A 68,252-nucleotide genomic window follows, 5' to 3' on the forward strand; every position below is an offset into this window, starting at 1 on the left:
TTTTTTTTTTTCCTGTTGGTTTTTAGACAGAGTAGAAGGGAGGGAGGGAGAGAAAACAGCGTCGATGTGACAGAGACACATCGATTGGTTGCCTCTCGTACGCACGTTGAGCAGGGCTGGGCATCGAACCTGCAGCCGGAGCACGTGCCCTTGAGCGGAATCGATCCTGCCACCCTTCGGTGCACGGGCTGACGTCCAACGGCGGCACCACACTGGCCTGGGCTCTGTCTCCCTGTCTGTGAGAACAGTGGGTGTGGACTTCAGTGCCTTGGAAGCAGAGAGGACCAGGGATGCTGTTTCAGGGGCTCCGACATGCCCCCAACCCTAATGAGTGGCCCCCAGTGGGTGCTCTGGTATTGCCTCCAAGTGGAGCTGGGGTGTTGGGGTGACAACCAGGCCTCAGGGTAGGAGAAGGTGGGAAGCCAGGCACAGGGCGACAGTGTGAAGGGACCCCCTGGGCCTGCGATGCCTGTGGCACAGTGTGATACCAGGCAGATGAGGAAACCGGGCCCCCAGAAATGCCACAGAAGCTTTGTGTCTCCTGGAGACAGAGTTCCTTGCAGGACAAGTCCTTAGTAACCTCGTAACACGTGTAACTGCTGCATTTCCCTGGGCATCCTCGTGGCCCAAAGTGGCTGCGAGTGCTCCGTGCGTCTCAACACGCTCCCTGGGCTTCCAAGGAGAAGGAAAGAAGGAGTTTGCCAGGGAAGGGCCAGGTGTGCAATGACTGGGTCGCGGGCAGTTACAGGAAGAGCCCCTCGTGGAGACGATGACCCTCCTCTGTCTGTGGGTTCATCCCCCAGCAGGCCAGCCGCCTGGTCACGGGACCCCTTCTGCCACTCTCATCCGCGTGCTCTTTGCCTTCCAGATCGTCCCGAGCCCTCGCCGGGCACCAGCCACCATGGACATAAACATGACCCGTCCGGACAACGCCACCCTCCTCATGCTGAAGAACCCGGCCATCGCGGTCGTCCTGCCCGTGGTGTACTCCCTGGTCGCGCTCATCAGCATCCCGGGAAACTCCTTCTCGCTCTGGGTGCTCTGCCGCCACATCGGCCCCAAGTCCCCGTCCGTCATCTTCATGATCAACCTGAGCGTCACGGACCTGGCGCTGGCCTGTGTCCTCCCCTTCCAGATCTACTACCACTGCAACGGGAACCACTGGGTGTTCGGGCGCAGCCTGTGCACCCTCGTGACCCTGGTCTTCTACGCCAACATGTACTCGTCCATCCTCACCATGACCTGCATCAGCGTGGACCGCTTCTTGGGCGTCGTGTACCCGCTGGCCTCCGCGCGCTGGCGGCGGCGGCGCTACGCCGTGGCCGCCTGCGTGGCCATGTGGGTGCTCCTCCTGGTCGCCCTGTCCCCGCTGGCCCGGACGGACCTCACGTACACCGTGAAGGAGCTGGGCATCGTCACCTGCTTTGACGTCCTCAAGTCCACCATGCTGCCCAGCGTGGCCATGTGGGCCATGTTCCTCTTCACGCTCTTCATCGTCCTGTTCCTCATCCCGTTCGTGGTCACCGTGGCCTGCTACACGGCCACCATCCTGAAGCTGCTGCGCACCCCGCACTCGGAGTGCCCGGGCCAGGGCCAGCGGCGCCGCGCCGTGGGCCTGGCGGCCGTGGTCCTCCTGGCCTTCGTCACCTGCTTCGCGCCCAACAACTTCGTGCTCCTGGCGCACATGGTCGGCCGCCTGTTCGTGGGCACCAGCTACTACCACGTGTACAAGCTCACGCTGTGCCTCAGCTGCGTCAACAACTGCCTGGACCCCTTCGTGTACTACTTCGCCTCCCGCGAGTTCCAGCTGCGGCTGCGGCACTACCTCCGCGCGGGGCGGCCGCGGCCCAGCGCCCTGGACGCGCCCCGGAGCAGCCTGTTCTCGGCCCGCACGCTGCTGGCGCCCTCCGTGTCCAGCGGCCACGCCGACGGGCTGGAGGCGGCCGCCCGGCCCTTCCTGCAGAGGCAGGAGAGCGTGTTCTGAGCCGGGCCCCTCGGCGGACCCCGGGTGAGGCCGGGAGGGTCCCTCTCTTCCTGCCCGATGCTTCTGCTGCCATCCCGATGCCACCGGACAGGCTGTTGTCCCAGCACCCGGACGCCACGCCTGGCCCACGGACACAGAAGCAGGACAGACAGACACTGTGGTGTTTTGGGAGACGGTGGCAGCACACCAAGCGGACTTGTTCCCAGCTGTGTCCCCAGACGCCCCCGAGACCCCACCGCATCAGCCACCCGCCTCTGGTCGGGGACGCCCACAGGGCCTCGGCTCCCCGAGGATGACGTGCCCAGGGCCTTGTGTATGTGTCTCAACATGGTCACAGCCGGGTGGCTGAGCACCCGCGGAGGCCACTCTGAAAGGACGGAGAGTGTCCACCGCTAGGCTGTGACCCCCTGACTGAGACTCTTGGGGTGCAGCCTCCTCGAGGGTTGCCTGCACCCGTTTTCTGGCTCCGGCTCCTGGCTGACAGCCCTGGGCCAGGGCAAGACGCCCGGCCCCCACCCTGGGGTCGCAGGAGGCTTCTCTCCGTGAGCGTGAACCCAGCCCGACCCAGGACATCCTTGGTGAATCCGGCGCCTGACCACACAGGCCACAGGGGTGTCTTCACCACACCCCTCGCGTCAGTGCTGGGCTCCCCGCATGGGATCCACCGGAACCAGCCCCAGCACCCAGGCCGCTCGGGGAGGATGGGGAGCCGACACCCTGGGGTGCACAGACGGTGCCCAGGTTGCTGAAACAAGAGGCCCGGGAGCTGGGCATTTGCCCAGGAGAGCGAAGTTCAGTCTCCTTGCCCGTCACAGGGTGCACGGCAGTGGGTGCCGGCCCCTTGGCAGAGGGGAGCCTGGAGCCTGCAGACCGACAGCTGGGACAGGCCGATCGGGGGACAGGACGGGGGCCACTGGGGTCAGGCAGCCTCCCCACCCAGAGTCCCAGATGCTAATGGAGATCTGAGCCTGCTCCCCGCCACTGTGGCTCACAAAGAAAACAGCCCAATTGTACTGGGGTGAATAGTATCGCCCCCAAATCCACATGCACTCAGGACCACACAATGGGGTCTACCAGATGAGGGTGGCTCTCCGTCCAATGACAGGCCCTTGGAAGAGACAGAAGAGGAGACGCAGACGCAGAGGAGAAGCCCCGTGGGGACGGAAGAGAGACGGGAGGGACGGGCCCCCCGCCCAGGAACGCCTGGAGCCCAGGAGCCGGAAGAGGCCGGAAGGACCCTCCTGGAGCCTCGGGGGGAGCACGGCCCTGGACACCCCATCTCGGATGTTTGGTCTCCAGGACGGGGGAGGGTGAATGTTTGTGGTTTTAAGCTCTCAGTCTGTGGTCATTCGTTACGGCCACCCCAAGACCCTGAGACATGTGTAAGGGTCTTGGATTCTGTGGCCAGGACGCCGGCAGACACAAAGCATTGCCCCCTGGGTGGGTGACTGAGGTCCCACAGTGCCCCACGCTGGCTCCCTGCGGGGCCTGCTTCCTGAGCCCCACCCTCGGCAAGGCAGGTCGGCACACCTGCCAGGGGAAGGCTCTTGGACGGAGGAGGAAACACCTTCCGTGTGCCGCCCCCGGGGGGGCCCTCCGCACAGACGGCTGCTCTGAGGGAGGGGTCCTGGTGGGAGGAGGGGTCCTGGCCTTGTGAGACTCTGGGTCAGCCTGTCACCTGTTCTCTGTCAACTAAGGACCCTGGTATCCACCCTGCAAAGGCTTCAGACCCCCTCGCTGTCTGGTCTGAGAATCCAACCTACATTCCCACCTTGGCCTGCTGCCCACATGTCCTTGGGGGTCCGAGGCATGTCCAGGTGGACGCTGGCTCTTGGGACCTGAGAAGTGGCCTCAGAGTCCCCTCAACGCCCTTCTCCCCAGGACACGGATGCACGGGGCCAGCTCACAGCGCTGAGTCTGTGACGGGGCCCAAGCCCACTGGCCCTGAATGCACTTAAGGGCCCAGGGAGCTGGCCGCCCCGTGTCAGCTGTCCTGGGCCACCTGAGCCTCTGCGGACGAATTCAGGTGCCTGGAAGAGAGGCTGGGACCCCAAATTCTCCACAAACCCTCCCCAAAGACAACGTCTAGAAAGCTACGCCTGCTCGGCCACTCCTGTGGTCCGAAACCCTGAGCCAGCGAGACACCAACACCCGCGTTCTGGGCGTGGGATGCAGAGAACAAAACAAAAACGTGTGAAAAACCTCAGACCGCCGCCATCGGCTCCGGGCCACCTTTCGTAGGCTGACAGACAGAACTCGGAGGACAGTGTGGCCCCCACGGGATGTCAGGTTCCAGGGCACCTGGCTCTCGCCGTGACGGATGCCAGCCCAGCCCGGTGTGGTGTTGCCGCTATTACTGTTATTTGCCGGTTGCACAGCCCGTGAGCCGGCGAGGCCACCGACGCCCCCATCATCACGGCCGGCACAGCCCCAGACACGGCTGCAGTCACTCACGAACCCACAGGGTTTGGGGCGTTGCTGGGAGTTTCTATCGAGATGCCCCCACTTCTGGGGACAGTGACCCTGTCCGTGGGGGCCTGCCGCTCACCGGAGACGGAACCTGCGTTTTATCCAGCAGCCGGGCCCCTGGACCTTCAAAGACGAGACCCTCCATCCTCAGCTGAATCTGGTCACCTCTGGGCACCTGGCATGAATCAGGGCGGGGACACACGGACAGACGGGGTGGGCGGTGGCATCATGGATGGTTGGGTGGGATGCTGGCATTGTTGCTTTAAGGATAAAACCTCCCCCTGTTCACGCTGTGTTTGCAAATATTCAAGAGTAGGATTGCCCGGCTGGTGTGGCTCAGTGGACGGAGCGTGTCCCATGGACTGAGAGGTGCCGGTTTGATGGCCGATTCCCGGTCAGGGCACATGCCTGAGTTGTGCGCTCCATCCCCAGTAGGGCGTGTGCAGGAGGCGTGTGCAGGAGGCGGCCCATCCATGTTTCTATCTCTCTCTTTCTTTCTCTCTCTCTTCAAAATCAATAAAAATATATTTTGTAAAAAAAGAGAAGAATGATGTGATGCTGAATGTCTGTTTTCAAATCAAAAGCAAATACAGGCATACGCACACAAAGGCACACGCCACACTTGCACACACATGTACACATGTACACACATGTATACACGGGCGTGTACATACAGGGGGTGGACTCGAAAGGAAAACGGCAGAACGCTAGTCACTGAAAATGGTAGAGTGTGGATAAAGGGAACATCGGGTTTCAGTGTATCATTGTTTCCTAAAACAGGAAAAAAGGTGGTCTGTCGGAAAACATCCCATGAAGACACTGCTCACCACGAAATGTATCACTGAACGCCGGAACGCGTTTCCACACGGAATTGCTGAGTGGGAAAGAAGCTAACATTCTCCAGTCGGCTGTTTTCATTTTTATTTTACCTTTCAAATATATTTTTATTGATTTTTTTTTTTTTTTTTTTTGGTACGTGCCCCTAGCAGGAATTGAACCCAGGACTCTCTGGTCCGCAGGCCGACGCTCCAGCCGCTAAGGCCAAACTGGCCAGGGCTTATTGATTTTTTGAGAGAGAGAGGAAGGAAGAGAGAGACAGAAACATGGATGGGCCGCCTCCTGCACGCCCCCTACTGGAGATCGAGCCACAACCTGGGCATGTGCCCTGACAGGGAATCGAACCCGGACCTCTCGGCCCATGGGACGGTGCTCTGTCCAGTGAGCACACCGGCGTTTCTTTTTTTAAAATTTCCTTCGAAATATATGGAATTGTGGTAAAATACACCGAATATGCACCGTGCTCACCCTACTTCAGGGCACGGCTCCATGGCGTTGGGCTCATTGACGGTGTCGGGCAACCATCGCCCCATCATCTCCAGGACTTTCTCGTGGTCCCAGGCTGGAACTCTGCCCCGGTGATTCACGCACCACCCCTCCCCTCCCCCAGCCCCAGGCTCCACCATCTACTCTGTGTCTATGAACCTCATAGAAGTGGAATCACACCCTATGTGTCTTTTTGTGACTGGCTTGTGTCTATCTATCTATCATCTGTCTATGTATGTAGGTTATGTGTCTATCTATCTATCATCTATGTATCTAGTATGTATCTATCATCTATGTATCTATGTATGTATATATGTATGTGTGTATGTATCTATCATCTATGTATGTATATATGTATCTATCATCTATGTATCTATTATGTATCTATGTATGTCCATATGTATGTATTTATCATCTATGTATCTATTATGTATCTATGTATGTATTTATGTATGTGTGTATGTATCTATCATCTATGTACCTATTATGTATCTATGTATGTACATATGTACGTGTGTATGTATCTATCATCTATGTGTCTATTATGTATCTGTTTGTATGTATATATCATTTATGCATCTACTATGTATCTATCTATGTATCTATGTATGTATCTATCTATCTATGATGTATTTATGAATCTATCATCTATGTATGTATGTATCTCTATCATCTATCTATCTATCTATCTATCTATCTATCTATCTATCTATCTATCTATCATTATCATCTATCTATCTCCTATATCCATCCGTGCATCCATCCATCTATCCACCTCCCTCCCTCCCTCCCTCCCCGTCTATCTAGCTTCCATCTATCCCTCCAAACGCGATTCTCAGCGGAGTGATTCTGTCTCCAGGGCACAGGCGGCAACCTCTGAAGACAAGTTTCCTGGTGGCAACGTGGAGGGAGGGTGCTGCCATCTAGTGGAAGGAAACAAGGGCTGCTTTTAAACAGCTTGCAAAGCACTGGTCAGCCCGCTGGGCACCCCCAGGGAATGATCCGGCCCCAGAAGTCACTAGTGCCGAGGCTGGGAGAGCTGCCTTAGCATGAGTTTCTGCCCATCTGTCTGCGCATCACCCCCATCAATCTATCTATAGATATACTTCCCCCCATCTCCGTGTCCCCACCGCGCCCTCAGGGACCCTCCCATTTCCAGCCCCCAATGCATGAGCAGGGACCCACATCTCCACACCCACCACCGCGCCCTCAGGGGCCCCCATGTCCGTGCCCCCACCGCGCCCTCAGGGACCCCTATCTCTGCGCCCTCAGGGACTTCCCTATCTCTGCGCCCCCACGCGTCCTCAGGGACCCCCATCTCTGCGCCCTCAGGGACCCCTATCTCTGCGCCCTCAGGGACCCCTATCTCTGCGTTTTCAGGGACCCCCATCTCTGCGTCCTCAGGGACCCCCATCTCTGTGCCCTCAGGGACCCCTATCTCTGCGCCCTCAGGGACCCCTATCTCTGCGCCCCCACGCGTCCTCAGGGACCCCCATTTCTGCGCCCTCAGGGACTTCCCCATCTCTGCTCCCAAAGGACCTCCCCATCCCTGCGCCCTCAGCGACCCCCATCTCTGCGTCCTCAGGGACCCCATCTCTGCGCCCTCAGGTACCCCTATCTCTGCGCCCCCACGCGTCCTCAGGGACCCCCATTTCTGCGCCCTCAGCGACCCCCATCTCTGCGTCCTCAGGGACCCCCATCTCTGTGCCCTCAGGGACCCCTATCTCTGCGCCCTCAGGGACCCCTATCTCTGCGCCCCCACGCGTCCTCAGGGACCCCCATTTCTGCGCCCTCAGGGACTTCCCCATCTCTGCTCCCAAAGGACCTCCCCATCCCTGCACCCTCAGCGACCCCCATCTCTACGTCCTCAGGGACCCCATCTCTGCGCCCTCAGGGACCCCTATCTCTGCGCCCCCACGCGTCCTCAGGGACCCCCATTTCTGCGCCCTCAGCGACCCCCATCTCTGCGTCCTCAGGGACCCCCATCTCTGCGTCCTCAGGGACCCCCATCTCTGCGCCCTCAGGGACCCCCATCTCTGCGCCCTCAGGGACTTCCCCATCTCTGCTCCCAAAGGACCTCCCCATCCCTGCGCCCTCAGGGACCCCCCATCTCTGCGTCCTCAGGGACCCCCATCTCTGCGTCCTCAGGGACCCCCATCTCTGCGCCCTCAGGGACTTCCCCATCTCTGCTCCCAAAGGATCTCCCCATCCCTGCGCGCCAACAGCGCCCTCAGGCCCCATCACCGCGCCCACCGTGCCCACGAGGGGTCCACGGGGACCCTCCTCCGAGTCACAAGTACCCCACGTCTCCCCGCCCCCACTCATGGATCACTAGGGACCCCGCGAGTGGAGGTTCTGGGGAATCTCCCCTGCCGGGCCCAGGCTCCTCCAAAGGCGGCCTGGAGGGGGCGGGGCGAGAGGGGGCGGGGTTTGTCTGCGGCGGGTTCGGCGGAGCCGCTTTATTCGGGCGGAGCTTATGAGGGCGGAGCCTCGTCAGGGGCGGGTCTCAGGAAGGGGCCGAGTTTGAAGCGGGGGGCGTGGTTCGGCCTGGAGTGGGCGGGGTCGGGCTGCGTGCCTCCAATGGGCAGGGCCGGCTGGCTCAGAAGCGGGTCCGGAAGCGGAACTTTGTTAGGGGCGGGACTCCGGTGGTGCGCGCTGAGACGCGTCCGGGGCGGGGCTACGCAGGGGAGGGGCGGGGCGAGGCTTGTGTACGTGCCTGTGGGGGCGGGGCCGGCTCTAAAGCAGTCCCTGCCGGCTCCGGCCGCGTACAGGGCGGGACTACGCAGGGGCGGGGCGGGGCGGGGCCTGAAGACGTGCCTGGGGGCGGGGCCGGCTCTAAAGCGGTCCCTGCGGGTTCGGGCCGGACTGCGCGTGCGCGGCGGCTGCGGGGCCGGGGCAGCGGGGCCGGGGCAGGTCGCGCCGCCGAGGGGCTGGGCGCGGGCACCGGCGCGATGGCGCTGTACCCGGTGGTCCGGAAGCTGCTGCAAAAGCGCGTGGTGTTGGCCAGCGCGTCCCCGCGGCGCCAGGAGATCCTCAGCAACGCGGTGAGCCGCGCGCCGGCGGGGCCGCCACCCTGGGTCGGCTGACGGGGTCGGGGGTCCGGCTGCGGCCCCGTGACGGGGCGCCCGTGGCCGGGGGGCCCAGTGAGTGACCGGGGGGACCCAGTGACCAGGGGGCCCAGTGACCAAGGGGCGCAGTGACCAAGGGACCCAGTGCAGGACCAGGGATCCAGTGACGGTGGTGGGGGGAAGGGGGGCCCAGTGAGTGAACGGGGAGCCAGTGATCGGGGGCCCAGTGAGCAGGGGGACCCAGTGAGGGACCGGGGTGCCCATGACCAGGGGCCCAGTGACCAGGGGGACCCAGTGAGGGACCAGGGGGACCCAGTGACCAGGGGGCCCAGTGCAGGACCAGAGACCCAGTGACCAGGGGCCCGTGACTTTGGGGGGGAGGGGGGCCCAGTGAGTGACCGCGGAGCCCGTGACCAGGGGACCCAGTGAGGGACCAGGGGGACCCAGTGACCAGGGGGACCCAGTGAGGGACCAGGGGGACCCAGTGACCAGGGGGCCCAGTGCAGGACCAGAGACCCAGTGACCAGGGCCCCGTGACTTGGGGGGGAGGGGAGCCCAGTGAGTGACCGGGGAGCCTGTGACCAGGGGGCCCAGTGACCAGAGTGACCCAGTGAGGGACCGGGGTGCCCGTGAACAGGGGCCCAGTGACCAAGGGACCCAGTGCAGGACCAGGGGGCCCAGTGACCGGGGGGCCCAGTGATCAGGGTCCTGTGACTGGGGGCCCAGTGACCTGGAGGCCCAATGTGGGACCAGGGGCCCCAGTGACCAGGGGGCCCGTGACTGGGTGAGGGGGGCCCAGTGACCCAGGAGCCTGGTGATAGGAAGGGGGCTGGGGTCTCAGGCTGAAGCCCAGTGACCAGGGGCCCCAGTGAGTGACCAGGGGCCCAGGGACCCTGGAGCCTGGTGATGGGAAGGGGGGCCGGGGTCCCTGGCCTGGTGATTGGGGGCCGGGGTTGGTAGGACGGGGTCTAGTGACAAGGTGTGCGGCCCAGGGTCTTCAGGCTGAGACCTAGCGTCTGGGGCCGTGGGGACCGGGGCAGGGTCTTCGGGCTAGGTTCTCACAGTCGAGTCCGGTCTGTGGGCTGGGGAAGCAGGAGTCCACATGACGTGCGGTCAGGATCTGCAGGCCAGGCCTAGTGGTCTCGTGGCCTAGTGACCAGCTCGCCTGCAGTGTGCGGGCCAAGCTGGGTCTGCGTGCCCCAGGTCCCCCTGTTCTGCAGCTGGCGGGGGGGGGGGGGGCGCACAGAGCCAGCTGGGTGCTCTGAAGGGCTGCCAAGGGCATGCCGAGTTTATCCACTGGGGTCAAGGCCACGTTCCAGACCCTAGCGTGTCCATCTCCGTGACCAGCCTCCTACAGGGACTTACCTGGTCATAGCATTAGGGGAAAAGGTTTAAAAGGACACATTTCCCCCTCACACAGCTTTTTGTTTGTTTTCCGTTACTTCCCAGCAATATATTTTTAGTCGCCTGATCCCTGTGGGGGTGAAGCACCCGCCTTTGGGGCTCCCTGCCAGCCCTTTGACCCCTATGACCTGTACGCCCTGCATGTCAGTCAATATCGCCCCATGGTCTTTGTGTGACTGACGTGTGCAGAGATCCTCCCTCCAGGTCCCTCAGCCCCCTGTTGGTCCAGAATTTGGCCCTGGGTGAAAGTCCAGCTGTCGGGAAAACAGACTGTGCATGGGACAGGCCGCATTTGTTGTGAACCTTACCCATTCTGTCCTGCATCCTTGCTTCCCTCAAACCCGCAATACCCCCTCTTCTCCTGCTGCAGGGTCTCAGGTTCGAGGTGGTTCCTTCCAGGTTTAAAGAGCAGCTCAATAAAGCCTCCTTCCCCACCCCGTACGCATACGCGATGGAAACAGCCAAGCAGAAGGCCCTGGACGTAGCCAGAAGGGTGCACCAGGTAAGGGCTCCCCCTCCACCTCCTCGGGTCTCTGGCTGTGCGGGTGTTCAGGTTTCAAACAGACACATTACAATGAATGCCCTTGACAGTGTGTTAGCGCAGCTGAATTTACTTTCAGTGTTGCCGTGTAGTATATACTATTATACTCCTGTAACAGTTATGTTATAGACCTTGTCTTTTATCTTGTTACTATATAATATCCTGTCATAGTTAATAGTATCATTGAGGATAAAGGATCAATATAAGTTGCTTCTTACCTTGTTGTTATATGACATAATATTGTAATTAATAGAAGGTTACCATTTACAATAAAGGATTAACATAAGTTGTTGCTTTCTCACTATATAATACACTGTTGTAGTTAACAGTTATCATTTACGATGAGGAATTAATATAGGTTGTCTATTACTCTGTTACAATATAATATACTGTCGTAATTAAGATAACATCATTTATGATAGAGATAGGTTGTTACTGTGTTACTGTGTAATATGCCACTGTAATGAATATAATCGTATCGTTGTATAACATTAATGTAACATCTGTTTCCCTGTGTTACTGTGTAATATCCTGTCAGAATATAGTACTGTCTTTCACAATATGAAATTAATTTAGCTTATCACTATGTTATAATAGTATCCTATTGCAATTAAACAATAGATGCCTTGTAGTTAATGCTATGCGTACTGTATACACGAATGGATATTAGTGGGTTGATTTGGGCAGTGGGAGGTTGGTATTTAAGTGTTCCAAGTAGTATAAATATTTGGGGTGAGCGTTCTGGGTCCCACTCAGCACGAGAGTTCACACAGGCCTCTCTCCCCGAAATAAGTCTGGCTTCCCACCCAGGAGGCTGTGCCCAGTGCGTCAAGCGTCAAGAGAAAGACACGAGTCGTTTCTAAAGCTGAGTTTGGGTTTCTTGCAGAAAGACCTGCGGGCCCCTGATATCGTCATCGGAGCAGACACTATAGTGGTGAGTCCAGTTCCTGGGCCCCAGTGGTTCGTCACATCACCCTGATCTCCGGCTCTGTCTTCATGTGGCTTCTCCCTCTACGTGAGCCTGTGTGTCCTCTTACACACACCGGTCCTCCTGGATCGAGGGCCCGCCTGACTCCCGTAGCACCTCATCTTAAATTTGAGTACATCTGCAGAGACCGCATTTCCACGTACTCTCCCACTCATAGGGACGCGGTTAGGACCTGACATATCTCTTAGGGGGACACAGCTTTACAAGAGACACAGATGTGGGCCCCTGAGGGTTGTGCTCTATGATACGAGGTCACGCAGACTGGTCCTCAATGAAATTCTGTGGGGGATGATCCTCTGTCCCAGACCTGACTGTCCTGCTGGCCTCCACCAGGTCTTGGTGAAAAGTCTCACCCAGAACCTCAGGATGGGGCTGTGTTGGTAGACGGGTCCGTAAAGACGTGATTATGGTAGAACGAGGTCACTGGGTGGCCCTGGTCCCATAGGACTGGGGTCCTCATAAGAAGAGGAGGTGAGGACACAGATCACACAGGGACGCCCACGTGAGGACACGGAGCAGACGGCCGTCCACACGCCCAGGAGAGAGGCCTCCGGAGGTACCAGCCTGCCCACACCTGGGTCTCAGACTCCAGCCTCCGGGACTGTTAGGAAATACATTTCTGTTGTTTAAGCCGCCCCGTCTGAGGTCATTTACATCAGCTCAAGCTGACTGATACACCTACCCTTAGGTATATCTCCGCAAAGAACTGAAAATGTGTTCAAACAAAGTCTTGCCCACGAACATTCATACCAGTACTATCTACAATCGCCCAAAGGTGGAAATAGCTAAGATGTCCATTAAGGGAGGAACAGATAAACAGAACAGGGTCCGTCCATGCAGTGGAATATCACGCAGCCATGAAAAGGAGTGAGGCTCTGACACAGGCTACAACGTGGCTGGACCTCGAACCCAGGATGCTCAGTGACAGAAACAAGACACAAAACACCACCTAGTTCCTTATTCTATTTCTAAGAAATGTGCAGAACAGGCCAATTTATAGACAAGAAAACTGGATTGTTGGTGATTGGGGGCTGGGGGACGGGATTGGGGAGTGGCTGCTCACGGGGACAAAGGGTCTGCTTTTGGGGCGATGACATTGTTCTGGAACAAGAGAGTAATCGTAATAGGACAGCTTGGTGCAGGTACTACACGCCACCGAACTTTATTTTCATGTGCTGAGTTGTATCCTCTGCGTGTCTCAGCTCGAATTTTAAAAGAATGTAAAGAGTGGACAGGCCTGGCTTAGCGGGGACATGCCCCTCTGTCTCTGGTCTCTCCTGTAGGCGGTCGGGGGGCTGATCTTGGAGAAGCCCATGGACAAACAGGACGCATACAGCATGCTCTCCAGGTGGGTGCTGCGTGGACCGCGTCCCACGAAGCAGCCTGCAGCCGATAGTGCCGGGACGCGGGGAGGGGCTCGGGTCCTAGTTGGGTCCGTGTGTGAGCTCACTGGTCACTCCTGGTTAAGATCAGAGGATGGACCCAGAGCCTTTGAACTTAGCTGTGTTGATTTCACCCAAATGGGGCTCGAGCTGGGGTCCACATGTCCCTGACCTTCAGCTCTGGTCCCCCCTCGTCCTTCTCAGCGGTGCCCTCCCCATGGCTGCCTCCCTCTGATCGCCTGTCCCACAGCCCAGGACGAAAGCTTGTGCTTAGGGTCTGGGTCAGCCCTATCCGGTCCCAGGGTAGCAGAGAGACCCACCGAAGAGCCAGCTGAGAGGTGTGCCGTCCGGGCCCTCCCTGCATGGCCACCCCTTGCTGCTGGGGTCTGTGTTCCCTGCTCATCGGACATCGCGTCCTGGGAGCGACCCCCAGAGCTGTGCCTCCGGCTCGGAGAGCGATGAGCCCACACCTGCCACTCCTGGAAGGGTTACCTGGAGGCCTGTGGGCTGGGCGTTGGGGCAGGAGGCCTCGGACAGGAAGTGAGGACCTGGGCCCTGGGGGCATTGCCCTGTGCCGGGGAAGGTGTCTCGCTCCGTTCCCGCCGAGACACATCGTGTCCGTGGTTGTGTCTTGCAGGTTGAATGGGAAAGAACACAGTGTGTTCACTGGTGTTGCCATCATCCACTGCTCCTACCAAGGTATGCGGCCCGCTCTATTCCTCCTGGGCTGTGGTGGGGCCTGGGGACTCTCGGTGACGGGCCAGCTCGGGCACAGCTCTGGGTGTCGCTCCCAGGACTCAGTGTCCGGATGAGCAGGGAGCACCACGCTCCTTCCCTCCCACCCTGCCTGGGGAAGTGGGGGGCTTACCTCTGAGCCCCCGGGCAACACCCGGCACTGCTGATACAACCCCGCCCCCTGACACGAGCCTCGGAGGCGTCTCCTTGGACATCTTCGGGTCCGGAAGGTGGAGGCCGTGTATACCTCGTGCTACCGTGACACAAGTCCTTACGAAATGCACAAAACCCTGAGCAGTCATTATAGATGCTTTGAAGACCTGGGTCACGGAAGGACCCCAAGACAGAGCTGGAGCTCCTGGCCCCTGGCTCCCTGACTGCGTCCCATCAGCGGGTGGGCACAGGTCTGCTGACCGGCAGTTGGGGGCCGTCATGCTGTGGTCCGTTTCCACCTTCAGCCTGGGGCTCTTTGGGGAGAACGCACTTTACCCATCAGGCAGATTCCACACGACCCTTCACCTAGGGGCTTAAAACTACAAAAATTCACTCACCGTCCCCGTCCTGGGGAGCAGACGTCTGAGACGGGGTGTCCAGGGCCGCGCTCCCTCCAAGGCTCCAGGGGGGTCCTTGCAGCCTCTTCCAGCTCCTGGGCTCCAGGCGTCCCTGGGCGGGGGGCCCATCCTTCCCGTCTCTCCTCCGTCCCCACGGGGCTTCTCCTCTGTGTCTGCGTCTCCTCTTCTGTCTCTTCCAAGGACCTGTCATTGGACGGAGGCCCCCCTGACCCAGGACGGCCTCCGCTCGGGTCCTTCACTCACCCCGTCTGCAGACACCCTGTGTCCACGGTCCATTCACAGGCTCTGGGTGGACTTGACTTTGTGGGGGCATCATTCACCCCAGGACAGCTAGTGTGGGGGACTCTCTCAAGGGGGGCAATCCCTGTACATAGCCGCTGTGCCTGCGGATTTTCTAACCCGCAACTGAGGGCTGTCGGCCCCAGAAACCCCCCTGCACACATCGTCCCCGCACGGGAGAGGCCCGGTCTCGTCCAGTGTGCAGGCTCCAACTGTGTCGCCTTTTGACTGATTCTGTGTGTTTTCTCTCGTTTTCTTTCTCTCTTTCCCATGTTTAAACGGAACTTTTCTCCCCACTAATGATCTGTATCTGAAGTGTACGCACAGTGCAGGCAAAGTCCCCCCAAGTGTGGCAACACACCCCGGGCCCAGGCGGCGACATGTGCCCTCACTTCGTCCCTTGTCCCCTTGCAGACGGCCGGCTGGACATGGAGGTGTCCGAGTTCTACGAGGAGACGCTGGTGAAGTTCTCGCAGCTGTCCGAGGAGCTGTTGTGGGAGTACATCCACAGTGGCGAGCCCATGTGCGTGTCCCTGTCAGCGCCACCCGGTGTCCCGCCGGCGTGAGCCGTGGCTCAGGGGCGACAGGCCCCCTTGAGGGCCTGGCCGAGCTCTGCGTGTCACCCCTGTGCCTCCGGCTGTGGACAGAGGGTCCTGCCTTGTCATGGACCCGAGTCTGGGGGACAGACCGGGGGAGGGGCCAGGGTCGAACAGCCCTGGGTGGTGAGTCCGATGGAGGAGGGGTCTTCCGGGGCCCCTGTTTCCCCATAACAAGGTCTCATAACAAGGTCTCAGCAGAGGTGCCAGGGAAGACATGGTCTAAGGACCCTCGTAAAGAGGCCCCTGAGTGACGTGTGTGGGCCAGCGTGTGGGGACGGCAGGGAACGGCTGGGGCCTGGGGCCGTCTTGCAACCCCGACGGCTGTGCAGCAGGTGTGCTGCGGGGGCAGTGTCTCCGTGGGGCTGCCGGGCCGCCTTGTCAGGGCTGAAGCAGGGCCCAGGACTTGGGCCTGCAGCCGGACTGACACGAGGCCGCTGGGCTGGAGGCCGCGGGTGGAGACTGCTCACTGGCTCTGGCCCGCCAGCCCGTGGGACAGCAGTCCGGGCTGCTGGGACCCGAGGGCCTGTGCGTCTCCTCTGACCTTCCACCTTCTGTCCTCGCCTTCTCATGACCCCTCCTGACCCCAGGGACAAGGCCGGAGGCTACGGGATCCAGGCGCTGGGCGGGATGCTAGTGGAGTACGTCCGCGGGGACTTCCTCAACGTGGTGGGCTTCCCCCTGAACCACTTCTGCAAGAAGCTGGCCGAGCTGTACTTCCCGCCGCGCCCCGAGAACGTGCAGCGAGTCAAGCACGACTCCATCCCCCCCGTCGACACCTTCGAGGGCCTCAGCGACCTCAGCGACGTGGAGGGCGGGGGCTCGAGCCCTGCCCACAGCCAGCAGGGCCATGGCACGAAGGACACACATGCTAAGGGGACGGTAGCCGGCCTGCACTCCTCTGCACTCCTGGAAGTGATAGACGGCTTCAAAGCATCCAAGGTACCTCTGGGCGTCCGGGAAATGACCACAAAGGGGGTCTCAGAACAACAGACATGCCCCGTCCCTGTCCTGGGGACCAGGTGTCTGAGGTGGGGTGTCCCAGGGCCGCGCTCCCTCCGAGGCTCCAGGAGGGTCCTTCTGGCCTCTTCCGGCTCCTGGGCTGCAGGCGTCCCTGGGCGGGGGGCCCGTCCCTCCCATCTCTCCTCCGTCCCCACGGGGCTTCTCCTCTGCGTCTGCGTCTCCTTTTCTGTCTCTTCCAAGGACCTGTCATTGGACGGAGGCCCCCCTGACCCAGGACGGCCTCCGCTCAGGTCCTTCACTAACCCCGTCTGCAGAGACCCTGTTTCCTTCCATGTAAGGTCCAATTCCCAGATTCTGGGGGGTCATGACTTCAACATAGCTTTCTGGGGCTGATCATTCGCCATCACTAAATGCCTCGGCACAGAGTCGGGGGTTGTGCGACCAGCAGAGGGCAGAGGCGTTGGCCCAGATTTTCCAGACACACACCTTGGTGTGTGAGGGCCGTGCTCGGGGTCCGGAGGCCGTGCTCTGAGTCCAGCGGGTTGGGGTCTCTCTGAAGGTCAGCAGGGTTCATGTGACCCCAGCAAGGGCACAGGTGCCCCCAGCCTAGGGCGGTGAGGCGTGGACGTGGCCCGTACAGCAGCGTGGGGCAGCCCTCCCCCTCCTGGCAGGCAACCAGCACCATGTGCCCAGGGCCCGCAGGCCGACCAGGTCTGCCTGTGTCCTGCCCCCTGTGGCCTCAGGATCCCAGACGTGTCCCAGAAGGGACCAGGCACCAGGCCAGAGCGCAGAGTCTCGGGCATACCTCCATTTGCCATCTCTACCCAGGGTGGTGGGCACAGCCGCCCGGAGCGGCTCTGGGTGCCCCTCCTGACCCGAATGCCACGCTCCTTTCGCCCTGGGCCCCCTTCCCCACAAGCCCCACCCCCCAGTTGCCCTCCGGGCTGTGGACTGCCAGGGCAGTCGACAAGGGTGATGCTTCTCCGTGCTGACTCTGCAGGGACAAGGGTCACGGGTCCTGCAGAGGGAGGTGCTGGGTGCTGGAGCTCAGGCTGTGGGACGCAGGCCGCCTCTTCCCAGCTCCCCCTGCTGCCTGCCCGTGTCCCTGTCATCAGGAGAGAATCTGTAGGGACAGGAGAGAGAGGTGGTTAGGCTGAGTTGTGCCTCAAATTCTCTCATTTGCCTAAAAGCAGGAGCTGAAACTACTTCTGCAACATGCTACTGTCTCATTTCACCTGCACGGTGGCTCCAGCAGGTGACTCCTTTTGTCCCTGTCACCTCGGTCACCTTCTACTTTCCCACCCCTCCATCTATCCACCCTGTCTGTTCATCCATCCATCCACCACATCCATCCTCCCTTCTCTCTCTCCCTCCTTTTCTTCTCTCCCTCCCTCCCTCCTTCACTCCCTCCCTCCTTGCCCCCTTCCATCCATCCATCCCTCCATCCATCCTTCTATCCATCCATCCATCCCTCCACCCTTCCTTCCTTCCTTCCTTCCTTCCTTCCTTCCTTCCTTCCTTCCTTCCTTCCTTCCTTCCTTCCTTCCTTTCCTTCCTTCCTTCCTTCTTTCCTTCCATCCATCCATCCATCTACACATCCATTTCTCCATCCATTTATCCGTCTATCCATCCATCCATCCCTCCCTCCATCCTTCTATCTATCCATCCATCATCCATCTATCCGTCTACCCATCCGTCTATCCCTCCATCCTTCCTTCCATCCATCCATCCATCCACTCACCCATCCATCTATATGTCTATCCATCCATTTATCCCTCCATCCATCCCTCTATCCTTCCATTTATCCATCTACCCATCGCTCCATCCCTCCATCCATCCTTCTATCTATCCATCCGTCCGTCTGTCTACCCGTCCATTCATCTACCCATCCATCCATCCATCCTTCCATCCCTCCATCCATCCACTCATTCATTTACCATCCTTTCATCTATCCATTCATCTACCCACCATCCTTCCTTCCTTCCATCCATCCATCCATCCATCTATTCATTCATCCATCCATTCTTCTTTCCTCCCATCCATCTGTCCATCCATCTACCCATCCATCCATCCCTCCATCCATCCTTCTATCCATCCATCCATCTGTCTACCCATCCATCCTTCCCTCCATTCATCCACCCATCCATCCATCCATCCTTCCATTTCTCCATCCATCCATTCATTCATCCACCATCCTTCCTTCCACCCATCCATCCATCCATCCTTCCATTTCTCCATCCATCCATTCATTCATCCACCATCCTTCCTTCCATCCATCCATCCATCTATCCACTCACCTATTCATCCATCCATCCATCCATCCTTTCTTCCTCCCATCCATTTATCCATCCATCCATCCATCCACCCACCATCCCCTCAATCATCCATCCTTCTATCCATGTACCATGTCCACTCATCTATTTATCAATCATGTATTATCTGTCTTTGCATCATCCATCCATTCATGCATTAACCTATCTACCTACCTACTCATCTGCGTGTCCCCTCCCCCATCCTTACCTCACGTGACAGGGTCTCCCCGGCCAGGCAGGGAGGCGGCCAGGCAGGGAGGCGGGAGGAGCCTCGCAGCACACGTGCGCTCGCTGGTGCATCTCGTTTATCCAGACATAGCTCAGGGACCACCCTATGGAAATGCACCGTTGGCACAGAGGGCTTTGCAAGGTTAGACCTTGAGTGACAGTTCTCGATGGTGCATGGGCACGTGTGTCTGGAGGAAAGAAGGGAATCAGTGCACCTGGAAACGACCTCTGTCCCCAGACACAGTCCCGTTCTGAGGGCCTGGAGTTGGGGCTTCAACACTCGGATCTTGGGGGCGCAGTTCTGCTCATGACAAGACCTTGTTGGTTTTTCTTCCGTGGGACAGTTTCTCTGCGTGATCTTCACTGGTCTGCTTGTACCTTGAGCAGACCTTGTACCCGCTGGAGCCGAAACCCTCTGTTCTCTGGACAGGAGACACCAGCTGACACCTAACCTGGACAGCTTTTTGACCTCCACCTTTGGGGTCTACGGGAGTGAAGAGGACTTGATCAGCCACATACCAAGCTGACTTTAACCTGTTTTTCACGGACAGGCCCTGTTCACAGCTTCCAAGATGAAGGTGTTTGACGCGTTAGGAGACGGAGCCCCTCTGAGTGCTGTGGACGTTGCCCGGAAAATTGACGCCTCCGAGCACGGCACCGGACGGCTGCTGGATGCGTGCGCGGCCCTGGGGTTGCTGGAGAAGACGCACAGAGGTAAGGGCATGTGGACGTGTTTCGCCAAGAATCTCAGCAAGCGGAAGCAAGTCACCAAGTGAAGGTGGCGTCCGAGCCAAGGCAGGGAGGACTGGTCGGCTGTCCCTGTGCCAGGAAAACAGGGCTTTTCCCCAGAGGGTGGAGGAGGCCGGATGGAAGAAAGGAAACAGGTGTGTGTGTGTATCTGTGTGTGTGTGTGTGTGCACACACGTGTGTGTGTTAGGAGAATGACTTCTCGTGGGCTCTGGTCTCACAGGAGCTGAGTCAGGGCTCTCCCGAGAATAAAAGAACCAATAGAATAAATGCACAACATAGATACTTGTTTATTTAGATGGACGAGAGATGGAGGGGTGGATCGATGACAGATGATATATATAGGTGGTGCATAGGTAGATATCGATAACCAAGAGAGATGACATACATAGATAGTTAAATAAGTAGCTAGCTAGATAGCTAGCTAGATACATAGATAGATAGATAGATAGATAGATAGATAGATAGATAGATGGAAGGAAGATATGGATAGATGGCTGGAAAGATGGATAGGTAGGTGGATGGATATGTGGATAGATAGGTAGGTAGAAATAGTACGTGCGTAGATGAATAGATAGTAAATGACAGATGAGATAAACGGATGGATGGACAGATGGATAGTTGAAAGTGTAGATGGATGGGCAGATGGAGGGGTAGAAATAGTGGGGGGATAGATGGATAGACAGTGGATGACATAAAGGGATGGAGGGATAGATAGATGACATGAGATAAACGGATGGACGGACAGACGTATGTGTTTGCAGAAGTGAACAGAACTCCTGAGCGTGGTGTCCGAGCAGAGAGGACTGTGGGCCCAGAGAGGCAGGTTTGCCCCTGTGATGGGAGGGCCGCGGGGTCCTGGTGGAGGTGCCACAGCCCGCCCTTCACACCAGAGGTGCCCACCTGCACGGTCGTGAGTCAGAGCACAGAGGGAGCACCTGCCGTCAGCCAGGCAGGGATCTCCTCCCAAAACAGTTATCAGACACCGGGGAGGCTCTCGGCTGCAGCCTTTGCTCACTGGCCCGGACGTGTCTTCTGAGTCCTTCTGGCCGCTGTCGCCCTGAGCCGGTTATCGGCCCCTCCCCTCCCTTCCTCCTGCTGCTCTTCAGAGGGGCCCGGCTGCACAGGACAGGACACTTCATCCTGGGCATGAGCACCGAGCTGCTCCCTGCGTCTGATAACTGGTGTGCGGGTCCTCTGTTGACGCGACAGGTCTCAGCCCCTGTCACCTCGGCCCCCACGACTGACTGTGTCTTCACTTCTGTGGGTGGGGGTGTCCTGGGCGGGCTCCGGGCTGGGTCCAGGTAGACCTGCCTGGCGTCAGGTGTGTGGAGAGAGTTCGGGCCCGTGCCGGCTGGGCTCCCCAGAGAATCAGCTAGTAAGGTGTGCAGTGCCCCTGTCGGGGGGAGCGGGCCTGCCGTTCTAGGCCGGTGTGTCCGAAACCTGTAGCTGGAGACTTCGAGGCAGAACTTCTTCCTCAGAGACACCCGTGTGCTTGTCAGGCCTTCGGCGGATCGGGCGAGGCCCACCCACACTAGCGAGCGTGGTCTCTGCATCGGATGGTCGATGTGCACGGGGACCTCAGCTGCACAGCACCGCGGTGGGCACCCTCCCAGCCAGTCGGGTGGATGACATGCGTGTCCCTGTCTCCGCGAGGTGCAGCAGGGGCTCCCCAGGGCCCGGTGAGCATGGGCGTCACCCCCAGGACGTCCTGTGTCATTCCAGGGTACAGGAACACGGAGCTGGCCAGCCGGTACCTGCGGTCGGACGGCGAGTTCTCCCTGCACAGCCTCATCCTGCACAGTGACACCCACGTCTGGAACCTGTTCACGCACCTGGAGTCCGCTGTCCGGGAGGGAACCCACCAGCACCCCCGGGCTTTGGGGAGCACGGCGGACGACCCGTCCCAGGTAGCCTGACAGGACCTCCTGCCCGTGAGGGCGCTCGGGGGACGGAGCGCTGGGCACGGGATCCGGGCTGCAGGGCGAGCGGAAACTCGGAACCACGGAGCCTGGTGGTACCGGGGGCATCGGGGCTGGCAGGGTGCTGGCTGCTCCCAGCTGAGCACACTTCAGGGACAGCTGGGCCTGGGAAGAGACCCCCTCTGGGAAGGGGTCCCTCAGGGGTCGCGGGGCAGGCCCACCCCCACTCCCTGTGCATAGGTGTGGGAACAGGAACCCCTTTCCACACACTTCCTGCGGCCTCTCCCCGTCCCTCCGTCCACAGACACTGTTGGGGTTGATGTGCAATACTGCCGTGTGCTGTGGGCCCCGTCAGGAGTGGGCCTGGGCCTCCGTGGGCCCCGTCAGGAGTGGGCCTGCCATGTATCCTGTGGGCCCCGTCAGGAGTGGGCCCCGTCAGGAGTGGGCCTGGGCCCGCAGGCAGTGCATTCGGGGCTCCGACGGCACAGCCGTTCCCCGCAGGGTGGGCTGAGGGCGACTACACGTGAGGTGTCTGTGACGTGGGGATGAGCATGACGCTGCGTGGGGCTCACATCACCTGTTGGGCAGGACAGAGGCAGACAGACAGGGAGGGGCGAGGACAGACAGACACACCGATCGAGAGGGACGATGATACAGAGATCGAGAGAGACAGAGAGAACGAGAAACAGACACACAGACAGGCCAGGAGCCAGGCCCTGGTGTCACCGAGGACAAGGTGGGGTGTCGCAGCATCAGGCCTGGGGGGCCGAGGAAAGGCCAGCCCCGTTTGGTGTGAGAGTGAACCCCAGCCAGGCTGTGGAGACGGCAGGATGCTCAGACCGCCCTGCGGTGGACAGGGCACCGGCTGGGCTCGGCGCCGGTCCAGGACAGTGGGGCAGAGGCCGGGGCAGGAAGGGACAGCTGAGGCCTTGGGGGCCGAGCCAGGCCTGGGTCAGGGCAGCAGCAGGGGCCAGGCCCTGTGAGGTCCTGAGAAAAGGCCATGGTGGGGGCAGGGCTAGGCCCCTCCCCTCGAGACTGCGGGAGGGAGGGTGCTGCCTCCTGTGAGGGGACAGAGGGACACCGACTGACAGACAGGGAGGCAGAGAATGAAAAGGCAGAGGTGCCCTGAGCCCTCAGAGGTGCTGACGAGGTGGGGTGCCCCCTCCATCCTGGCTGTGCCCTGAAGTCTTATTCCCACCAACACTCCCTCAGGGACACTCGTGCCTCAGGGACACTCGTGTGTGTGTCCGCACGCGCGCCCCAGGCCACAGGGGCACGTGTGTGTGCGCGCGCCCCAGGGGCATGTGTGTGTGTGTGTGCCCCAGGCCTCAGGGACATGTGTGTGTGTGTGTGCCCCAGGGATACGTGTGTGTGTGTGTGTTCCCCAGGGACACTCGTGTGTGTGTGTGCCCCAGGCCTCAGGGACACTCGTATGTGTGTGTGTGCCCCAGGGACACGTGTGTGTGTGTGTGTGTGCCCCAGGCCTCAGGGACACTCGTGTGTGTGTGTGTGTGTGCGTGTGTGTGTGTTACCGGGCTGACTGCAATGGAACCGCTCTCCACAGAACCCCCAACCCTGCAGCCATGCTGGATCCTTCCCTGCCCCAGCCCCCCACCCCTGGAGCCTTGCGGAGCCCCCCTCCCCTGGTCCAGGGACACGCCAGGTGGGGACGCAGCTGCAGCCAGGAGGCCTGGGCATCTGCATGTCTGCTCAGACCCTGTCCTGATTTAGGGCACCTGCCGGAGCCAGGACCAGAAGCTGCGTTGTCTGGGGGCCATGCATGGCCTCAGCAAGCTGAGCGCTCATCAGGTGGCCACGGCCTTTGACCTGTCCCAGTTCACCTCCGCCTGCGACCTGGGAGGTGCGTACACCCCCCCAACTCACCCATCCCTCCCCCCACCCCCCAATCAGGTGCCAGCAGCTCTGGGTATTTCCTTTCTTGTGTTGAATTCTGGGTGCCTTACCTGCTCAGAAGACTTGCAAAACAGGTTTCTCTCTTTGCAAAACCCCTAAGGATCCAGACTTGGCCAGGGTAGGTATGAGGGCTTGAGCAGACACTCCCAACTACTTGGAGGTCCTGAGGATAGACGTGATCGGGCCCTACTTGGTGGCTGCCAAACTGGAGACAGAAATGTGAAGCCCTCTGTCCCCATCCCATCAGCTCTAACAGTGCCCCATATACCCTCCTCTGGACGTCTGCCCAGGGGCTGTAATGGGATCAAGGTCCCAAGAGGAGTCCTAAGCAGCTACCTTGCATTTTCCCATCCTCTCTGCACACCCTTCTGGCAGCCCAGAGTGGCTGCTGTGGCACCAGCCATCACGTCTGCATTCCCCCAGCAGAAAGGAAAAGGGAAGGTTCCAGTGTCCACAGCTTTGCACTAAGGATTTTCTTGTGAGAATCCACCCACCAGCTGCTCACTTGTTCACTTACCAGCTTGTGTGGTGTTGACCTTGGCAGGGCGCAGGGCCCATGTGAGACCGCAGCCATCTCCACCACTGACTGGCTTTATCTCACCACTGGCCTCAACCCCAGTTCTAGAACACTGCTTGGTTTTGCCGAGGTCGGACGTTGGGACTCACCCGGGGATCCCTAGGTGCCAGGAAGGGCTGGTGACACGGTGTGTTCACATTCTGCAGGCTGCACAGGCGCCCTGGCCCATGAGCTCGCCCGGGAGTACCCGGGTCTGAAGGTGACCGTGTTTGACCTCCCAGAGGTCATCGAGGATGTCAAGCGTTTCCAACCCAACGGGCCACAGACAGAGCAGGTCACCTTCGTGCCAGGTCAGTGCTCCTGCGTCTTCACGTCAGGGTCAGCACTTGGCTGACCGGTGACATTGAGCATGTGTGTGTGCAGGGGGACCTGTGTACACCTGCAGGTGTGCGTGCACGCTGTTTCTGTGAGCACGTGGTGCGCTCACCTCCGTCCCCACAGCTGTCCCTCAGTGTCCACATGGGAGTGGTTCCAGGACCCCTACAAAACCCAAATCCTCAGCGCTCATGTCCCTTGTGTCAGATGGCCTTGTGTTCCCGTACAGACTACTCCTGTACACTTTAAACCCGGCCTAGGTTACTGACAGCTCCTGATACAATGTCAACACTGCGAAGTTGTTACACTGTATCGTTTCAGGAATAACAAGGGAAACAACCTCACAGCCATCCTAGCCTAACTGCAGAGTAACAGTGTCCCCTTTGCTAACTTTATGGCGACCATGTAAAACTATTTTTCAAACAGTTTTTCTGGGTGTTGGTTTTGTATGGCTGCAAAAATAAACTCCACAAACTGAGTGCCTTACAACCACAGACATTCATCCTGTCTCCATCCTGGGGAGCAGGCGTCTGAGACGGGGTGTCCCAGCACTACGCTCCCTCCGAGGCTCCAGGAGGGTCCTTCCGGCCTCTTCCGGCTCCTGGGCTCCAGGCGTCTCTGAGCGGGGGGCCCGTCCCTCCCGTCTCTCCTCCGTCCCCACGGGGCTTCTCCTCTGCGTCTGTGTCTCCTCTTCTGTCTCTTCCAAGGACCTGTCACTGGACGGAGGCCCCCCTGACCCAGGACGGCCTCCGCTCAGGCCCTTCACGGACCCCGTCTGCAGAGACCCTGTTTCCAAATAAGATTCTGTTCTGAGGTTCTGTGCTTAGGACTAGACACGTTTTGGGGTTAACATACGCACCCCACTACAAGCAGCCTCCATTTTCATTTCAATTCAGAGGGTGGTACCTCCCCATTTCCATCAGGTAGAGGACCTGTTCTTGTGTCCCTGACGGAATGTTTCCACTTTGTTTTTAAACCAGGTGACTTTTTCAAAGACAGGCTCCCGGAGGCCGACCTCTACATTCTTTCCAGAATCCTCCACGACTGGTCGGACGAGAAGGTGCACGAGTTGCTGAGCCGGGTCTCAGGCAGCTGCAAGCCAGGTAAGACTTGTGCCTTTTACTTTCTTTTTTTGAAAACATAAAGAGTTCTCATTTTTTTTAAAAAGTGCATGTTATAAATACTACGTTGCCGCCATCCACCCAGGTGCACGGTTTGCTGTCTCCCTGAGGGCACACTGGATTCCGAGGGGGGGGGGTGGCAAGTGTGTGAACCAGGTGACAGCTGCACCTTGACCTGGGGCTCCCCTGAGTGTCGCCTGGTCCCCGTCAGAACCCAGACAGCGACGACACTAAAGTCTTCTTTCAGACTGTTGTACGGAGAACCCCACATCCATCTCCCCCAGAACCTCAGGATAGAACCTCATTGGGAAACAGGTCTTTGCAGATGGGATTGAGGGAAATCATTCTGGATCAGGCTGCCCTTCAGTGCAAGGATAAAAATCCCTGTAAGAGACAGAACAGGAGACACAGACAGAGGAGAAGCCCCGTGGGGACAGAGAGACGGGAGGGACAGGCCCCCCGCCCAGGGACACCTGGAGCCCAGGAGCCGGAAGGGGCCGGAAGGACCCTCCCTGGTGGCCCTGGGACACCCCATCTCAGACGTCTGGTCTGCGGGATGGAGACAGGATGAAAGTCTGTGGTTTTAAGCTCCCTGGCTTATGGTCATTTGTCAGGCCTGTCCCAGGACATGCACCATCTGTGAGACGCAGGGTTCCGGTCGTAGTGACCTCACAAGGACATTTGGGGTACTCACCTGAGACCGTGGACCCTGGAGGACATTTTCTGTCCTTTACAAGTGCTTCTGAAAGTCCGTGCCCAGGAGGCAGACAAACACACGCACACTCACACACACTGCCTACTTCTCAAAGCTCACACCAGCTCTGCCCCAACCCTCCATCCCCGGTCCTGGTGCTGGCCAGCTCCAGGCAGCCGGGGGGGAGGGGGGTCCTGTGCTAGCCCACTCCAGACAGCCGGGGGGTGGGGAGGGTCCTGTGCTAGCCCGCTCCAGGCAGCCGGGGGGGAGGGGGTTCCTGTGCTAGCCCGCTCCAGGCAGCCGGGGGGGAGGGGGGGTCCTGTGCTAGCCCGCTCCAGGCAGCCGGGGGGGAGGGGGGGTCCTGTGCTAGCCCGCTCCAGGCAGCCGGGGGGTGGCGAGGGTCCTGTGCTAGCCCGCTCCAGGCAGCCGGGGCTTAGGTTTCTGTCCTTTGCTCCCTGATGGGGTCACGGAGGCTCTGCCCAGTTACTTATAGTGACCTCCCTCAGGGGGGCCCTGGCCTGTACCTGCAGAGGACTGGGCACCCCCAATCCCCTGCTGGAGATTTCTCCCTCTTCATCCCCCCTTCAGTCTTCCCTGCTCACTCCGTCTCTTCCTGTCTCCCTCTGTCTCTCTCCCCTTCCGTGTCTGTCCCTCAGTCTCCCTCTCTGGTTCCCCAGCCTGAAGGGCACTGTCTGCAGCCTGTCACCTAGAGTTCTGACCTCTGGTCCCCATTGGGGCGGGCGTCCCCAGGCCCCCTTTCCGCAGGCCTTGGCAGGACCCAGTGACTGCTCTCTGTGCACACAGGTGGCTGCCTCCTGGTGGCGGAGTCGACGCTGGACGAGGAGAAGCAAGCAGCGCGGCCGGGCCTGCTGCCGTCTCTGGACCTGCTGGTGCAGGCCCAGGGCAGAGCACGCAGCCTGAGCGAGTACCGCCACCTGCTGCAGGCCCACGGCTTCACGGACGTGCGGGCGGCGGGCACCGGGAACATCGTGGATGTGATCCTGGCCACCAGAACCGAGCCCTGACGTCCGCCTGTGGGTCCCAGGGACCTTCTCCCGGGAGGCCACCAGCCTGCCATCCCCGAGTGTGGACCCTCAGGTGGAGAGGTTACTGGAAGGGGCGGTGTAGCCGCCCAGATTAAACAACGCGGTGAACACTGGCTCCCAGCTCGTTTGTGGGGCTGAAGACCCGGCAGCTGCAGCACGAGTTGGGGTCCCTCCCTCGACAGTGGCGAGCACTGACCTCTGCAAGGCCCTGGCAGGGTGGCCACCTGCCCAGTGTGTCTCCACAGCAGGTGCTGTGCCCACTCTGCCCTCTGCGCCAGCCGGGCGCATCTGCAGCCTCTACTCTCGTCTTTCAGCCGGTTTTCGCGTCCCTGTGATGCCACCGCTGTCCTGTCTCAGCCCAGCAGGGGACCAGCTCTCTCAGCAGATCCTGGCCCCCCTCCCTGCAGTCTTTGGGAAGGCCTCTCTGTGCCCATTGGGTACAGGGCATCTTTAAGAAGCTCACAGCTCAAGCAAGTGGAGTTTACTGGGTCAAGATACTTGTTTACCGAAAATGTTTCCAGATGATCTGTTGGAGGCTCTGGTCTGTGTTGTGCCCAGTAAAGTATCTGTTTTCTTAAAAGAGCAAGTGAGTGGAAACAAAGTACCCCTCTCCAGGGGAGCCACACAAGGGATGAGTCATGCAACATGTGTTACATGGAATGAGCCAGTATGATAGCTTTGCAACTTAAACACTTCATCTTTCATTGTATTACACATTTCTAGAAGCAAGCGTGGGGGGACCTCGATCAATGGTGACCTGTGAAAAATGAGAACATCGGGGTGGCAGGAACCTGAAACTTTTACTTTTGATCTAAACAGTTTTCTATACCAATTGAGTGCTTTAACTATGAAAACAGGGCAGAGGGACGCTTTTCTGAGGAATCTCAGCCCGCCGGGCAAATTCTACTCCCTCATGGAGGCCTTGACCTCCCTGTGTCCTCCACCCCAGAACCCCAAGGTGGCTGCAGACTCCAGGCTGGGCCACCCCCAGGGACATTTCCCACCTGCTTCCTGGTGAAGCCTCAGCAATGTCCAGCACCTGCAGGGCCTCCCCTCTACCCTTCAAGCACCTTCTTCCCCAGCAGGACAGGCCCCTGTACCCAGAAGCCTCAGGCCTTGCCCCCTACCTGCCTCTCCCAACAAGTCAAAGCAGGACACAGGAAGGTTTCTCAAGAACCCTGGGTGTCCGAGGGCACTTCTAGTGCTTACCAGCATCCATCCATCACCTACCCAGGTCTGTGCATTTTACCAGCTTATGGGGACACGAACCAAAAAACCAGGAAGGAAATGAAAAAGTGGGAAGGAATTAAAAAAAAACCCCGTGCTTCTGAGTCCCTACCAAGGAGCTTTTCTTGACCTTGGCACTAATGTAAACCCTTCTGAAAATCCCAATGACAACTGCGTTTATAATTCAATAAAACGTTTACCATGTTTCAAAGCAAGTGGGTCTGGGGGCTTCACTTGGGGTAGGGGTGGGAGATAAGCAGGTGAGTGTGAGTGTGTGCAGGTGAGTGTGAGCAAGGGAGTGAGCAGGTACGAATGGGTGCAGGTGAGTGTGGGCAAGGGAATGAGCGGGTACGAATGGGTGTAGATGAGTGTGAGCAGGTGAGTGTGAGCAGGTACGAATGGGTGCAGGTGAGTGAGCAGGTACGAATGGGTGCAGGTGAGTGTGAGCAGGTACGAATGGGTGCAGGTGAGTGTGAGCGGGTACGAATGGGTGCAGGTGAGTGTGAGCGGGTACGAATGGGTGCAGGTGAGTGTGAGCGGGTACGAATGGGTGCAGGTGAGTGTGTGCGGGTACGAATGGGTGCAGGTGAGTGTGAGCGGGTACGAATGGGTGCAGGTGAGTGTGAGCGGGTACGAATGGGTGCAGGTGAGTGTGTGCGGGTACGAATGGGTGCAGGTGAGTGTGAGCGGGTACGAATGGGTGCAGGGGAGTGTGAGCGGGTAGAATGGGTGCAGGTGAGGTGAGCGGTACGAATGGGTGCAGGTTGAGTGTGTGCGGGTACGAATGGGTGCATGTGAGTTGTGAGCGGGGTACGAATGGGTGCAGGTGAGTGTGAGCGGGTACGAATGGGTGCAGGTGAGTGTGTGCGGGTACGAATGGGTGCAGGTGAGTGTGAGCGGGTACGAATGGGTGCAGGTGAGTGTGTGCGGGTACGAATGGGTGCAGGTGAGTGTGTGCGGGTACGAATGGGTGCAGGTGAGTGTGAGCGGGTACGAATGGGTGCAGGTGAGTGTGAGCGGGTACGAATGGGTGCAGGTGAGTGTGTGCGGGTACGAATGGGTGCAGGTGAGTGTGAGCGGGTACGAATGGGTGCAGGGGAGTGTGAACGGGTACGAATGGGTGCAGGTGAGTGTGTGCGGGTACGAATGGGTGCAGGTGAGTGTGAGCGGGTACGAATGGGTGCAGGGGAGTGTGAACGGGTACGAATGGGTGCAGATGAGTGTGAGCGGGTACGAATGGGTTCAGGTGAGTGTGAGCAGGTACGAATGGGTGCAGGTGAGTGTGAGCAGGTACGAATGGGTGCAGGTGAGTGTGAGCAGGCCCGCGCCCGGCAGCGGGACCCCAAGACCGGCTGGGCCCCGGGGGTCAGCACAGACGGAAGGAAGACGCCCAGTGGGTGAAGCTGAACACCGGGGTCCTCCCAGAACCCTTCCCCAGGTCCCGGCGCAGCGTCACCAGCGGTCACGGGTCAGGGCTGGGAACCTCCACAGCCGGGCAGAGTGTCCGGGGCAGGCAGCGAGCGCGCCCAGAAGACCCGGGCCGCGGTGGGGGCACGGGGAGCCCTGGGCTCGGGGGGTGCGCACAGCGCGTGCCACGCGGCTCCGGGTCCGCGACCGGACCGCCCTCCCCGGGCTGCAAGGGGACGTGGTCCGCATACCCGTGACCCCAGCCTCCGCGCTCCCCCGCCGCCTCGCCTGTCCCTGCGGGGCTGAGCGTGACCTTGACAAGGTCGCAGTGCCCTCTGAGCCCCCAGGGACGCACAGCGCGTGGGCGGGGCCCGACGAGGAGACGTCGGCGGCTCAGCCAATGGGCGCGGCGCACAGGGACGCGGGGCGGGACGAATCGCGGCTCCCGGCCACCCGCGGGGGCGCGGCGTCCTGGAGGGGGCGTGGCTTCGGCGCGCGGCGCAGCCAATAGGGCGGGCGCGCGGGGGCGCCGGGCGGGGCGGGGCGTCGGCGCCTTAGCGGCTGCGCGCGGGCCTCCCTGTCCTTTCGCTCCCGCGGCAGCAGCGCTGAGCCAGCGGCGCCCACACTCCGGCTCCCGCGCCTGCACGCTCCGCGCCCTCCGCGCCGCCCGCCGCGCCGCCATGACGGAACAGGCCATCTCCTTCGCCAAGGACTTCCTGGCCGGAGGCATCGCCGCCGCCATCTCCAAGACGGCCGTGGCCCCGATCGAGCGGGTCAAGCTCCTGCTGCAGGTGGGGGCGGCCTGCGCACGCGCGGACTTGGGGCGCGGGGGGGTCGGGGCCAGCCGGGAGCCCGGCCGCGTGCAGCGGGACCGGCCGGCGGGAGGGCGCCGGAAGTGCGAGGCCACAGCGCTTTGTCCGCGCCGACTTCCGGGGACGCGGTGCCGGCGCGGGGCGCATGCGCGGAGGCGGGGGCGCGGTGCGCACGCGTGGGGCGGGCCGGTGAGCGGGGCGCGCGGCAGCAGCGTGGACGCCACCCCCGTGGGCGGCCCGGCGGGGTCCTGCCGCTTCCCTCTGTTGCATTTCGAGCCTTTGCACCGTCTTCGAGCCGCTCGTACGGTTTGAGCCGGCAGTGACCGGCCTGTGTTGTCAGGTTGTTGCAAACGTGCATTAGCGGGGACGGCGCCGGGGGAGACGTCTTGCAACATTGTTGCGACCCCGTCGTGCAACATTGTTGCAATCGCGTCGCGAGCTGTCAGCGCAGCTCAGCGGCCACGTGCACGAGCTGGCGGAGGCCCTCGTGTGACCGCTCTCCGCCCACCCTCCCAGGTGCAACATGCCAGTAAGCAGATTGCCGCCGACAAGCAGTACAAGGGCATCGTGGACTGCATCGTGCGCATCCCCAGGGAGCAGGGCATGCTGTCCTTCTGGAGGGGCAACATGGCCAACGTCATCCGCTACTTCCCCACGCAAGCCCTCAACTTCGCCTTCAAGGATAAGTACAAGCAGATCTTCCTGGGGGGCGTGGACAAGCACACGCAGTTCTGGAGGTATTTCGCTGGCAACCTGGCCTCGGGCGGTGCCGCGGGGGCCACCTCCCTCTGCTTCGTCTACCCCCTGGATTTCGCCAGAACCCGCCTGGCAGCCGATGTCGGGAAATCGGGCGCCGAGCGGGAGTTCAAGGGCCTGGGAGACTGTCTGGTGAAAATCACCAAGTCTGACGGCGTCCGGGGCTTGTACCAGGGCTTCAACGTGTCGGTGCAGGGCATCATCATCTACCGGGCCGCCTACTTCGGCGTGTACGACACGGCCAAAGGTGAGGGTGCTGTCCAGCGGGGGCAGGTGCGGCCAGGGCATTTGCCAACGGACTTGTGGGTTCAGCCCGCGGGCTGGAACCTGAGATCCAGGTGTGGGTGGGGTTGGTTTCTCAAGGACACCAGTCCTATTGGGTCAGCCAGTTTGGCATGTTCTTTTATCCTAATTTCTGTCTTTCTTTTTTTTTTCTGGTTAATCCTCACCTGGGGCTCTCTTTCCTTTTTTGTAAGTGGGAGGAAGGGGGAGACAAACAGAATCATCCATGTGAGAGACACATTGATTGGTTGCCTCCCACACCACCCAGACTGGGACCTGGGATCGAACCTGCAACCCAGGTACATGCCCTTGACTGTGAATCAAACCCATGACCCTTGGGTCCTCAGGCTGATTGATGCTCTCTAACTACTGAGCTAAACCAGCTAGGGCCTTAACTTCCTTTTTAAGACCCTGTTTGCACACACAGTCTGTCTGGGGTCCTGGAGTTTGACTTCCATTGTGAAGGGGAGGGTACCGTTCGGTCCCTGAACGGATGCTGCCCTGGTGGTCGTGCCCAGGCCTGCTGGCACGCTTTTGGGGAGCAGCCTCGAATGCGTGGCGTGTCCACTGCCCAAGGCTTATCCATGCCCTGGAGCCACTCAGTGTGGGGTGGTGACGGCCACAGCTCTGGTGTCAGGTGGCCGAGTGGGGGTGGGCCTGACCGTGGTGTAACCCTGCAGGCATGCTTCCCGACCCCAAGAATACGCACATAGTGGTGAGCTGGATGATCGCCCAGACGGTGACAGCGGTGGCCGGCGTGGTCTCCTACCCCTTCGACACTGTGCGGCGGCGGATGATGATGCAGTCGGGCCGGAAAGGAGGTATCTTGTCTGGCTCTGGTTTGGCTGCCCTGGGGACGGGATTCAGCTTAGGGGGCTGGAGCCCCATCAGATAAGGCATTTCCCAAAGACGCTTGGTGACGTTTGGTTCGTGGCTTCCTGAGGCGGCCTGGTCACGGGTGGAGTCTGGGTAGGGGTCCCTGCCTTCCTGTCTGGGGTGGCCATGCCCAGAAGTAGGGCGGTCGGGCCGGTGAGCCAGGGCATGGGGGTGGGGTCCACATCTCTCTCCCTGTGGTCAGGACGCCAAGTTGCCCAGGCATCCGGGGTTCAGGACCTGGGGCTCACTTTGTGTCTCTTTCCCGATGACCCTTCTAACCTCCCTGACCCGTGTGCCCGCAGCCGACATCATGTACACCGGGACCTTGGACTGCTGGCGGAAGATCATGAAGGACGAGGGCGGCAAAGCCTTCTTCAAGGGGGCCTGGTCCAACGTCCTGAGGGGCATGGGCGGGGCCTTCGTGCTGGTTCTGTACGACGAGCTGAAGAAAGTCATCTAGGTGCGTGTCCAGCAGACCGGGACCAGGAGGGACCAGGAGCCGCTAGAGCACTCACGGTTACGGACCATTGACCTTCCAGAATTCCAGTGTCCCCGCCCCGCGAGATTTATGGGCAGGGCGAGGGCCCAAGGACGCCTGATGTGGTCGTCACCACTGGCACCCTGATTCCACGCATTGATGGGGGGTCCCTGACCTCCTGCCGGGTCCACGGCTGGGCTGCTCCGCCTGGCGAGCCCGGGCTGTCTGGTGTATTTATAGGAAATCATTCCGCCACTTGTTCGTAGTACCGCCCCGCACAGCCGCGCATCCGCGATCAGTCCGCAAACAATAAAACCAGACACGCTCTCTGCTGGTCTTTCCTTGCGGTGGCCTTGGGGGATCGTGTGGGGTCCGCGGGGGCCACATTCCGCCTGGCCGCAGGGCCCTGGCTGCACTTGGGAGGTGAGGGTGAGCGCATGAATGTGGGGGACCCCGGCAGCTGCTGCGTCCTCTGCTCAGAAACCTCAAGAAACAGGTGCTCCTGACCCGACGTTTCCCCCCATGTGCCTGGTGTCTACCCCTCCACCTTCCCTGCGTTAACAGTGCAGCCTGAGGTTTCCCCACGAGGAGCCCAGGGGTGGCATCTGCTGCACCGGCCCCGGGCTGGTCCTCACCCCTCGCGATGGGAGCGCAGCTTCCTGTCCAGCACAGGCCTTACTAGGAGCCCACGGGCCTGCTCTCCTCTGGGCTGGGTGTGGGGTTCCAGTGTCCTCTGGATTTGTTGGGTGGTGCGGGGGTGGGTGGTCTGCGGGACCCCAGCCTGCTGAGCAGGGAAGCCCCGACCCAGGGAGGAAGTGAGGCTCCAGGCCCTCTGCGGTGGGAACTCACTTCTGCCACGACGGGGCTGTCGTGTTACAGGTGCCACTTTGCAGTGGGCTTTGCCTGGTGTCACCTGGTCCCCCAACCGCCATCCCGCCCCCTGTGAGTCCTGCGCCTCTGCAGAGACCTGCTTCTGCCCCACCTACCCCGCCTGGGCAGTGGGGAGACTGGGGGTTTGGTTCCGCCTGTCCTATCTGGTACTGCTCCTCCGAGCTGGGACGTGGTGGTTCAGCTCGGTTCATTCTCACCCGCCGAGAATAGACCGGCCAGGTCGGCTGGGCCTGGTTTAAGGGGCAGGTCATCGAACCGAGATCCCATCTGCCCTTGGCATCCAAGGACGTCCTGCAGGTTGTGTGCTTGTAGCCGGGCGTGTGTAACCGCTGGCATCCAACCAGGGGGTGCTGCCCCTCCTCGCTGGCGAGGTGAAGTATGTGCGAAAACAAGGTTAAAAATCAGGTTCCTCTCCAGGTGAATGCACTGGGAGCCCTCTCCGGGGAGCCCTGCCTGTCCCAGACCCGCAGGGGACAGGGGTGTGAACATGAACATCCTTTTCCAGGGCGCACAGGTGGTCCTACAGCGTCTGTGGGCTGTGCTGGGCCAGAGGGGTTTCCCGGGGCCCCACTGCCCTTACCGACAAGACACTGCTGGGGTCGGGGAGTCAGCGTGTGGCTGAGAAAGCACTTTATTCCGTTCTTTTTGTGGCAGGTCAGTGAACACTGCATGGGGTGCCCCGCGCCCGCCCCCCGACACGTCCCCTCATCCCACGGCTGGCGGGTTGTGTGTGCCTGGCTGGCCCAGAACCAGGTGCAGCTCATGTTTCCTTCAAAACCTGCACCTCAGCCACGGGACAGTCCTGGGTGAGCGGGCCGGCCTCCCAGGCCATCTGCAGAAGGAGATGGGGGGTCAGAGGCTCCCTGCGGGGCCCAGCTGCCCCAGCCCGGGTGCTGGGTCTCGAGCTCCGAGCCCCGCCTGCCTGGAGGGTCCCCTCTTGCTGACCTCTGGTCACGAGCCTGGAGCCCGCTCCTCCCGTGCTCACCCCCCACCAGGGCCAACAGACAGACGCCCTGCTCCCCGGACCAGGCTGTGGCCACCTCCTCCCCTGAGTCACCAGCCGCCAGAAGCCCAGACTTACTATTTTCTCCCCCTGGCAGGTGTCCCTCAAGGGGTCCTTCATGTGCGGGATGGGAGGGAGAAGCTTCTTCAGCACCGAGTACCTGCGGGAAGTTCCCCTGGGTTGAAGCCGGCCTCATCCTCATCCCCGGAGGACTCAGGCCCCACCTCTGTGCCCGCCCCAGGGATGAGTCACCAGGCCCAGCAGGAGCGCCTACCTGCATCTTTTTCAACGTGGAGGCCACCTGGGTGCCATCGCCATGGCAACCTCCCCTCCCAGCAGCTGCTGCAAGAAGCTGCCTGTTCCCCGTCTGGGGCTGTGGCCCGCCCAACCCTAAAAACCCAGCCTCTCAGGGTGAAGCCAGAGCAGGGGGAGGGAGCCCACGGCGGGGGCGGGGTCTGTGCAGGGCTCCCCAATGAGGCTGAGCCCACGTGGAACCCAGCCAGGGGAGCTGTGGTCTGGAGGGAAAGGCCCCAGGAACTGGCGTGCTGCCGGCAGGGTCGGGGAGAGTCCCTGAGGGCTGTTGGGGACGGGGGAGTCTGGGCACGGTTGAAAGACGCAACAATGGGGACATAAGGGCACATGCAAGTGAGCCTAGCTTGAGCCTCCACCCCCAAGGCATGTGTTGAGGGTCCGAGGAGGGAAGGGGCCCCCAGGCAGGGACCCGAGGTCACGTTGCAGGAAAACCTGTTGGGACGACTGCAGACAGGCTGTGGCTTGGGACGGGCGGGCGCGCGCCCCGGCAGCCAAGTGGGGTCCGGGAGGGGGACCCAGCGCACTGAGCATGCGCTCCCGAGCCCAGCCGCGCGACTCACCTCCTGCAGAGGACGACGGCGACCCCCACGGTGAGCACCGCGGCCAGCGCGATCAGCGACGCCGTCAGCCAGAGTTGGTGGAGCGCGCCCCCCGCGCGGCCACACTCTGGGGAACCGAGGCAGACGGGACTCGTCGGGCCGGCCCTGGGGGTCTGGGACCGCGATTCACGCAGCCGCGGGCATTTCCCCAGGGCCCCCGGTGTGTGTGTGGGCGGGGGTGGGGAGCAGCACGCAAGGCTCTTCCAATTGGGGGCGCGGCCACCTGCGCGCCAGGACCCGCGGGAATCCCCCCAACCCGACGCAGCTGCGGGTAGCCCGATGCCGCCGCCACCAAGCGACCGTTGGAGCTATGACAGCTCCCAGCAGGGACCCCAGGCAGCGCCAGGCTTTTCAAACACTTGGCAGGTGTCCGCCAGCCCTTGGAAGGCTCAGCCACGCCCAGTGGGGAGCGGTCGCGCCCTTGGGTGGCCTCCGGGAGGCGCAAATGCCCTGCCGGGGAACAGTCTCCTCCCGCGCTCCCTCCCTCAGTGGTTGCATTTTGTATTATGTCTATCACGGGTTTTTCTTATTAATTTTGATTATTTTTTAAAAAACAGCACAGTATTGAAAGCTTTATCTTGGTGACTGAGACTTGGCAACGGGGATGGCCGCACCCCCCAGTGGACAGGCAGCCTGTGGAACAGGAAGACGCGCCCAGCCTCCGGAGACAGGGGTGCCTGGGGGAAACTGAGTCCCCCAAGGGAACGCAGCCCCAAAGGGGCAGAGGCTGGGGCGGCGCGGGGCTCAGGGGCAGCAGGAGCCTGGCTCAGGAGTCCATGGAGCACCCGGGTCTGACGGAGTCTGCAGCGCACAGGCGAGACGGCGGGATGGTGAGGAAGTTGGGAGCACCTCCCAAAGCCGGGGTGCACAGGATGCAAAGGGTCCTGTGTCCACCCACCCTCGGCCCAGCACCCACAGGCCCGGCAAACCTAAGAGGTGCATTACAGGGAGCTGGCTCTACCCGGAGAAAGTTCTCATACCTGCGTTTTTGGATCTCACAACCATCTCTCTTTGTAAGCAATAGATTTGGGCTTGGGGTGCTGCAGAGCAAGCTGCCAGGGGTTCCCAGGGCCAGATCTCCAGGAGACCACTGGGCCGGGAGCCACACAGGTTACAAGCAGCCCAGGTGTGGTTTAGAAGGCCCCAAGCCCCCACAAACTGCAGAGAGGCATGGGACAGACTGTCCCCAGAGCCTCCAGAAGAAACCACGTCTGTCTCCGCCTTGACCTCGGAGGTCCAGCCTCCAGAACCCGGAGACGAGAAACATCTATTGTTCAAACTGTCCCATCTATGGGGCTTGGTCCCAGCAGCCCTAGGGAACTAATTCAGGGCTTACGATGGTGACTGTTATGCACGAACTTGGCTGGGCCACAGTACGTGGATATTTGGTCCAACCCCATCTAGATGTCACTGGGAAGGTATTATTTAAAGAGGGGACTAATATCGGAATCAGTAGATGGTGATTAAAGCAGATTGCCCTCCATACTGCGGTGGGCCTGGTCTAATCAGTCGACGGCCAGAGGAAAAGTTTTCTGCTGTGTCAACTGTAGAACAGGAAGTTCATGGGGCTGAGGGGAGTGTGTGTGTGTGTGTGTGTGTATGTGTGTCGGGGAGGTGGAGGGTCTGGTTTCAGGACAGCTCCAGGGGAAATTTATAATAAGGCAGCAGAACCGCACCCAGAGTGATTCTGGGTAGTAGGGAAGGACCCCATTGCTGGGGACAGCTATGTCATTTCATGGCCCGGGGTAGCTCTCAGCGGGAGGTCTCCACCTTCTGCCTTCCCACGGGGTGAGCGTAAGAGGCAGGGTCACCTGTTGTCCGCAGAGCGCTCTTTGCGGACACAGAAATGGGTGAAGACGCACCCTTGTGTTTTGGTGGCAGACATTTCAGGAGGTTCCAGTCCGGGCTCTGTGCTCCCTTGAGGAGGATCAGTGCCCAAAGCCTTTGACACATGGCGAGGAGGGAGAGAGACAGGGCACCCCACTCACCAAAGCGCTGGGGAGCACTCCAGAGCCCGGCCAAGGCTTGGATTTTCACCGTGAAGGTCCCAGGGTTGTTCAGTGTCCACTGCTTACCGTAGACCTATCGGTTCAAGGAAAACGAAGAAGACGAGGCTGTTGTCGCGGCTGGGGAGCTCAGCCCGGAGCCCCACTGTGGGCGCGGTGCGTCCTGCCTGCGTTCCTGTGTGGCAGTGCCAACCCCCAGGGCCCGTGAAGGTGCCTTTATTTGGAGATGGCATCCATGCGGATCGATGAGTTGAGGAGTTCAACTGCAGGAGAGGGGCCCTCGTCCTTATAGAAAAGGGACCCAGACATGCACCTCGGACGGCGTCACTTAGATACGGGATTGATGTGACCCCCAAGTCAAGAAGCCCCAGGAGCTGGGAGAGAGACCTCGAATAGTTACTCCCTGGGGCCACAGGAAGGCACCAGCCCTGACGACACCTTCATGTCAGACTTCAGTCCAGGACCGAGCGACGACTCTTGGTGGCTTTAAGTCACCCAGTTACTGTCCGGCCGGGGTGGCTCAGTGGTGGAGCGTCGACCCTGCACCAGGGGGTCACCAGTTCGATTCCCGGTCAGGGCACATGCCCAGGTTGTGGGCCCATCCCCAGTGGGGGGCAGGCAGGAGGTGGCCCATCGATGTTCTCTCTCATCCATGTTTCCATCTCTCTCCCTCTCCCTTCCTCTCTCTCTAAAATCAATAATAATAATAAAAAGGATGCCCAGTTCCTGATATTTGCTCTGGCTGCCCCGGGGAAACTGAGTCAGGCCCCAGAGACAACCCAACCAGTCCCTGCCCAGACAGCAGGGAGACACCTGAGCTCAGGGAGGCCCTCTGGGGCCCCTTCCTGCCTCAAACCATAATGTTCTTTATAATCCCTGGGACGTCAACCATCCCTGGCGGTGCTGTCTGTCGTCTGCGGGGTGATGGGCCGTGACCCCTGCAGTGTGGACTGCTGGCCCCACCCCCACCCCCACAAAGGTAGGTCTTGTGCAACCTGTGAACGGGGCCTTATTTGGAACAAGTGTCTTTGCAGAGACGATTAACTAAAAAGTCTCCGCGTGAGGTCGTCCTGGGTCAGGGCGGCCCTGTGTGCCCAGTGACAGTGTCCTTATGGGTGATCCTGGGGCAGCGAGGGCCGGACACTCACCTTGTGACTGGACGGAGGCTCTGTGCCCTGCAAGAGACAAGAAAGCAAACAACCAGGGTGACCAGCTGCCCCGCAGACTCTCCCGCGGTTTGAGCAGCTGTCTGTGCACGAAACACTGTGTAAGTGACCCGTAGTGGTGGGTAAGTAACAAATCTCATCAGTAAATCAATGCATAGATGTGATCAATAGATAATCGGGTATAAAATGCTCAGTCATGGAGGGTAAGTAACAAATCTCATGAGTAAATTAATGCATAGATGTGATCAATAGATACTCAAATAATAAAATAATTTGATAATCAAATAATTAATAGATAATAAAATGCTCAGTGATGGAGGGTAAATAATAAGTCTCATGAGTAAATCAATGCATAGATGTGATCAATAGATAGTCGGGTATACAAATGCTCAGTCATGGAGGGTAAATAAATCTCATAAGTAAATCAATGCATAAAAATAAATATAAACAGATCACTGGATATAATATACTCATGGAGGATAAATAATATAACATGAAAATAATAAATATAAATGGATAATGGAGTATAGAAGGGTCAGTAATGGAGGCCAAAAATAAATATAATAAATTAAAAGCCCTTATCAGTTTGGCTGGAGCGTCGGCCCGAGGACCGAAGGGTCACGGGTTCGATTACCGGTGACCTCTCGGTGCACGGGTCGACGCTCAACCGCTGAGCCCCACCGGCCGGACAATACTTGGTCTTTTTATTTTATTTTATTTTTTTTGTAATACATTCCCCTAGTGGGAACTCAACCTGGGACTCCCTGGTCCGCAGGCTGATGCTCAACCACTGAGCCAAACTGGCCAGGGCTACTTGGCCTTTTTAAAATATTAATTGGCTTGATTTTTATGGAGCAGTTTTGGGTTAGCAGAAAAATTGAGTATAAATAATACACGAGTCAACAAATAAGCGTAATACAGAGATGTCAGTAAATAATTGCGTATAAACTGCCAATTAGCTAAAAAATACTTGCTCATTTTCTTTCCATCTCGATTTTAATATTTTTGAGCCATTTTAGCTGTACAGAAAAATGGAATACAATCAGTCACTGAGTGATAAACAATATACACATCGGTAAATAAAATAAAAAGGGAACGTGTAAGCAGTTGAGCATAAAATACCGATTCACTAAAACAGAGTGGTCTTTCAACATATAATTAAATCAATTCATAGATTTTGTTTTTCGGTTTCAGGTTTAGAAAGAAATGGCAAATAAGGCCCTGGCCGGTGTGGTTCAGCGGTTAGAGCGTCGGCCTGCGGTCCTGAGAGACCCGGGTTCGGTTCCCGCTAAGGGCATGTACCTCGGTTGCAGTTTGTCCCCGGCCCTGGTTGGGTCGTGCGGGTGGCAGCCACTCGATGTGTCCCTTTCACGTCGATGTTTCTCTCTCTCTCTCTCTCTCTCTCTGTTCCTCTCTCTCCCTCCCACTCTATCTGAACAAAAAAATGGAAAAATGTCCTCGGGTGAGGATAAAAAAAAAAAAAAAAAAGAAATGGCAAATAAGTAGCAATTTCCTGTAGATAATACACAAGTCAATAAACTTAACAGCCCTGGCCGGTTTGGTTCAGTGGTTAGAGCACCAACCCTCGGACCAGAGAGTCGGGGGTTCGAATCTCGGTCAAGGGCACGTACCTGGGTCGCAGGTTGGATCCTCACCCCCGGTGGGGTCGTGCGGGAGGCAACCAATGGACGTGTCTCTCTCCCATCGATGTGTCTTCCTCCCTCCCGCCCTGACTTGACTTTCTGGGGCTCTCTGAGTCTCCCCAACCGCCAACATCACCTCAGTTCTGCAGACACTAAACGCCTTTATGGCGCCTCGGTGGCGCGCTGACCGCTCTACCCACCCCAGATTCCGACCACAGAGGGTCACGAGGAAGAGGAGCCCGCTGGGCAGCCCTGTACCTGCTGGATTTCCAGGTTGTACTCAAAATTCCTGTGGAAGAGACTGGCCATCTCCCATTCCATCAAAGCAAGAGACTCGTTACAGGTGGCGGTTATGTTGGGCGCAATCAACTCCTCTGGTGGAGGGAAAACAAAACGAAACAAAACCAAATACCGATCCGTGAGACACATCCCAATATTTCCCCCGGAGATGCTTTCAAAGAGGCGTCCTATGAATCTGGGGGGCGGGGTGGGGGAGAAAAACTCCTCCAAGGGCGACAGAAATTGGGGGGAGGGTGAACGGTTGAGACGCGTGGCATCGCCGTCCGTGGGTCGGGGTACGGCTGGCGTGTTGGGAATTCTGCACCCGAAACCTGAACCACTGTGTGAACTCGTGTCCCCCTAATCACGGCCATCATAAGGGGGGAGGGGCGTGGGACCAGCTCCTGAGACACCTGCAGGGTGCACCCCCTTTCCCGCCCACCCCGAGAGCCTTCTGGAAACTGTTCAGCTGTCCTGCTGTTCATGTCTCCAAAAAAGTCCCGTATCTTTGTCCTCTGACCCGCTCACGTGCCCTGGTCCCTCCTTCACTACCGCTGCCTGTGTGCTCAGAGCCACCCCAACCTGCTGCAGCCCAGCCCTTCCCAGGGACCCCCACCGGCGGGAGCCAGCTCCTCCCAGGACGCTCCTGCCCCCCACTTCTGCGTGATGTTTCTAGGCTCCTTCGTTCACCTTCCCCCTGACCCCACAGCCCCTTCAGCCTCCAGTGTGACCTCCCAACCTGGACTTTGCTGCGTGGACACCCCGAGGCCGGACCCCACCAGGAGCCGTGCCCCGTGTCCCAAGCTGTCTTTGAGCATCACACCTGAACCCCTGGCAGGTAAGGTCTTCCCGTTCTGGGTCCCTCTCCCTCTTCTTCTTCTTCCCCTCCTCCTGTTCATGCATGAGGCCACCCTGAACCGGCAGGCTCCCCAATCCCAGCCTGTGATTCGCCCTCAGTACCCCCCGGCCTTGGCGGCGCCCACATAATCCATCTGCAATCCAGCCCCAGGACTTTGTCTGCTTAGGGGTCAGTGCTGTCGGAACAAAACAGGCAGGAGGAGAGACCCAAAGGAACCACGCCCCAAGAGCGTGGCCCACATGTGCGAGGAGCCCCCCTTCATACCCAAGTCCCCCCCCAGTGCCACACCACCACAGGGACCGGGGCTCCAGCATGAGCAGCTCTGAGGTGCAGACAGGACCCACCCTGCGGGTCCGCACTTTGTCCCCGTCTGAGGGACCCAGCCGGCAGCAGACGCACATAAAACAGCAGGTCAGCTAAGAGGAGAGACCACGGGGAAGGAGGAGGCCCCTGCCTTTGACCTCGGCCTCTCCCGGGGGTGATCCCTCATCTGTGCACTGGGCAGACTCTAGTTTAAGGACAAAAAGTATGAACAGGAATTTCCTAGGGCGGTTTCGTGTTCCAAAAACCCGTCGGCGTGGGAGCCCGGAGCCTTGAGGGGGGCTCACAGATCCGCTCGGCCCTCCCCTGCCCCAGCCGCTTGGTGAACCACCCTGGGAGCGGGGTCCCTGCGTTACAGAACCTGCCACAGGCACACGCCTCACCTCCTGAACCACCACAGACTCAGAGCAAACAGGAAGTGCGTCTCCCCGAATTTTGCACGTGGAAACATTTACACAAATGTTTCTGGCTTTTTCAATGAACAAATTTCTTTTTAGGGGTGGTGTTTGGAGATGGAGCCGTTGGAGAGGGGGTGAGGGTTCGATGAGGTCCTGAGGCTGGGGGTCCCCTAAATGGATAGTGTCCTCAGAACCAGAGGAAGAGACCAGAGCCCCTTGGACTTCATGGGACGACAGAGCAGGCGGGGTGCGGGCTGCAGGCCGGAACGCAAGACGGCACCACAAGCCACCGTCCTGGGGCCTCGACAGCCAAGGTCCAGCCTCATGTGGACAGCGCGGCCGTGCTGGGTCCTTACTCACCAATATCCTCTAGACGCTCGAAGAACTCCGAGCAGAGGATTCCGCCTTCCGTGCTGACACCTTCCACCAAGAAGCGGTATTGGTTTTCGGGAAACCTAGAGATCTTATCAAACTGACACCGGACATGTGTCCCCCGCTCATTCGATGTGTAGTGCGGACACTCCCACCTCTGGTTGGTCCTGTGGCAAATCGGCGTGATGAAGAAGGGCCCGGCGCACCCCCCGTGCCCAGGGGACCCCAGTCGCGCCTGAGGCCAGACCTACTCCACATTCTCCAAGGTAAAGTGATACTGGGTGTCGTTGGGGGCCTCGCTGCCCACCGCCCAGGTGCACGTCAGGAAGTCCACGTCGTGAACCTTGCAATGCAGGTCCTTGGCGGCCGCCCCAGGGTTCCCTTCTGGGCTTGCAAAGAAGACAGCCCCCCGAAGAAAAAAAAAATGAATCCCCAAGCCGTTGTAAGAAATGACGCAGGGTCATTCTGCAGACACCTACACAGGTACCCCCCCCCCCGCCCCCCTTGCAAGACTACAGCAGATTAGCTCAACCAGGGTGTGGACACACACATGCTCAAGAGACAGGACATGTCCAGCCCCCAAATGCTCCTCATGTTCCCATGAGCCTCACCCCTGCCACCCAACGGTCTGTTTTCCATCGGTGCGACTTTGTCATTTCAAGGATGTCTTCTTTTTTTTTTCCCCCTCACCCTATAGCCCGGGAGATGCACCCAAGGTAAAACTCCCGATTGTGACATTCAGAGATCAACTCATGATGGGAAGCAAAGAAGAACCCCCCAAAAGAGCCCTTGGCCCTCACCTGGCTTGGGATACTCAATCCACGTGGAAAATGGCTCATCGTCGACCATGGTGACCTTGACTGTAAAGTTTGAGGCTTTGCATTTGGAAAGCACAAAAATCTTGCAGGCAACATTGTTTTCTGACTGCGAAAGATGTAGAAATTTGTTGTTTAGAGAACATACTTTATCTGATACTCATGGTGCTTAGATTTTTTTAAAAAACTTTTTCTTTATTGATCTTAAAGAGAGAGGAAGGGAGAGGGAGAGAGAGATAGAAACATCAATAAGAGAGAACATCGATGGGCCGCCTCCTGCACGCCCCCCAATGGGGATCAGGCCCACACCCTGGGCATGTGCCCTGACCGGGAATCGAACCGACGACCTCTTGGTGCAGGGTGGACACTCAGCCCCTGAGCCAAACCGGCCGCGCAATGCTTAGACTTTTTAAAAATAAAAACTATAAATTCTTCCCAATTTGATCTATAGAATCAATGCAATCTCACTGGAAGGCTGGGAAGTTGTTTCGTGGGTATCGACAAATGAAAACCAGTAAATACATCAGAGTTTGGCACGGGTTTGAGGAGGAACGAAGGATGGGATTTTTCTCAGGGTGGAGAAAATACGATCCATGTCATCACCCATTTGTGCAAATCCATACAACCTACAACACCCAGTGAACCAGAATGGAAACTGCGGCCTTTGTGTGATGAGCAACTTTGTATCAAATGTACCAGCCGGTGGAGATGTTGACAGTGGGGATGCTGTGCATGGGGGTGGGGGTATGTGGGAAATCTCTGTACCTTTATTCCAGTTTTGCGGTGACCCTAAACATAAGTTTATTCATTTAAAAAGCAAGAAACATTTGTGTAAAGTAATTCTTTTTTTGGAGTAAATATAGAGAGATGATACCTTTGTAAGAATACAATGATCAAAGGAATTGAAGTGGGAAAGACGGAAAACGGTAAAATAAAAACCGAAATGGCTTAGCCTCTGTGGCTCAGTGGACGGAGCGTCGTCCACGGACTGAGAGGTTCCGGTTCGATTCCCGGTCAGGGCACGTGCCCGGGTTGCGGGTTCAATCCCCAGTTGGGGGCGTGCAGGAGGCGGCCGATGGTTGTTTCTCTCTCACATGGATGTTTCTTTCTCTCCCTCCCTCCTTCCCCTTCCGCTTTCTCTAAAACCCAATGGAAGAATGCCGTTGGGTGAGGATTAACAAAAAACAAACAAAGAATTATAAACACATCCACTCTTTTTGACCCAGGAATATAGTGCTAGAAATGTATCTAGAAGAACACTCGAAAGGACAGATGTGAGACAGACAGCTGTTGCCCTGCCTGCCTTCCCTGTGCTGGGCTCTGCCTCTAAAAACCAGCGGTGTCGGCCCCAGGACAGCGCCCTTCATCCAGGGGTCCCTACTAGTCATCAAACCGGCAACCCCTCGGTGTACAGGACGACCGACGCCCAGCCCACTGAGCCCCATGGGCCAGGACCTCTGAGCCCATGTGCACACCCACCCTCTAGATGGCACCATCTCCAACACCTTACAGTGCACGTCAGGAAGTCCAGTCGTGAACCTTGCAAGGCAGGTCCTTGGCGGCCGCCCCAGGGCTCCCTTCTGGGCTTGCAAAGGAGACAGCCCCCCGAAAAACAAAATGAATCCCCAAGCCATTGTAAGAAATGACGCAGGGTCATTCTGCAGACACCTACACAGGTCCCCCCCTCCCCAGTATGCAGCACATGCCTCTCCCCGCCTCCCCCAGAGGAGCCCAGAGTGAAACTCGGGTCTGTGATGTGAGAGACGCACGGAGCCTTTGACCGACTCTCCGGTCACGGGAGGAGTTGGACACGCCTGTGCGCCAGGTGCAGGGAGGCTGCGTACCTTTCTGAAGAGCCTGGAATCCACGTAGCACTCAACGCTGGAGATATTCTTGGTGTTGTTCCAGGTCAACTGTTTTCTTTCAGGCACCATCCTCAAGTTGGTAATCGGTGGGTTTAGAGCTGAAACGTTTAGAAATTAAAGTTAGGAGAGAGACACCGCACCTCGACGGGAGGTCCTTTCTCCCACCGAATTAGCAGTATCATGGGGAAGTAGAGATCCACGTAGACCCAGGCTGGCGGGGCTGGCAGAGAACACGGATCTGTAGCACTTTATGCATCTCATAAGCACACCCTCCCGACGATGGGGGGGGGGGATTCAGATGAACAGATCACATCCGGGATTAAAAACTCAGCAAGCTGGAAGGAATAGCAAACTTTCTTACCCTGATCAAAGAAATCTATGACAATCCTGGAGCTAATTCATACTCAAGTGTGAAAGACTAACCACATTTTCTTAAGACATAAAGAAAGTATCTGATTTTGCCCGGCCGGTGTGGCTCAGTGGTTGAGCATTGACCCTGCACCAAGAGGTCACCGGTTCAATTCTCGGTCAGGACACATGCCCAGGTTGTGGGCCTGATCCCCAGTGGGGGGCGTGCAGGAGGCGGCCAATCGATGTTCTCTCTCATCGATGTTTCTCTCTCTCTCTCCTTCTCCCTTCCTCTCTCTCTAAAATCAACAAAGAAAAAAAAACACATCTGAGTGATGCAATAGAAAATACTAGTTTGTGCATATTTGTATTATATTTTAGTTTATTTTTATGTGATATGTTTATATAAACACACACACACACACATATACTGCGAAATGACATAACAGAAGAGTTTGTTGTGATTAATTATTCCATCATATATACCTACGGTCTTTCAGGTGGTTATTCTTCCCCATCATAGTTGTGTCCACAAACAACTTTAATGCAAAAAAAAAAAGAAAAGAAAAAGAAAATCCGTAAAGACCAGTGTGGTGAAATCAATGCAGATGCCCACATGAGCATTTACGACATGACCAGTGGTCGTCTGGGACGCTGAATTTGACGGAATTTGTCTTCTCTGGCCCGGGGCACTTTTAATAACTGGCCATGCAACACTCTGAAATATCTAGGAACAAACCCTTGGCAGCTATAAATTGGGCAATTCTGAGAGTTTATTTAGGAGTAGGAGACATTCATGTTCCAACCACACACGGTGGAGACTCCTTGTTGAACCCCCAGACCCATTAGTAGAACCTCAGGAGAGTCAAGCTTTGATATGGGGACAAAACGAGCCTTAAATACTGCTATAGACTCACCCTGAGGACGCTTTAAAGTTAACCTCAGAAACAGATAAAAGGGTATACATGGGGATGGAAAAAATAAAAAGGAAGAATAAATAAGACTCAACCTTTTTTAAAAGCAGAAAAAGAAATGGACAGCCATTGGGGATTTTTTAAAAGTTCCACACCCATTTGGGATTAAAAACTCAGCAATCTCGCCCTGGCCGGTGTGGTTCAGTGGTTAGAGCATCAGCCCGCGGACCAGAGAGACCTGGGTTCGGTTCCCGCTAAGGGCATGTACCTCGGTTGCAGTTTGTCCCTGGCCCTGGTTGGGTTGTGAGGGTGGCAGCCACTCGATGTGTCCCTTTCACGTCGATGTTTCTCTGTCTCTCTCTCCCACCCACTCTGTCTGAACAAAAAATGTCCTCGGGTGAGGATACAAAAACCAACAACAACAACAAAAAACTCATTAATCTAGAAATGAGGCAGACAAAAAAATTTACACCCATTTAATAAAAAACAGAACCTATTTGGGATTAAAAACTCAGCAAAATGGGAATAACAGCAAACTTTCTCACCGTGATAAAAGAAATGTATGAAAAGTTGGGAGCTAATTCAGACTCAACAGTGAAAGACTAACCCCATCTCCTGAAGATGGGAAGAAGGCAAAGTACCAAACTAACTGTTTTTAATTCTTCTCCTCTGCTGAGCTGTGCAGCAATATCCCATCAAATGCAATTTGACCGAAGTTGGACTTTTAGGGACTTCAGAGGAACATTGTTCAACTTTTACAGGGTATCGGCTGCTTCCTTGACGCTTCAGGAAATTTCTCCTAGAAAGCAGCTCACTTCCTGCCTGTGGTCAGCGATCTGAGAATATGCAGCAACCGGCAGTGACCACAGACACGGAGGCCTCTCTGGCCCAGTACAAAGGTGGGGACCCGGAGAGACGTCCAGATGAGGCCAGGACCTGTGTGTCGGGGTCTGAGAAGGGGGGCCTGGTCCCTCTTAGCTCTGGTTGCAGCCCCGTGACCAAGTTCTCGCCAACCAGGGGCTGTGGATTACAGCCAACGCTGCCTATTCGTGGGGACTCTCCAGAACGAGAAGAGCCATGGTGATGAGTCCAGGTCACTGAATAAATATGTGGGACCCGTGGATGGGACCTTATGTGGAAACAGGGTCTCTGCAGACGGGGTCCGTGAAGGACCTGAGCGGAGGCCGTCCTGGGTCGGGGGGGCCTCCATCCAATGACAGGTCTTTGGAGGAGACAGAAGAGGAGACGCAGACACAGAGAAGAAGCCCCGTGGGGACGGAGGAGAGACGGGAGGGACGGGCCCCCCGCCCAGGGACGCCTGGAGCCCAGGAGCCGGAAGAGGCCTGAAGGACCCTCCTGGAGCCGTGGAGGGAGCGCGGCCCTGGGACACCCCACCTCAGACCTCTGCTCCCCAGGACGGGGACAGGGTGCATGTCTGTGGTTTAACCTCCTGGCGTGTGGAACCCAGTTACAACTGCTGTTTTGAACTGAATGTGTGTGCCCCCCAAATTCATTTGTGGGAACCCTGAGTCTCATGGGATGGTGTTAGGATGATAGGACTTTGTACATGGATCAGGGCTAGATGAGGTCATGAGAGGGGGGCCCCCCAAGAAGGCAACTCCCTCCCTCCGGGCGTGGATGCAGAGAGAAGGCAGAAAGGAGCTCACAAGGGACCAGCCACGGGCTCCCCGGGTTTGAGCTCCCGTCTGCAGAACCGTGAGAAAGAAGTGGCTCCTTCCTAGGCCCCCGCTCTGGGGTGTTTTAAAGCAGCAGGCTGAGCTGACAGAGGAGGCTCCCCCAGAGATGGCCCGGCCTCCCCACCGCAGCACGGAGCACACCCGTGAGAGGTTGTGAAACCCTGGGGTGTGACCATAGATCTCGCCATCGCGGCTGATGCAACCGCCCACAGCAGGTGGGGACGGACGTTCAGGTTTGAAGTTCTCCCCGATTCTGAGATGTCCTGATTACATCACGGTTCCCCTAAGCACGAACAAAGAGCACACACGGAGCCCTTCCGAGGGGAGCGGCCTGCCAGCCGGGCCGCTGCGGCTCAGTGGACGGAGCATCGTCACAGGGACTGAGAGGTCTGGGTTCGATTCCCGGTCAGGGCACGTGCCTGGGTTGTGGGTTCGATCCCCAGTGAGGGGCGTGCAGGAGGCGGCCAGTCGATGTTCTCTCTCATCCATGTTTCTCTCTCTCTGTCCCTTCCTCGCTCTCTAAACCAGCGGTTCACAAACTATGAGTCGCGACCCCTTTGTGGGTCGAACGACTCTTTCACAGGGGTCGCCTAAGACCATCGGAAAACAAAATTACAGTGATGTAGTCGCAACAAAAATAATGTTATGGTTGGGGGTCACCACAATGTGAGGAACTGTATTAAAGGGTTGCGGCCTTAGGAAGGTTGAGAACCACTGCTCTAGACAATCAATAAAATATATATATATATTTTTTTAATCCTCACCCAAGGACATTTTTGCATTTATCTTTAGATAGAGCGGGAGGGACAGAGGGAGGAAGAGAGAGAGAGAAACATCGACGTGAGGGAGACACATCGAGTGGCTGCCACCCGCACGACCCACCAGGGTCGGAGACAAACAGCAACCGAGGTCCATGCCCTTAGCGGGAACCGAACCTGGGTCTCTCTGGTCCACGGGCTGACGCTCTAACTGCTGAGCCAAACTGGCCAGGGCAATAAAACATATTTTAAAATAAATAAATTGTCCGGCCAGTGTGGCTCAATGGTTGAGCGTCGACCCTGCACCAAGAGGTCACCGGTTCGATTCCCGGTCAGGGCACATGCCCAGGTTGTGGGCCCATCCCCAGTGGGGGGCGTGCAGGAGGCGGCCAGTCCATGTTCTCTTTCATCCATGTTTCCATTTCTCTCCCTTTCCCTCTCGCTAAAATCAATAAAGAAAAATAAATAAATTAATTGATAAATTAAATGATACACAATGGAGCTGCGTCCCCGAAGGAACCACCTGGCCCGTCTCAGGCCTCAAACCTCTGGACAATTAAACAGGAAAAAATGACCTCTGCACGGGGTCTGACTCCCTGGGGTCCCCAAGAGCCTTCTGCAGAGATGACGGGGAGCAGGTCTGAGGACGACGGGACGGGGACCCCAGGACGGAGGATGAAACACCTTGTTCGGAGTCCGCGCCTCGGGGTCCTGGTATCTGCACCCGGAGCAACGCCTTCCTGCGGGGACGTCCCTGTCCCGTCCTGTCTCCCAGACGCCCATCGCCTGTCTCCCCATCGCCACCCCGTCTGGGCCCCACCTGCTGCCCACAGCTGTCCTTCCCGACCCCAGAGACACGCGGCCGCCTGTGACCTCGAACGGCCTTTGGTTGTTCACTGAGCAGAAGCAAAGCAGAGAGTAAATGCCTAGGACCTTGGAGGGCGTCAGCCAGAGGCCTGGCGGGTGGGGTGCGTCCTTTGTCACCAGGGCGGAGACGTGGCCTTCGTCCTTGGACACAGAACCACCCCTCTGCCCAGCCAGGTGCCTGCCCTGCAAATCCATGGCTTGGAGTGTGATGGCTCAGACGTCCAGGGTTAGGGCCAAAGCACTGTTTCTTTTATAAATAACTTTTCTTCCTCACCCGAGGACATTTTTCCATTGATTTTTTTAGACAGAGGGGACGGGATGGAGGACGAGAGAGAGAGAGAGAGAGAGAGAGAGAAACATCAACGTGAGAGAGACACACCGATCGGCTGCAACCCAGGTATGTGCCTTCAGCTGGGACTCGAACCCGAGACCCTTCGACCCCTCTGCCAATACTCCAGCTGCTGAGCCAAACCGGCCAGGGCTGTAAGTAACTCTAAATCCCCATGGTTCTGGGGCCCAAAGGGTCCGCTGGTTGCTTCGTCCGAGCTTCGGGGGGGCTGCCCTCAGTTCTCGGCACTCTTGCTTTGTGGGTGCATCCCCCCCCCCGTCTCAGCCCCCGTGGCCTCGTGCCTTCTGAGTTCGCGCACTGGTGCATGTGCCCCCTCTTTATCCGCACGCAGTCCTACGGGACGAGGGTCCCCCGGTGAACTTCTCCACAGCTGCGGTCTAGACACCGCCGTCCCTGGAGGCTGGGGCGTTGGTACGAGAATCGGGTGGGGACACAGTTCAACCCGGCAGCACGGGGTCCCCAGGGTCATTGCCCTTTGCAGAACCAGGACACGGTCCGCGCAGGGTCCGGGGCTAATTCTAGACCCGCAGCCACTTCAAACCCAGCACCTTGACCGTCGAGCTCAGGTCCTGGGCGTGACTGGCTCTGCTTCTGGGGGGTGTGGTGAGGGGGACACAGAACCCCGCATTATTTCTCACACCTGCTCACGACTCTGCAGCGATTTCAACACCAACAGGCTTATCCAAAACCCAGACACCGCACGCCGCCTACCTTGGTCCCTCAGCAGACAGCAGACGGGCGTCAGGAACACAGCCAGCCAGAGCCCGGCCATGGGGGGCGGCTCCCATGGGAGGGGGAGTGAGCTGCAAGAGAAAAGAGGTGCTGAGGGAGTGTGGCTTGGGGGTGCAGCCGGGGGGCCAAGAGGGCTCGAGGCTCCCCAGGAAATCCTGTGCCAATGCTCCGAGCAAAGGCAGCTCCCGGCACGAGGAAAGACTCTGAGTGTGTGCACGTGTGTATATGTGTCTGTGTGTACACTCATGTGTGCATGTTTGTGTATAGGTGCACACCTGTGTGTGTGTGGCATTGTGGGTGTGTGCACGTGTATATATGTGTCTGTGTGTACACTCATGTGCGCATGTTTGTATGTAGGTGCACACCTGTGTGTGTGTGTGTGCCTTTGTGGGTGTGTGCACATGTGTATATGTATCTGTGCGTACACTCATGTGTGCATGTTTGTGTGTAGGTGCACACCTGTGTGTGTGTGGCATTGTGGGTGTGTGCACGTGTATATATGTGTCTGTGTGTACACTCAGGTGCGCATGTTTGTATGTAGGTGCACACCTGGGTGTGTGTGTGTGTGCCTTTGTGGGTGTGTGCATGTGTGTATATGTGTCTGTGTGTACGCTCACATGTGCATGTTTGTGTGTAGGTGTGCACCTATGTGTGTGTATGTGCCTTTGTGGGTGTGTGCATGTGTGTATATGTGTCTATGTGTACGCTCACGTGTGCATGTTTGTGTATAGGTGCACACCTATGTGTGTATGTGCCTTTGTGGGTGTGTGCACGCGTGTATATGTGTCTGTGTGTATGCTCAGGTGTGCATGTTTGTGTGTAGGTGTGCACCTATGTGTGTGTATATGCCTTTGTGGGTGTGTGCATGTGTGTATATGTGTATATGTGTCTGTGTGTACGCTCAGGTGTGCATGTTTGTGTGTAGGTGTGCACCTATGTGTGTGTATATGCCTTTGTGGGTGTGTGCATGTGTGTATATATGTCTGTGTGTACGCTCAGGTGTGCGTGTTTGTGTGTAGGTGCGCACCTGTGTGTGTGTATGTGCCTTTGTGGGTGTGTGCATGTGTGCCTTGCCTGCTTGTGTGCACACGTCTGCCCCTGTACATGCCTGTGTATACACAGGTGTGTGCACTGGGGTTTATGCTTCTGTGCACACCTATGCCCATATGCCTGTGTGTGCACGTGTGTATCCGTGTGTGCAGGGCAGCGTGTCCTCAAATAGACCCACTCTGGGGTTTGCGCTTCCCCTGGGCTCCTGCCCCATCCAGACACCGGAAAGCACGGGCCAGCAAAGGCACCGGGAAACCACACGATGACAAAGCCATGGAAGGAAGTTTAATTAAAATCACAGGCAACCAAACTTCCTGAAGGGACCCAGTTACTGTAACTGGAGTCTGTGTGGCCCAACCGCCCAGCCAGGACTTTCCCCGGGGTCCCGGGTCATTGCTCCTGTGTCTGTGTCTCCTCTTCTGTCTCTCCCAAGGACCCTGTCATCGGGCGGAGGCCCCCTGACCCCAGGTGACCTGAGCTCAGACCCTCTCAGACCCCATCCCTCCCTGACTCCTGTTCCGAACACAACTCTACGGCAGACCTGAGGGACCCAACCAAAGATCAGTCTGAAACATGGGAACGGCCGGGGCTGTGTCCTTAGTTAATGACGATGACCCTTGGCTGCGGTCCCGTGGGTGTCTGGGGGGACGTGGTGCCTGTTGGTGGCTCCGGAGGGGAGCAGCCAGCTGCCCTGTGCGCCCATAAGCCCCCTTTGTTGCCCGGAAACGTGGGCTTTAAACGACCGCACTGCATTCACGTCAGTGTCGTATCTTACTGTTCCCCAAATTATACTCCTGCAGAATGCCGAGCCCCCAGGCTGGGGATACGTTGGCAGAGAGGGGGTGAGGTGAAGGGGCGGGGCTCAGGACCTTGGGGCCCCTTCTGCCTGGAGGGCCGGAACGTGAGTTCAGGTCTGTACCAGTGGGACTGGGCCAGCTGTGCTCATGGGGTGCGGTTTGGTCCCGGGCTGGCCCCTCTGGGGGCTGCAGCGTCTCTGTCTGCTCCTTCATTGGTCGACACATAACCCACCAGTCACCAGGCTCAGAGATGGTCACGACCTATGACCCTAAGGAAAAACGTGTCCTGGACACTTGGAGTTGCTGAGAGTCACCCAGGAGGGTGTGGATGAGATCGGGGGTGTCTGGGATCTTGAGCCCCCCTTTCCGATGGAGCCCGTGGCCACCAAGTGCAGTGGTCCAGAGTGGGGGGGAGCACCCCCTCCCAGCCCCAGTCCTTGACCCCATGGCCTGTAGGATCTCAGCCCAGCAGGACCACTGAGAAGGGAGGGGCGAGAGAAGAAGGATGGGGCTCAGGACCCTTCCAGGGAGGTTGGAGCGACACCCACATATCTGTGTCTTTCAACACGTATTGATTACCTGGTATTTTTACGGAGTTCAAAGTCCCATCAAACTCACCCCTTTCACATGTACGACTCGGTGACAGGAAGCATATTCAGCCCCCCTCAAGGAAATCCCGTCCCCCTCCCTAACCTGACCACCACTAACCCATCACGAACCCACCTCTGTCTCTGTGGATTCGCCTGTTCGGGGTGTTTCATATCAATGGAACCACACTGCGTGTGTCTGGCTTCTCTCTGAGCCCCCTGTGCTCAAGGTCCCTCCACGTCATAGCCTGTGCCTGAGCCTCGCTCCTGTTCATGGCTGCGTAATATTCCACTGTGTGGACGGACGCCATTCTGTCTATCTGCCCATGTACTGTTGCTGTGTCCACCTTTTGGCCACTGTCAACCATGCTGCCAGGAGGGATTTCTGCTTTAACCATCCCTCCAGGACCATCTGCGGCTCCCTAGCCTTGGAGAATGACAGATCTCGAGGCCTCAGACCCAGCAACCCCCCAACAACCTGCACCGGACGTTGGGAAACAGCCCCTTGCGGGGTGTAGACCAGGTCTCTCCAGTAGAAATAGCCTAAGGTTGCATAAGGTTACATTTTCTGCATCAAAAAAAAATGGCCCCTCCGGGCTGGTGTGGCTCAGTGGTCGAGTGTCGACCCTGCACCAGGAGGTCGCCGGTTCGATTCCCGGTCAGGACACAGGCCCGGGTTGTGGGCCCATCCCCAGTGGGGGGCCTGCAGGAGGCGGCCCGTCCATGTTCTCTCTCATCCCTCTCCCTCTCCCTTCTTCTCTCTCTAAAATCAATAACGAAGAAAAAGGTGGCCCTGTTGTCTCGGTTGGTTGGACCACCACCCTGTACACCAACCATGGTTGCAGGTTCGATCCCTGGTCAGGGCTCATGCAGGAGGCAACCGATGTTTCTCTCTCCCATCAATGTTTCTCTCTGTGTCAAAAAAAAAAAATTCATATCCTCTGGGGAGGATTAAAAACACAAATTCATTAAAAAAAACGAAACAGTAGGGTCCCCCATGCATTTGAATCCTGTACTCTATGGACACCCCTCAGGTCTATAATCACCACCGCGATGACTGTTGGGGTCTCCAGGGTGGTACTGGGGGTGTCTTTCCACCCAGGGGGCGTGGCCCATGGACGCCCCCTCTTAGCGGACTGAGCCCCATTCCCAGGCCGGTGTCCACGCGGGGTGGCCGGCTCACTGTCACCCGCCTGACATGGGCATCTTACCTGGGGTGCAGAGTGAAGTCCAGCGTGAGACAAGCCCCTCCTGGCTCGCGTCCAGGTGGCCTGGGGGTTCCGTCTGTGGACCCCGCGCTTCTGCCTCTGTCCCAGCCTGTGCCGGGCGACCACACAGAAACCCGAGCTTGCTTTCCCCAGTTCAGCTTTTTATAGCTTCCGGGGGGGCCCCAACCCTGAAGACCAGACCCAATGAGGGCGGGCGGGGTGCGACGGCTGGGGGGGCTCCTCTGTGGGAATCTGGGGTGCGCGCAATGGAAACACCTGTGCGTTCTCCTGAAATCAGCCTGTTTCTCAGCGGTGAGGGCTGTGTTCTCCTTTCTCTCTCGCTGTTCCTGTTTGCGCTGGTTCTCAGTATCGCCCCCCTTTCGGGACTTGAGCAACTTCCTGCCCTAGTTCCCCTGGCCCGGTCCGGGGGCACGGAGGTCCCCGCAAAGGGCGAGCGCAGGTTTCCTTCGAGGCCCCGCCGCACGGGCCGGCGTGTGCCCTCGGGGAAGGGCTGTGACCCGCGTTTCCGATCCGGTGGCTGCCAGGAGCTTGGTCCGGCCCGTGGTCGCACCCCGCGCCCACCCGGCTCCCCTTCCCCCACCATCTCTGTGCCCAGCCCGGCCTCTGCCCGCCGGCCCCACGCCCGCCTCTGGCCCGCGCGGCCGGCTGTCTCCCCCACACGTCGCTCCGAAGCCCTCCCCAGCCGAGATGCTCCTTGGTGGACCGCCAACCCCGTCTGCCGCCCACGTGTGTCCGCCCGGCGGCTCCCAACGGGGATTTGCCGGGAAGCAGGGCCGCGGCCGGAGGGTGAAGGGAAGCCGGGGTCACGCCGCACTGAGGAGGTTCATCCGTCGGGCGGGACGCGTGTCCTGATTAGAAGGCGGCCCTGGGAGGGACGGACGTGGGCACAGCTCAGCCACGTGAACGCGAGAGCTGGGGACACGTGTCCGGGGCCGAGGACGCCAAAGGGCGCCGCAGCCCCCCGAGCTGGACGGGGCAGGAAGGACGGGCCCAGGAGTCTGCGAAGGGACCTCGGGACACTTGGATCTCAGCCTCCGGGTCTGCATACGGGGGGCGATGCATTCCCGTGGCTTTGAGCCCCCAGATGATGGACGGGATGAGCTACGGCGGCCCAGGACTCCCCGCGTCTGGTGTCTTGGTGACTGACGTGTCCCACGGGAGACAAAGCTTGTTCGGAAGGAGAAACGGGGACCCGGCCCCTCACCCCACCGCGGACACAACACGCTTCTTGCTGAGGACGCGGGCACTGGTGAAACGCGGGGTGCAGGGGTCCGCGACCCTCACAGAGCCTGGCCGCCGCTCCGGGCCCCGCAGCGGACGGTGGGCAGGGAAGGGGGGCGGGAGGCAGATTGGTTCAGGGGTGAGCGTCCGACCAGAGGGGACTGTCCAGGGCGGGGCGGCTGAGGGAGACTGGACCGTGCACGCGGCGAGGACCCGGACGGCGGGGTGCATGCCACAGTGTGACGCACAGGTCTGGGGCACGGCGCCCAGCTTCGGGGTGCCACGGGCTCGAGGGGTGTGGAGCACAGCGGGGAGACGCAGGCTGGAGGCCTGGGGTCAGGGAGCCAGTGAGGGACCAGGACGGGGGGCGGCAGGAGCCCGGCTCCGGGGCAGCGTGGGGTCTGCAAAGGGGAGAAGCGGCAGAGCTGACCTCCAAGCTGCTCCGGGTACCAGGGCCCACCGTCCGGCAGGCTCCCCAGTGCTGGTGCTCAGGTCACAACCCCCAGGGTCAGAGGGCAGAGGGCACGCCTGGCTCCCCAGGGCAGCAGGGGCCCGCGGCCCCTCCCTCCCCTCTTCCTTTCTCTTCCTTTTCCTCTTTCTCCTCCACACTTCACCTTTTTTCTCCATTTTTCTTTCTGTTGTTTTTCTTCCCTGTTCTCCTCCTCCTCCTCCCTCCTTCCTTCCTTTTCTCGTCTCCCTGTGGGCGGTGGCTGGCGGGGGACACGCGCCCCGAGGCGGAGGGGTGCCCGGGGCTGGCGGTGCCCACCGGGTGCGGGCACGTGGCTCTGGGCTGAGGGAGCGACCACCACGGACCACCGTCGCCCGTCGGGCCCACACAGGCGGGACCCAAGAGCACCTGCCACCGCCCAGCTCGGTCCCCTGCTTGACCGCAGTCTGGGCTGGGTCTGCACAGGGCACCCCGGGGGGCCAGGTTGGTGTCCCCCAGAGCCAGGAAATTAAAGCCCCGTTGGCGTCCTGCGGAGACCCCTCCGCTGCAGATTTGGGAACCGTCCGTCCCTCTGGGGACCGGTGCTCACACCCCAGGGGACATGGGGTGCCCACTCGGGGCTCACAGGAGGCTGGGGCGTCGGGACCCTTCCTCCTGAATCTCCGGGAGCGCAGACGGCACCCCGAGTCCATGCAGCTGAGGGTGGGGATGGCTGTTGGACGCTCCCAGGCTGCCGAGCTCCTCCAAGGGGCCGGGGGTCACTACCCAGAATCCTGGAAAATGAGGCTCAACCAGCCCCCCATGCTGCCCGCAAGCCGAACCCTCGAACCCGGAACCAAGTCCAGAGCCGACATCCGGGGAACCAACAAGTGAGAAGGTCCTTGAGCACGGACGACGGACCCGTTAGGGTCCAGACCTCTGGACCGGCGGATGCGTTTCCCCGACACACTGTCCACCGTCCCGATCAAATCTGGAGAAACCTGCGCGTCCTGGTTACGCTCAGAGGGGCTGCAGGACACCCCAGCGCGGCTGCAGGGGCTGCAGGACACCCCAGCGCGGCTGCAGGACACCCCAGCGCGGCACGGTGCTCTCAGGTGCGCATTGAAGAAAATATCCGTATCACCTGCTGTCGTCACAAACGTGTGCCCCTCAACGTCCGAGACCCCGTGCTCACCAGGCGCGAGGCCGCGTCACCCGGGATGTGACGGAACGTGAGTCAGAACAGATATGCGATGTGGATGGTGCTGCTGTTTGTATTTACTTATTTTTATTACTTGATTTATTTTTGTTACAGAATAATATTGATGTTAGAGAGAGAGGAAGGGAGAGAGAGATGGAAACATGGATGGGAGAGACATCGACGGGTCGCCTCCTGCACGCCCCCCACTGGGGATGGGCCCACAACCTGGGCATGTGCCCTGACCGGGAATCGAACCGGCGACCTCTTGGTGCAGGGTCGACGCTCAACCCCTGAGCCTCACCGGCCGGGCTGTTACCGAATATTCTAAGTACGTCTATTTATTGAAGAACACGTTGGGCGTTTGTGCACTGTTTCTCGGCGGCCAGGGACCAGCGGACGGTGGGAGGATCTTGACCGTCCCCGGAGAGGGGGGGCAGGGGCTGCGTCCTGAACCTCTCGTCCGCCCAGCTGGCCCGTCCCGAAATCGGGGTGGGGTCACAGGCACACTTACGCAGGGCAGCCCCCACACCCTGCGCATGGAACCCCAACACCCCCCAGGTGAGGAGAGGGCCGCTCCCTGGCGGGAGGGGGACTCGGAGAGTCTTCCCCGCAGGGAATCCGCAGAGCGCACGTTATTTCTGCAGCGTGTCCCCCTCTCTGTGCGCCTGCCTCCAAAATGGGACGTCCCGCGACGGCAGACACCGCTGTCCGTCCAGCCCGGTGTGAGCTCGGCCCGTGCACAGGTGCCGGACGGAAGGAGACATGAGGCAGCACAGACAGGGGTACACTCGGGCTTGTGGGGGCTCAGACACAGCCCCCCAGTCCCGGCTCACCCCGAGCCTGTGCGCAGGACCTGGGAGCCGGCCCAGCCCTCCTGGGGACCTCGCAGCCGCGCACACACCCTGGCCTGAGTCGTCCGAGGCTGCGGGCTGCCCGTGGGCACCTCGGGGACCCCACAGCTGCCTGTCCCCTGTTGGGTCTCCTGCCCAAGGTGCCCGCCCCCAGGCTCCGCGTCCCGGCAGTTGGGGCATCTGGATGTGGACTGGCCCCCCAAGACGGTGCAAAGACACCCGAGTCTTCCCCTGTGGCCGTGCAGAGGCTGTTATGGACGTGAATTTACTGCAGACACAACCTTCCTGCCTGGTGGGGTCCTTGAGGGGGGTCACCCGTCGCGACCTCTGCTCCTCCGGGCCCTGGCTGGTGACGGACAGACGGATTCCTGGGGTCTCCCGTGGGTGCCCCAGGCCCCCTAATCACTGCTGTTTGCCGGAGGGACAGCCCGGCTGGCCTCCTTGGTGCGGCCTTGGGGGGGTCCCCTGCACCTGGACTCGAGGCCCCGTAAAAGCAGGTGTCCCAGCACCTTGGGGACCCTCACGGGACAGCACTCAGCTCCCAGCTGGAACCCAGGTGTCTTCTGATCTGTCTCATGACGACGCCGTCGTTGGAGTTGGGGTCACCCTGCCCGGGGTGACGTCTTCCTGAGACATTCGTCTCCTGTGTCCTAGACAGTGACTGAGTCACGGGTCCGAGGAGGCTTCTCTGGGGTCAAGTTCAGTCAGGCACGAAGCCCAACCTAACATTTCCGGGAACATTTATCTTTTTCGCTCAGACCCTTACACAACCCCCCGTGCGGCGCCTCGATCGTGATCTCGGGGTGGTCACCCCACCCACTGATCACAGACCCACAGACCGCACTGGGGTTGCGCCACGCCACCCCCGCCCCCGCCGGCCCTGCGGTGACGGAGCCCCCTTCCCAGGAAACGGCTCCTTTCCTGGGTTCGCGGAACGCGTTTCGAAAGCGTAGCTGCTTTTATCTCCGCTCCGCCCAAGGCTGTCGGGCTTCGAGGCTGAGTCGCTGTTGCCAGGAGCCAGGGTCCCAGGCGTGGACCAGGCGGCGCCCATGTCGTCAGCGTGAGTGAGCGGCCTGCACGGGGCCTGGTGGGAAAATCGTTTTCTTCTTCTCTTTGAAAAAAAAAAAGAATGTTTTCATTGACATTTGCAATGTCATCGCTATTTGAAACGACATTGATCAATGCAATGTTTTCATTGATATTTGCCTCCTGCACCGGGGATCGAGTCTGCCACCCGGGCCTGTGCCCTGACCGGGAATCGAACCGGGAGCTCTCGGTCCATGGATGATGCTCAGTGGGACTGAGCACACTGGACGAGCCTGTTTTCTTCGTCAGATGTGCAGGCCTCCACCCTCCTGTGTGGCGGGGTGTGGGCGTTGGGCATGACCACAGCCAGGACTCTCCTAAAGGCAGCCGAGGTGGTGGGGACCCGCTCCGCGCCCGTCCCTACGCCTGCCGCCCGGCTCGAACGTGTGCGGACGCCCACGCCGTGTGCAGACGTGTGCTCTGCGGCTGTGCGCCGGAACCGACACAGTGTGTCAACCGATGTCACCCCCACGCACTCAACAAAGATCAGGACAGTACATGCGCACGTGAAAAAAATGTGCAAGGAAGGTGGGCGTCTTTGTTCCTGGCTTAGGGTCCCGGGGGACTCTGCCCATTCTCTTCCTCCATCCCTTTGCTCATCGTTAAAGGTGATTCAGATACAGATACAGATAGAGAGAAATGAGAGACAGACAGACAGACAGACTGGCAGAGAGAAAGTGGTCAGATCAGTGGATACGCAGAATGGAGGTCCATCCACACAGAGGAATATTACGCAGCCATGAACAGGAGTGAGGCTCTGACACAGGCTACACGTGGATGGACCTTGAGCACAGGGTGCTCAGTGAGACAAGCCAGACACACACGGTGTGATGCCATTGATACGAAACACCCCGAACAGGCAAATCCGCAGAGACAGAAAGTGGGTTCCAAGCTGTGAGGGGCTGGGGGAGGGGGACCAGGGAGAAACTGTCATGGGGACAGGGTCCTTCCCACCGCTGGGGGCACAGAGGGGCTCCAGGGGCCGGGCTGGGAGCGGACAGCCTCGGGGTCTGTCTGCGGACATTCATCTGCTTCATTTTTCATAGCTGCATAGTATTCCATTCGGTGGCCCTCATTTACGGGGTTGTCACTAATTGTCCCACCATGACCGCTGCGTGACAGCTGTTCTGTGGTTGAGGCTCCAAAAGACTCATTAGTGGTGACACCCTTGCGTGTGTGAGTGTGAGTGTGTGAGTGTGAGGATGTGAGTGTGTCCACAGGGCGTGGCCACATCTCGAGCTGGGCTTCCTAGCCTGGGCCACTCAGAGCGGCGAGACCTCAAGGGGCCTTGGGTCTGCCCAGGTGACAGCCGTGTAGACAGAGCTGGAACTCAGGGCTGGTGGGTTCGAGGAGGAGGTGAGACTGGAGTCTGCAGGCCCCTGCTGCTCGGGGCGTATGAACACGCAGGGGGGGCGCCCACCCGGTTCTCCACAGAACCCACCTGCCTTCCAGCCTCACGCTGATGGGAGCAGTGAGGGTCCAGCACACCCTCCTCCCGGCCCTCACGACTTGCCTGGGGCGACGATTTGAGCCTGTGGCAGAGAATGGGCACACCTGCCTCTCGCGGTCGGCTCCCCCCAACCCCAACATACGAAGAACCAGAGCCTGGAGCCCGCCGGCAGGTGTTTTCGGTCTGGGGACGCTCACCTCCCCACTTCCGCTTTCAACTTCTAAAACAGCCCTGTTCCTGTGGTCACAGCTTTCTCCGCGAGGATGGCAGACGCCGCGGACCTCTCCAAGGGGAAGTGCCCTTTGAGGAGTTTGTTTATTTATTTTATTTTTATTTTTTATCCTCACCCGAGGACATTTTTCGATATTTTGTTCAGATACAGCAGGAGGGAGAGAGACGAAGAGAGAGAGAGAAACATCGAGATGAAAGGGACACATCGAGTGGCTGCCACCCGCACGACCAACCAGGACCGGGGACAAACTGCAACCGAGGTCCGTGCCCTTAGCGGGAACCGAACCCGGGTCTCTCTGGACAACAGGCCGACACTAACCGCTGAGCCAAACCGGCCAGGGCTGAAGAGTTTATTTAACAGCCATGAGGCCCCCACCCTGGATCGGCCACGGCAGAGGGGCAGGTGCGTGTCCCAGGCGGTTTGGGAAGCCGGAGGAGAACAGAGAAAGCAACACCCCGGAGAAGGCCGACACCCATGGTCATGCTGCGTTCACTCGCGTTGGGAACTGGCTACAAACACCTGGTTATTGTTCATGTACAAATGAGCGAATTTACACTGTGAAATGGGGGTTTTGAAAGAAAGCCACAAATACAAACCCAAAAACAAAATAAAGTTTCCGGAAGTTTGATGATAACCACCCCTGACATTCTGGTGTTGAATGCTCATGGGTGTGTGTATGTTAACACATGTGCACATGCAAACAAGCATGTGCACACACACATTACATATCTACACAAGGCACATGCTTCCACATGCATGCACACACAAAAGCATCTACACACATGCAATGCTTCCACACTCATGTGTGCACACCCATGCACACGTGCACACACAAGGCCCATTTGCACATGTGCACTGCTTCCATGCATGCAAACATGCATGTGCACCCATGTATACACACATGCACAGACATGCATGCACACCCATGCACACATGCATGCAAGCATCCACACACATGCAATATTTTGACACACATGCATGCAACCCAGGCACACAATGCGCACATGCATACAATAAGCATCTACACACCTGCAATGTTTCCACATGCATGCATGCAACCCATGCACACCAAGCATTTGCACAATGCACACCATGTATATACACACGCACAGACATGCATGCACACCCATGCACACATGCATGCAAGCATCTACACACATGCAACATTTCGACACACATGCATGCAACCCAGGCACACAATGCACACATGCATACAAGCATCTACACACATGCAATGTTTCCACATGCATGCATGCAACCCATGCACACAAGCATTTGCACACATGCACACAAGCATCTACACACATGCAATGTTTCCACACGCAATGTTTTCATACACATGCATGTACATCCATGCACATGCACACCTGCACACAAACAAGGCCCATTTGCACACGTGCATATGCTTCCATGTACAAACACACTCATGCATGTGCACCCATGTATACACACATGCACAGACATGCATGCACACCCATGCACACAAGCATCTACACACATGCAATATTTCCACACACATGCATGCAACCCAGGCACACAATGCACACATGCATACAAGCATCTACACACATGCAATGTTTCCACATGGATGCATGCAACCCATGCACACAAGCATTTGTACACATGCACACAAGCATCTACACAATGCAATGTTTCCACACGCATGCATGCACACCCATGCACAGGCCCATTTGCACACGTGCACATGAGTCCATGTACACACACACTTATGCATGCACAGCATGCACACACACACATGCACACATGTGTGAGCAGGTAGAAAAGGCACGGGCCCAGATTGGATGGTGACATTTCGAGTCACGGCTCAATCTGACACACTGAGGGGACAGCTCTCAGGACTGACGTTTTCGGAAGTGTGCTTGGGAGGCGCTGGGTCCCCGGATTTTGCTTGTCTGCTCGCAAAGGACTGCGTCTCCTCCACTGCGAGAATGTCCTCGGGGTCCTGCACGCTCAGAGGTGGGTTGTCCCTGTCCCAGGCCATCTGAGAGAGAAGACAGAGCACCCATGTGAAGCCACTGCGTCGAGACGCTGGCTCTCCCACTGTGTAAACAGCCGTGAGACCTGCGGCAGCCACAGGGAGCCACGTGTGCACCAGCAGATGAATGGATGGACACACAGAATGGGGTCCATCCACACAGTGGAATATTACGCAGCCATGAACAGGAGTGAGACTCTATCTCAGGTACACGTGGATGGTCCTTGAACACGGGGTGCTCAGTGAGAGAAGCCAGACAGGAAACACCACAGTGTGTGATTCCGTGTATACAAAACGTCCAGAGCAGGCTGGTCCAGGGCAGACAGTGGGTGAGAAGTTGTCAGCAGCCGGGGGAGGGGAACAGGGAATGACTGCTGGATGGGGACAGTGTCTCCTTTTGAGGGATGACAATGCTCTGGAGTTAAAAGGGGGTGATGGTCACACAGCTTTGGGAACGTACTCAATGCTGCTGAATTTACAGATGAAACTGGGACTCGTACGGCATGAGAATCAGGTGTCCGTAGAGCTTGGAAACATAAGGACACACCCCTGAGACCTTCCCGTCCGTGGTGGTGGGCGGGAGATGGACAGCCGGGCAGTCAAGAGTCCCGGGGACACACAGACTCTGATTGAGGACACGGGGCCCTTCCCTGGCGCGATTCCTCCCGGAGACCATGAGTGGGGTGAGCCCCACCCCGATTGTCCGGTCCCAGAGTCCAGGCACCCACACCTGCACCCCACATGTCCACCCCTCCCCGGCAGCCACCACCTCCAGGGCCCATGCAGGTCCCCCAGCCCCCAGGACGCAAGGGTGAAAAATTGCTCTCAGGACAGTGACTTCCTCCCTCCTGCAAGGTGTTAGCCGCAGGGACCAGGGCCCCCTCAATGTCAGAGGGAGGGGGTCCCCCTTGCCAGCCTGAGGCTGAGAATCAGATCTGGGGTTGGTACATCCATGTGTTCGCTTCGGGGCTTCATCCATGTCCATGGCGAAATGAGGACCCTGGCTCCCCCGTGTTGGCTGTTCTTGGCTCCCACAGAAATGGCTTTTCCTGGGCCAGGGGGGACCTGGAGGGAATTTGGGGGCCACCCTGTGCAGCCCACAGTGTGGGCTTGAACGAGGTCTTGGGAAGACCGTCTAGTCTCTGCCTCTGCCTTTTCTACTCAGAAAGACTTCCAGATGGAACCCTGAGACATACTAAGCAACCCCAGAAAACCAGAGCTGCACCCCCGTTTTATCCAGGGCCCCTAAACTGTGCTGTGAGGGCACACAGCCTTCTTGGAGGCCCAGGGGGAGCCCACAGGGGTCAGGGAGGGCTTCCCAAGGAAATGGCTTCAAATCCTGAGCTGGGGACCCCACGTTTGGGGGTGTCTGTGCTTCATCATGGGGGGTGTTCAAGGCGTGGTCAGAAGGGACAGGGGTGAATGACCCCAGCGGGGTCCCTCAGCCACCGAGGAGCAGGGATGTGCCAGGCTGCCCACAGGGAACCAGTCATCACGGGGTAAACGGTGCGCACCCCCAAAACTCACCGCCCTCCCCCGGAACCTGGGCACGGGACCTTATTTAGAAATAGTGTCTTTGTGGACGTCATTCAGCACCCATCTGGACCCAGGGACTGAGGGTCTCCACGGTGATCCCAGGGAGAGAGGGCCAGCCGGGGACCAGCTGGGAATTTGCACGCGTGTCCTGTCCTGTGACCCTCAGCGGGTGGACATTTGTGGGACGGCAGGTGGGCGGCTGTGGCCCCTCCCCTTCCCTTTGTCCCCAGTCATTGTCCCTCACCTGGACCCCTGGCGCCACGGGACCCGGGGAGCAGAGGGGACCCATGGGCGCCGAGTCCCCAGCCAGCCCGAACCTCCAGAGACACCCGGCCCCGTGCTGGTCCGACCCGGAGGGGCCCCTGCAAGGACTCACCTCCGGGAAGGGCACGAAGGTCCCCATCACCTCCCTGTTCGCCTGCGGCACGGGCGGGAACAGCAGGTGTCTCAGGGGGAACCTGGCGAGGAGAGAGCCACCCTGAAGGTCTCACAGCTCCAAGTCGGCCCCCGTGGGCCCCTGTCCCGTCCTCCAGAAAACCAGAGGCCGGGCTCGGAGCACAGCGGCCACCATGAGGGGTACGCTTCCTGCGGAGGGGACAGGGATGCCGGACGCCCGTGGCCAGGATCGGGGACCCCAGGCTGCCACAGGCTGGCTTCCAGGGCTGCTGCTGGGGACGCCCACGAAGAGCCGGGACCCGGGACCGGGCAGGTGGCGGGGTCCTGGGGGCCCCCCTCTGCGGACAGGCTGAGGCACACTTGGGTGCCGCACCGGCCACCACCACGGACGCCCGATGGGCTCACAGGGGGCCGCCGAGATGCAGAAGGATATGTACCCCGTGGGGCCCTGGCGTCCACACCTGGGGTGCAGCCCCCCCACAGAGATGGCACCCCCGGAGCAGGACTTCAGAACTGAGCACCGCGGACCTGGAGTGACCCCTGCCTTTCCTCTGACTTCTCCTGAGGCTCAAGTGCACTGGAGAGGCTGGTGTGGCCCCAGCACCCCCAGACACCCCAACTTTTACAAGTACCCCCAAAGCCTCAGAGCCATGTCAGGCACCCCAGGCCTCCGCAAGCAGTCACAGGACTCCCCAAGTGTCTCTGACGGTCACTAAGAGCGTTGCCCCTGCAAATGCTGTAAGAACCCCAGACACCCCAGCACCCCAAGATCCTCCGACCACACAGACTCCCCAAGACCCTCAGATTCTACAGCAGCCCTAGATTCCCCGCACCCCAGCCTCTCTAAGCCGCCGCCCCCCCACCAGGACAGTCTCACACTTTGACTTTGGTTCTTCCACCTCAGAAGTGGGGGGACATTCCCAGGAGCAGGGCTCCCCAGTCCCATCCGCAGGCCGAGCTCTGAGCCAGGAACATCAGTCCTGGGGCGGGGGGCCCTGTGAGGCATCGCCCACATTGCACACGAGTGAGACCACACAGCCCGGTGACAGGACAGTTCACAGTCTGCAGCCCAGTGGGACGGACAACCCCGTATTCACCCCCTGCGACCACCACCCCCCCCCCCCCCCCCCCCGCCCCCCCCCCCCCCCCCCCCCCCCCCGACTCTGCGGAGAAGCTGGTGCCCGACACGGGCCTCAGAGCTGCCTGCTGCCCCCTGGTGGCCGCCGTGAGCAACGACATGCTCAGCCCTGTTGGTCTTGCAGGGAGCTCAGGGGTCTGGGAACAGGGAGACCAGGGGGGTCCCTCCCCCTGACTGGTGCTGAGCTCTGGGTTCTGCCTGCTGGGGCCTCAGAACCGATCTCCGGACCTGGGTGCCTGTGTACACCCTCCTGGTTGTGCATCGCAGTGGAAAATCCTCAGCTCAGGTTGCAGATTCCCTCGGGGCACTAGTAGCAAATGTGTCCCCCAAAGCCAAGGCCGTTCGAGGTCACAGGCGGCAGCGTGTCTCTGGGATCGGGACGGACAGCTGTGGGGAACAGGCGGGGCCCAGACGGGGTGGCGATGAGGAGACAGGCGATGGGCGTCCGGGAGACAGGACGGGACAGGGACGTCCCCGCAGGAAGGCGTTGCTCCGGGTGCAGATACCAGGACCCCGAGGCGCGGACTCCGAACAAGGCGTTTCATCCTCCATCCTGGGGTCCCCGCCCCGTCGTCCTCAGACCTGCTCCCCGTCATCTCTGCAGATGGCTCTTGGGGACCCCAGGGAGCCCAGGCCCCGTGCCGAGGTCACTTTGTCTGTTGTAACGTCCAGAGGTTGGAGGCGTCAGACGGGCCCGGCGGTTCCGCGGGGAGGCAGCTCAGCTCCATTTTAAAAGGGTTCACTTATGATTACTTTATTCTTTGCCACATCTCAGATCTCAGCCGCAGAGGTTGGTGTGTTCAGAATTCCTGGGTCCAGGACCAACACCGCTTTTCAGAAAGAGCCTCCGTCTATGTCATTGGTCACAAACGCGTATTTCGGGAAGCGAGGCCCACGCCACGCAGGACGGGGACATTTTTCGGACCTTGGGCCTCGGAGAGAGCCGCTGGGGACCGGCGGCCCGGACGGCGGTGGGTATCACTCTGGGGAAACCCCAACCTTGTTATCGGTGCATCCCCGCCCCCCTCCCAGCCCTCAGCGATTTCGAATCAGCGTGTGTCTGTGCTGGTCAGTGTCCGGCGCTGGGCGGCCCTGGGCGTCTGCCGCCTTCACCCAGCACAGTGCTGTCGAGCTCGGGGGGACTTACTTCGTGCAGAAGAACATCAGCATGGTGAACACCAATGCCGCTGTCCCCGCCACCAGCCCCACGAGCCCCAGAGTGGAGCCGCTGCTGCCGTCCTGCTCCCCCGTGCCTGTGGGGAAGAGGAGTCGAGCGTCAGAAGGGACCAGGAGCTCAATTTCACATGCACCCCCCCCTGCACCTCATTATCACAGGAGGGGGTGAGAATGTTCTCCGAGGAAGCAGGGCTGGAGCAGAGACAGACAGAAATCCAGACACCCGGACCCAAGGGAGCTGTGAAGACGGACAACAACCAATTTCTTCTTCATTGAGACCCAGGTCCACCCCACCTCACTGGCCCTGTTTTCTCCACGCCCCGCTCACAAGACAGAACCTGCCAAGCACACCTCCAGGAGGACACAACACCCACCGCCACGCCTTCCTTCTCAGAGCATGTTTACTTCCCACACGGCACTGACATAGCCAAAGGAATGAATGTGTAACTGTGAAATGTCAAGGATGAGAGAGAAAGGTCGTGTGTTGCTGTGTGTGTGTGTGGGGGGCGGCTGCTTACTTAGAGCTCAGGCCCTGTTTTCCCTAAATGGATCCTGGGGTACCGCTGGGCCCAGGCAATGGTAGATCCGAACCCTGTGGGTTTTCCGCTGGTTCCATGGGGCTGCCAAGCTCAGGACGCTACACTTCCTGCCAGGACCACGCGTGGGT

The 68,252-nt window shown here is 58.8% G+C and overlaps 5 protein-coding genes across 5 annotated transcripts in view; 3 read left to right on the forward strand and 2 right to left on the reverse strand.

Moving 5' to 3' along the window:
- The first annotated feature begins 901 nt into the window (after positions 1-901).
- Positions 902-1,984, forward strand: P2RY8 (P2Y receptor family member 8). The gene has a single exon (XM_036271815.1). It carries the CDS (start codon positions 902-904, stop codon positions 1,982-1,984), a length of 1,083 nt encoding a protein of 360 aa, XP_036127708.1.
- Positions 1,985-8,712: 6,728 nt separating this feature from the next.
- Positions 8,713-28,577, forward strand: ASMTL (acetylserotonin O-methyltransferase like). The gene is made up of 13 exons (XM_036271513.1): positions 8,713-8,820; positions 10,619-10,750; positions 11,676-11,723; positions 13,061-13,125; positions 13,797-13,858; positions 15,160-15,268; positions 15,932-16,283; positions 19,396-19,558; positions 21,317-21,501; positions 23,245-23,374; positions 24,151-24,294; positions 25,300-25,422; positions 26,939-28,577. Exons 1-13 carry the CDS (start codon positions 8,728-8,730, stop codon positions 27,157-27,159), a joined length of 1,827 nt encoding a protein of 608 aa, XP_036127406.1. The 5' UTR covers positions 8,713-8,727; the 3' UTR covers positions 27,160-28,577.
- A 1,824-nt stretch (positions 28,578-30,401) lies between these two features.
- SLC25A6 (solute carrier family 25 member 6) lies at positions 30,402-33,345 on the forward strand. Its single transcript, XM_036271554.1, has 4 exons — positions 30,402-30,605; positions 31,143-31,629; positions 32,345-32,485; positions 32,843-33,345. Exons 1-4 carry the CDS (start codon positions 30,495-30,497, stop codon positions 32,998-33,000), a joined length of 897 nt encoding a protein of 298 aa, XP_036127447.1. The 5' UTR covers positions 30,402-30,494; the 3' UTR covers positions 33,001-33,345.
- Positions 33,346-34,426: 1,081 nt separating this feature from the next.
- IL3RA (interleukin 3 receptor subunit alpha) lies at positions 34,427-55,161 on the reverse strand. Its single transcript, XM_036271708.1, has 12 exons — positions 54,858-55,161; positions 51,192-51,283; positions 45,527-45,645; positions 43,668-43,791; positions 43,119-43,251; positions 42,856-43,034; positions 40,897-41,012; positions 38,978-39,004; positions 37,812-37,905; positions 35,785-35,890; positions 34,991-35,072; positions 34,427-34,741 (listed from the first exon to the last, which is right to left on the reverse strand). The coding sequence occupies exons 2-12, from the start codon at positions 51,250-51,252 to the stop codon at positions 34,670-34,672; spliced, it is 1,113 nt and encodes a 370-aa protein (XP_036127601.1). The 5' UTR covers positions 51,253-51,283; positions 54,858-55,161; the 3' UTR covers positions 34,427-34,669.
- Positions 55,162-63,120: 7,959 nt separating this feature from the next.
- LOC118636238 (granulocyte-macrophage colony-stimulating factor receptor subunit alpha-like) overlaps positions 63,121-68,252 on the reverse strand; it is a 20,183-nt gene continuing 15,051 nt past the window's right edge. Inside the window, exons 10-12 of the mRNA XM_036271307.1 lie at positions 67,557-67,662; positions 65,252-65,333; positions 63,121-63,345 (exon numbers count right to left, since the gene is read on the reverse strand). Of these exons, the coding sequence (XP_036127200.1) occupies positions 63,169-63,345; positions 65,252-65,333; positions 67,557-67,662 (365 nt within the window). The 3' untranslated portion in view covers positions 63,121-63,168. The remainder of the gene's footprint in view (positions 63,346-65,251; positions 65,334-67,556; positions 67,663-68,252) is intronic.

This window comes from Molossus molossus, unplaced genomic scaffold (assembly GCF_014108415.1).
Source record: "Molossus molossus isolate mMolMol1 unplaced genomic scaffold, mMolMol1.p scaffold_m16_p_2, whole genome shotgun sequence".
Lineage (NCBI taxonomy): Eukaryota > Metazoa > Chordata > Mammalia > Chiroptera > Molossidae > Molossus > Molossus molossus.

What these genes read in the sequence shown, in the direction of transcription:
- P2RY8 (XM_036271815.1), top strand. Translation starts at nt 902, where the DNA reads ATGGACATAAACATGACCCGTCCGGACAACGCCACCCTCCTCATGCTG.
- ASMTL (XM_036271513.1), top strand. Translation starts at nt 8,728, where the DNA reads ATGGCGCTGTACCCGGTGGTCCGGAAGCTGCTGCAAAAGCGCGTGGTG. An exon ending in TAGCCAGAAGGGTGCACCAG is followed by an intron (nt 10,751 to 11,675) that starts GTAAGGGCTCCC and finishes GGTTTCTTGCAG; the next exon opens with AAAGACCTGCGGGCCCCTGA. An exon ending in ACGGCTTCAAAGCATCCAAG is followed by an intron (nt 16,284 to 19,395) that starts GTACCTCTGGGC and finishes TTTCACGGACAG; the next exon opens with GCCCTGTTCACAGCTTCCAA.
- SLC25A6 (XM_036271554.1), top strand. Translation starts at nt 30,495, where the DNA reads ATGACGGAACAGGCCATCTCCTTCGCCAAGGACTTCCTGGCCGGAGGC. An exon ending in GGGTCAAGCTCCTGCTGCAG is followed by an intron (nt 30,606 to 31,142) that starts GTGGGGGCGGCC and finishes CCACCCTCCCAG; the next exon opens with GTGCAACATGCCAGTAAGCA. An exon ending in GCAGTCGGGCCGGAAAGGAG is followed by an intron (nt 32,486 to 32,842) that starts GTATCTTGTCTG and finishes GTGTGCCCGCAG; the next exon opens with CCGACATCATGTACACCGGG.
- IL3RA (XM_036271708.1), bottom strand. Translation starts at nt 51,252, where the DNA reads ATGGCCGGGCTCTGGCTGGCTGTGTTCCTGACGCCCGTCTGCTGTCTG. An exon ending in TTTACCTTGGAGAATGTGGA is followed by an intron (nt 43,035 to 43,118) that starts GTAGGTCTGGCC and finishes GATTTGCCACAG; the next exon opens with GACCAACCAGAGGTGGGAGT. An exon ending in AGCCTCCGTCCAGTCACAAG is followed by an intron (nt 37,906 to 38,977) that starts GTGAGTGTCCGG and finishes TTGAACCGATAG; the next exon opens with GTCTACGGTAAGCAGTGGAC.